Source organism: Lissotriton helveticus, chromosome 10, assembly GCF_964261635.1.
Source record: "Lissotriton helveticus chromosome 10, aLisHel1.1, whole genome shotgun sequence".
In the NCBI taxonomy this organism is placed as follows: Eukaryota; Metazoa; Chordata; class Amphibia; order Caudata; family Salamandridae; genus Lissotriton; species Lissotriton helveticus.
The window spans coordinates 530,965,958-531,038,046 of NC_136071.1; the positions used below are offsets into that span (position 1 = coordinate 530,965,958).

Consider the following 72,089-nt stretch of genomic DNA (forward strand, 5'->3'; position numbering starts at 1 on the left):
TACTGTGCACTGCTACCTGCCACTCACTTTCCTGCTTTTCTGTTGGCCCCCACCAATAAATTGCACCCCCACCCCTCGGTTTATGAGGTCTGGCTTCTGTACATGGCTAATGGGTTGCGTGCCTGGGATGACTGGGATGGCACACAAACTAGACTTTTTCATTTACCAATCAGAAATGGATGTTAGCCACCTTGAAAGGGCAAATTAATGTAAATACAAGTCAAGTCAAGTCAAGATAGCTTTATTCGGTATTATTAAAAGACCATAAAAGCACATATGAAATTCATACCACACAAGTAATACAGTTAAAAGTTAAAAATGCTAAAAAACATGTATAAAAACATTATAAAAAGCTCAGAGGAAATCAGTTCATTAAATATACTGTTAGCTACATATATATGTAGGGTCAACACTAGTATTAAGTCATGGTGCCCCTAGTTCTAACCACGTATTTCAGATATTTAGCAGCTGCATCCACAGTAAGTTCGTCATGTAACATGTACAGTCTAATTAGAGCAGGTCTGCATTGACGCAGACCCCACAGCCTTAATAGGGGTAACAAAATCCTCTTTCTCCCCCACTCATAATATTTACAAAAGAAGATGCTGTGGATGTTAGACTGAGTCGAGATATCATCACATGGACATTTTATCAGTAACAGCGACCAGTCGTTTGGGGTCGGGAATGTTATCAGCCTATAAAAGCAATCAGTTCTCATCCTAGTTAAAAGCATTCTTGTATAACTGGAGATTTCCGGAGCCAGATACGGATGTAAGCCAGGACCGTGTAGAAAGCGGCGATGAGAGATGATTGTTGACTTGTTACCATCCAGGTACCACCGTCTATCTTCCAACAATTCAAGGCAAGTGTCTTTTAAAGATTTTTTCGATATTAATGAGCATGTGCTCGGTGTTGCGAAGAGTTCAGGATGACCAATGGATGTCATAAAGTTTTTGATATATTGAAGCCAAATGATCTTCTTAGCCGCTGATTGATTCATACAGTCCTGAATCACATCCCTACTAAAGGCTGTCTCCTCCGAGGACCAGATTTTATGCCATAGCATGACGGGTGTGACCTTAATTAAATCTGTAATGTGTACTCGATTTAACTCTTTATGGCAAATGGTGATAGAAACAGATCTTGGAACAGCTAGCAAATATCTGAAAAAGGCATTTTCTGCTAGTTGAATTTGTGAGCAGTCGGCCGTCCCCCATATGCCAGCGCCATAGGTTGCAGTTGATACACATTTAACTGCATACATTTTAATCAAAGTATCTATAAGTTTCCCACTCAGGCGTTTGGCAAATTGTTTTACTGCTCCAATATTACGGGTGAAGGCCACATTTCGTGAGGCTATTGCTGATGACCATGTTCCTCTATTATTAAAAGTGATGCCTAGATATGAAAAAGTTTTGGTCAAGCTTATCTTGGACTGATTAACGAAGGTTCTGCAGTCTGTTTTAAAATTTCTCTTAGGGGTACAGCACATGGTAAAAGTTTTTCTCACGTTAATCTTCAAACCTCTGGACCCCATGAAAGTTGAAAAACCAGTTAGTGCCTTTTGAAGGCCCATCTGAGTTCGGGATATTATTGCAGCATCGTCGGCGTATAAAAGTATTGGCACCGACGAGCCGTTTATTTTAGGATAATCAACTTCTAAGTTAGTTAAAAAGTCTGCCACTTCGTTTATATAAAGGTTAAAAAGAAAGGGTGCCAGGATGCATCCTTGCCTGACCCCTTTTTCTATGGGAAATTTCCTGGTGCATTCACCGTTTTTGCCGTAGCGGACCATAGCTCCTGCACCTCTATAAAGTTCCTTAATGAAATTCAGAATCGGGGGGTCCAAACCTAACTTAGTTAAAGTTGACCATAACAATTTGTGATCCAAGCAGTCAAAGGCCGGGCTTAGATCGACAAATGTCATGAACAAGTTACCTTTTTTAGCCATCGTATAATTGCTGGTTATTAGTGCCAGATTCAGGCCCTGCTCGACTGTGCCCAAGCCTCTCTTGAATCCATACTGAAATTTCGATAGAACCCTCTCTTCGTTGGCCCAGGATTGTAATCTAGTCAATAAAACTCTCCCTGCTACTTTCATCAAGGAATCGAGCAGGGAGATAGGCCTATAGCATTTAGGATCCTGCCTGTCGCCTTTTTTAAAAATTGGGATTACGATGGCTTCTTGCCACGTAACAGGAAAACCTACTTGACTATAGGCATTTAAAACATTTGTGAGAAGCGGAGCCCAGAGGTCCAAACTGTCTTTAAATACATCGATGGGAATGCCATCTGGGCCTGGAGCTTTTGAGTTTGCGCTCTCACAAATGGCCAGCTCAACTTCTGCAGACGAGAAAGCTATATTCAAAGGGAAGGTATCTACGAGGTGAGTTACCTCTGGCTGTGGGTCAATAAGATTGTTAACAGGGATTTCACGATGGTTCATCTCCAGTAGATCATCCTTTTTATATAATACCGTGAAATAATTGACCCAAACGTCCTCAGCTATCGCGATATCAAGGGAGTCAATCCTACTTTCTATAAAAAACGGGGCATTGACTTCTCTCCAAAAGGAGATGTTATCACGAAGGGCACTAGCTCTAATTAGAGCTTCCCATGCATGCTTTTTAAGTTCATTTTTTCTGTTTAAGAGAGCCTGTTTGTACACTAACCTCGCTTCTCTAACTTGCTTAATATCCTTTGGGAGTGTCTTTATAGCCTGCAATAAAGATGTATGGGCTTTGGTACAGGCAGAATTGAACCAACGGTTCCGTTTCATCATTTCCCCGTCTTTGCGCTTCCTAGTCAGTTTACCCTTTATGGTATCCGCTATCTTACTATAGGCCAGCTTAACCATCTCGGGGGAGGGATCTTGTTCCAGGCACGTCATAAAATGCTCCTGGTCTTTTATAATTATTTCTTTTAGAAAGTTTATGGGGTCGACTTTCGCCCACTTCACAGCATAACCATTTCTTTTGGAAAGAGAAATGGAATGACAGTATAATTTATCAGGAAGACTCAGAGCGTGACCATCATCGTGCGGGGCCATGTGCAGACTGATACTAATTGGAAAATGATCGCTAGTTGCTAGATTTTCAATATTGAATCCCTGAACATGTCCCTGTCTATTATTAGATATGAGCATAAAGTCAATAATGGTCCCCGCCCCATGCCCATGGAAAGTTGTTTGAAAATCAACTGCAGGCTCACAAAGTTCATTTGCATATCCAAGATCCCATTGATGCATGAGTTGGTTTAACATGTTGCCAAAAGTGGAATGCTCAAAATGAGAGCTCGGTTCACCCCTGACATCAGTTATACCACAGATATCCACACCACTATGGGGACATAAGTGGCAATTAAAATCTCCCATAATAAGGGTGCAATCCGCCTTTCCTGATCCCAAATTCAAGATATTTGTTAAGTCCTCAATGATGTCTTTCGGTTCTTCTTTCCAGATGTTATTATATAGGTTTATTAGAAGGAGATTCATCCCCTCACCTACAACCGTGAGGCCTTGCAGGGATTTACACGCTCTGTGATTTGGCCCTTCCCGGGCTACTTTATTCACTGTGACTTTCACCAGATTGGAGACATAGGTGCATAGCCCCCCAGAGCCCCTGCCTCGATTACCCTGCGTAGATGGTGTAAAGAACGTAGTGAAACCCTCTATATGCGACTCCTCCTGGTCCCAACACTCTTGAAGACAGACAATGTCATATTTATTTACAAAGGATAGAAATATCTGATCACTCATTTTCTTGTGTAGGCCCGCAACATTCCATGAGGTTAAAGCCAAATTAGCTTTCCTCTGTGTTTTTGATGGTACTATTTCAGAGTGTTGTGGGCTCACGCCTTTATCCGCGTTGTGCCCTGACGGGTCTAGAAAACATTTGTTTATTGATTCTTGTATGGGAATTTCAGATGGCTCGATAGATGATGGGCAGAGAGGGTCAAATTCCATAGTAGGCAGGGTTAAAGTAGTAAATGGCAGCTTCAGTTTGCACAAATCGGATTTATTACCTAAGATTGGAAAGCTGGACACGGTACCACACCCCTTATTGGACCTTAATGGATACCCTAGTGGTCAATCAACCATGTCAAGGCAGTCATACCTATTTCTCAGGGGGATACCCCTCCAACCATCCAGATTGTACTGATTTCTCCTTGGCAGCCAGGGTCTAGGTTCCCAGTCTCTCGATCTGTATCTGTTTCCATTCCAGTGGCCCACTTGGTTCCAAGACCAGTCCAAAAGGAGAGACAATAAGCATCGATCCCCCCCTTTTTTTCTAAGTCAGGCCAGGAGCAAATATAATCCGCCGTGGCAGAATCACCACAGCTGACTATAACGCAGTCGCCCTGTATATTTTTTTTAGAATCCCCAATCCATACTACTCTTCGGACTGAGGTAATTCTACTAGTATATGGGGCTTGGAGAGGTCTGTTTGTACCTAACCACTGAAGGACCTTGTTACGGAGGGACCAGGAAGGTTCATCCGTATTTTCCATCAGCTCAGGGACCCCCGTGAGGATAACCGTGTAAGGCGTCGCCTCGGGAGGAAGATGTACCGGCCGCCTAGGCCTTGCTCCCTTCTTGTTCTCTTCTCCCCTTGGTTGAGTAGCCTGCACTTTTGGAGTAGGGTGTGATGTAGAATTTGGCTTGGCTGCCACAGCAGAAACCTTCGTTGAGCCTGCAATGGGCTTAGAGATGTCTTGGAATGTATTGGGCTTTTCCTTTACTACCCCTGCAGTGGTGTCAGTGATGTCATGTGCAGGTGTCCGGACAGTCTGTACGTCTGCAGGTGTTATAGATTCTACAATTGGAAAACGGGTATCAGTTTGAACTGATTTAGGAGTTATACCCGGGGCGTTAGATTTAACCCCCCCCCCCCCCCCCGAGTGCGTAGAAGCCAAGGTTTTCTGGTTGAAAGGTAGGGTATTTAACTTCGCCAGCTGTTTTTCGATCTTCATTAAACTTTTTTCTACTGGATGTAAATAACGTTTAAAAAGCTCCCCCACGCTATTTAGTAGTTGGGCGTTTGGTCAGGTACCACTGGCCAACCCCGTGCTCCTTGAGTTCACAGGAATTTCACGGATATTAGGTAGAGAAATGTTGTTATCATTTTGTGGGCATTGTGCAAAATGAGTTACATCAGGAGCCTGAATATTTACAGAAGGTATAGGTGGAATAGGGTTAAACTTGGTTCAGTTTATCTTCTTTATCTTCTTTTTCTGTTTGGCTATTGCGCCTTCCCTCTTCCCTTTATCATTGTTCTTCTTCTCAGATGACACAACGTGGGTTTGGCATTGGGATAAGTCTGGTGTTTTTTCTAGGTCGTCGGATAAACCAGAATCAAGGGACAACTGGGTGGCAGATAAATCAACCGTACTAGGGACAGTGTAGATCTCTGCGACAGTTTTATTTTGCATCGCATGAGAGGCGGACGGCCTTAACTGTGTAGGGGTTTGGGCAAGAGGGAGAGGACCTAAAGAGGAACTCCTCGCTATTTCCAGCTCTTGCGAGACCCTCCGCTCTAACAGAGATATGCTTTGGTTAATTGCCTCGTTGGTTCTGGTAATAAAAAGATCTATAGGGCTAGTTATTAGGGCTGTATTCTGTGCAGTTTTACTTCTTGATCCTCTTGTGGAAGTCATTTCCTGACAGGAAAGAGAATCAGCGCACAAAATCTGGTCGTCGTTATCGATCAGTGTGGGTGACAGTTGGGTGAGACTAATTACACGGCTCGAATTAAATGGCACAGTTTATAAGAAAATTGCACATAACATGGCCCAGTCCAGACTTACCCGGTCTTGAACGGGCTTAAACGGGCCCGCCCTTTGCCCGGGCTTCGCCCGGCGTCCCGCGAGACGGTGCTGTTGTCCTTTTTAAGCGTCTCCTGGCGCTTTAGAGATGACGCGGATCCCCAGCAGGGCTTCTGGGTATTGTAGTCCAGCCCCTCGCCGGTCTCCACTCGGCGGCCCCCGCTCCAGTTGGTCAGAGAGCGGCGAAGCAGCGGGAGACTGGTGGGCGGGTCCGCAAGGAACTCTGTCTCTCAGTGGGAGATTGTGGGCTCGGCAAACTACGGCAGCAACACAGTCAGAAAAAGGTTTCCCACCTCCGATGGTGCTGTTGTCCTTTTTAAGCGCCTCCTGGCGCTTTAGAGATGACGCGGATCCCCAGCAGGGCTTCTGGGTATTGTAGTCCAGCCCCTCGCCAGTCTCCACTCGGCGGCCCCCGCTCCAGTTGGTCAGAGAGCGGCGAAGCAGCGGGAGACTGGCGGGCGGGTCCGCAAGGAACTCTGTCTCTCAGTGGGAGATTGTGGGCTCGGCAAACTATGGCAGCAACACAGTCAGAAAAAGGTTTCCCACCTCCGATGGTGCTGTTGTCCTTTTTAAGCGCCTCCTGGCGCTTTAGAGATGACGCGGATCCCCAGCAGGGCTTCTGGGTATTGTAGTCCAGCCCCTCGCCGGTCTCCACTCGGCGGCCCCCGCTCCAGTTGGTCAGAGAGCGGCGAAGCAGCGGGAGATTGGCGGGCGGGTCCGCAAGGAACTCTGTCTCTCAGTGGGAGATTGTGGTCTCGGCAAACTACGGCAGCAACACAGTCAGAAAAAGGTTTTATACTTTTTTTTTCATAATGAAGAAAAAACCTTCCAAGATGGCTGTCTATATGTGTGCACTCATGTGCATGTGTACTGGTACACCATCTGACATTTTGGATTATTTCATGCAATGCAAATAAGCACTGGCTAAGCTAATAGAGCTACACCTCGAAGGTGAGACCTAATTGGCTTTGCCAATCCTTGTCTTCTCCGTCTTTCATGTTTCTCTTATTTTATGCTTCCTAGAGAACTATCAGAATTGAAAAAGGGTTTCAGGGCATTCTACCTGAAATGTGTTAAATGCCAATGTTTCCAAACAATTGTAGTGAAAGATCACACCACAATATCAATTATTTTTGTCTGTAACTGCGTACTTGTAGTAAAAAAGACGGTAGTCCAGTTGCAGATTAACAAACGTTTCAGTGCGCCTTTCAGTACTCACAGATTTAATGTAAATACAATTTTGAAATACTTTTTTTTCATAATGAAGAAAATGCCTTCCAAGATGGCTGTCTATATGTGTGCACTCATGTGCATGTGTACTGGTACACCATCTCACAGTTTGGATTATTTCATGCAATGCAAATAAGCATTGGCTAAGCTAATAGAGCTACACCTCGAAGGTGAGACCTAATTGGCTTTGCCAATCCTTCTCTTCTCCATCTTTCATGTTTCTCTTAAGTTATGCTTCCTAGAGAACTATCAGAATTGAAAAAGGGTTTCAGGGCATTCTACCTGAAATGTGTTAAATGCCAATGTTTCCAAACAATTGTAGTGAAAGATCACACCACAATATCAATTATTTTTGTCTGTAACTGCGTACTTGTATTTAAAAGACGGTAGCCCAGTTGCAGATTAACAAACGCTTCAGTGTGCCTTTCAGTACTGACAGATTAAAACCACAATTCTACCAGGAGAAAACATTTGGAAAAATATTCCACAAAAAGGAGATACAAAAAAACCCCAAAATGACTAAACCATAATTGGGCCTACAGTCTATAAATGCCCCCATGCCCAAAACAACCTCTATTGTAAAATCTAAAGTTGTGAGCATATCCTCAATATGGTAGCTATTGTATGTAGGAAAGGTACATGCATTAGGATATTGCAATCCACTAAAGAGTTCTATAACTGAATAAAGGACTGAAGGCGAAGGCACAGATCCATTTATAATGTCATTAAACTCTGAGCGGGCCTTTTAATGTCCTTTTTTTTTATATATGGTAGAGCCCATTTTATTTCTTAGAATACATGGTGACTAACCTTGCCCCTTCTCCAATGCCCCATTTAAACCTTCCTCTCTAGCTCCTTCTCGTTAAAGTGATCTTCTGATTGAATTAAATGAATAAAAAATATGAAAACTGTCCTGAGAAAATAAAACACATTGACCGCAAACATAATCAAACTGCGTAATTTCTGTCAGTATGAAGACTATGTTTGTGATTTAGATTTAGAATTGGTTTAATGATTCTGAAATTGTAGTATACAAAATTAGACAAAAGGATGCGCCAGAAGGAGGCGTTCCGGCGCAGGAACGCCTCCTTAAAGTAGCTGAGTGAAATCTACAAGATTTCACTCAGTCACTTTAGGGCCCATGCTGCGTCAAAACCCTGTGCCTGCTTGAAGCAGGCGTAAGGATTGACGCAGCATTAACAAGATTCGGCCCCCCAGAGCATTGCTGGAGCTGTGTCGCGCTTGCGACGCAACTCCAGCAATGCGCCACCTTTACGGCACAGATGCGTCATGCATCTGTGCTTTTTTGCCCCATGAGGCGCAGCATTGTAAAGGCGGCGCATCAATGGTGGCGGAGGCATAGCGCACAATAAGTGGCGCATCCCAGCTGATATGCATGGATGCGTCACTCATTGTAAATCTGCCCCTAAGTACTTTGAGTATTTGTTTTGTGTGCACACGTGTGTATTTTTTCGAATTACTGTTTTAATATTTGAAATTTAACTCATACAAATTGCTTGGGGGTCCCCGGCTTCCAATTGTGACTCAATGGGGGTCCTCAGGAGTCAAAAGTTTGGGAACCACTGCTCTACACCATTCATCTGTGAGCCAGTCTACTCTATGCTATTCCACTGTATGCCGCACAACTCTACTCCACTCTAAGCTATTCCATTGTATGCCACTCCAGTATATGCTACTACACTCTACCCCACTCCACTGTGTCCCACTCCACTCTACACCACTCCACTGTAGGCTATGCCATTATACGCCTCTCCAAAACTATGACACTCCACTGTTTGCCACTCCACTCTACGCTATACCACTGTACATCATTCCACTGTACGCCACTCCACTCTATGCTATTCCACTGTGTGCAACTCCACTGTACTCCATTCGACTGTACGCCAAACCACTCTATGTCACTCCACTCTACGCCACTCCACTCTATGCCACTGCACTCAATGCTGCTCCACTCAATGCTATTCCACTGTATGCCACTCCACTCTACACCACTCCACACATTGTCACACCACTCTACGCTATTCCATTGTACAACCACTACACTCTACACCACTCCACTGTACACCACTCCTCTCTATGCCGCTCCACTCTACACTATTCCACTGTATGCCAATCCACTTTACGGCAATCCACACTATGCTTTTCCACTGTACGCCACTCCACTCTACACCTCTTCACCTTACACCACACAATTGTACACCACAACACTCCACGCCACAACACTCTATGCCTGACACTATATGCCACCATACAGTATAATACAACACTCAATGACATAACACTGTGCAAGACTGCACTCTAACCCTTTCCAGTGTATACCATTCGAGACTACTCTGACCAGGAACCTCTACTTCACTGTATGACACTCTCCACCCTTTCACTCTACCAAACTGTGGTCCACTCTACACTATTCCCTGTACAAAACTGTTTTGTAGTCTATGCCATTACACAACACTCCAGTCCACTCTAAACCACTATACTAGACTGTGCTCCACTCATAACACTCTACGCAACTCCATCTACACACCTCCACCAGAATCTACTCCACTCTACTCAACTCTACTCCACTACTCCACTCTAGGCCACTACACTCAATGTTAATGTATGTCACTCGACTCCATAACACTGAATGCCACTTAACTGTATCAGACTCTACCACACTTTAGTCTACATCACTCCACAACACTGTACCATACTCTATGCCACTCCACTCTACAACAGTTTCCCACACTCCATGACACACCATACCACTGTAGTCTAAGACATGCTGCACCACTCACTTTACTTCAATCTATGCTACCCACTAGACTGTACTCCACTCTATGGCACTGCACTATACGAGATGCCACTCCTCTATCTGCCACTTTAGTCCACTCTACGCTACACCACTTCACTCGACTCTACGGTATGACAGTTCCCCCACTCTACACCACTGTATGGCACTTCAGTGTTCGCTGCTACACTCTACAGCACTCTATTCTGTAAAAGTGTACTCTATGCCACTGTACAACACTGTACTACACTGTATGCCCCAAGACTCCACTCTAATCTACTCTACTCTATGCTACTGTGTGACACTCTACTCAACTCTATGCCATTCAACAACACTCTACTCCACCACACTCTACACAACTACCTCTACACCACTACACCAACTATTACTCCACTGTAGTCTATGACAAACTTCTCCAGCCTACTCCACTACTCAACTGTATGCCACTCCACTCTGTGTGACTTTATGCCACTCCACTCTACAATGCTCTATACCACTACACTCTACCGCACGCTGCAACACTCCATGCAACCCCACTGTACTCTGCTGTATGACACTTTCCAACACTCTCCAACACGCCACTCCTCTCCACTGCACCACATAGCACTCCACTCCATGACACTTTACTACACTGTATGATGCATCAGGGCACTCTACTCCTCTCCATGCCACTCTGCTATACAACATAACACTCCACTGTATTACAGTTTACTACACTCTATCCTATGTTACCCCACTGAGCTCCATTCCACTCTACTGCACTGGATGATACTCTACACCACTGTTCGACACTCCACTGTACTCAAGTTCACTGTACGATACCATACTGTACACTATGCAACTCCACTCTACAAAACTCTACTATACTCTAATGCCATTATATTACACTTTACTCCACTATATAACCATCTACTTTACGTCACTGTACTACATTGTATTACACTGTAGCACATGCCACTCCACACATCTCTACAACATGCCACTACACTCTATGACACTCTCCTACATCGTAAAATACTATGCCAGTGTACCACTGTATGACACAACACTCTATGACACTCCATTCTATGACACTTCACTGTACGATACTCTATGAAACTCTACTGGACGACACTCCACTACACAACACTGAACTGTACGAAACTTTACTGAACTGTACACCACTCTATGCCACTAAATTATACAACAGTCTTCAAATTGTATGCCACTGCATGACACTATACTCAACGACATTCCACTCCATGACACTCCACCCTATGACACTGCAGTCGGCGACACTCCACTGTATGACACTCAACTGTAGTGTTCAAGACGCCACTCCACTGTACAACATGCCACTCCACCTTAAGATACTCCACTCCACTGTACAACACACCAAGCCACTCCACTGTAAAACACTTTACTCCATTATAAGCAATTCAACGCCATGCCTCTCAACTCCACTCCACTCTATTCCATTCTATAATGCTACACTCTATGGCACTAGACTGTACAACGGTGTCTTTTACTAACTCTATGATTTTGAACTTAACAACACTCAATTAAATGGCACTCAACACTTAGATTTAAAACATATATTTCTAAAGAAATAAAAACAATTTCAATTCAATTAAAAAAAGGATAAAGATAAGTTATAGTTAGAAATCGTTATTCATTCTTTCTATACAAACCCAAATTACACTATACAAACATTAGAAATTATAAAGTTTTGGTTACAACTTGAATTTATAATTTACGCACCATCAATTCTAACTTAAATTTATAATTTACGCACCACATTCAATTTATTCTAATTTGTGAACCTTCGTACACAGTCTTGTCAACTAACTTGCCACACTACATTAACTATATGTCGCCACTCTACCATGCACTGTGTTCTCAGAAATGATTACATTTAAGATGTCATAAGTGTTGTAATGAATGTTATGATTCCACATGGTATCAGCGAAGTAATATGCAAGAGTTTAAGTAGTACATGGAGGAGTGAGAGTTACTGTAGTATGGCGAGTGAGGTTACAAGACTGTATACAGAGGTTCATTACTTATGGTAAATTGTAGGTAGTGTGAAAATTATTATTTTAAGTTATAACTGGTGGTGTGTAAATTATAAATGTAAGTTGTAACTATAACTTTAGAATTTCTAATGTTTCTACAGTGCAAGTGAGGTTTATAGAAAGCATAAAAAAGTTTTCCGAACTATAACCAGGGCCACTGGAATCAGGCAGCATGGGAGGGCCAAATTATGTGGCAAGCTTAAGTAAATTATGCGACATGAAAAACATGATGATGCAGTGGAATACAGCTTATTTTCTGATAATACTACTTTATTATGTTTTCATTGTTACACTTGTGAACACTGTCTCAGCATTGGTTGTACCTCATTAGTACCAGTTTTACACCCAAATATAAAAGTAAGCAACAGAAATGTACCAGTCAACCTTTGCAAAGGGCCTTCCACTGCATGGCAACACATCACTGTGTTTTTAGTAACTTTTGAACTGAGTTAGAAACAATTTTTTTTGTGGCACAATCTGGATTATGTGGGGCAAATACAGCAAATCTACATTTATGCAAACAAATCCAGCAATGCACCATCTACGAAGCCAGGTATTGACAAACGACCCAAAAATTGTGGGATATAATGCTGGAAACTGTGGCTACATTGCAATAGATTTGATATTAAGGGTGACACTTGGAACACTTGTAAAATCTGTTATTTTTTGCACAAGAAAGACTTTTGTAATTAGGATTTGATTTGTTTTGGATTCTTTTTATACTGAACAGTGAAGGCATTGTGTCAAAATCACCTATTTTAGGAGAACTAAAACTGACAATGTTTGAATGGAAGTATTTTCTTCATATCTAATGTCACGTAATTATAAATGAGGCATTCAAGAGCGTAATTATCAGGATTGAGAAAGGCTGGTGGCTCGGCCGAAACGCGTCTCCTTTAAGTAGTGTTGAAGAATGGAGTTTTGTGATGTCTATTATATTACAATATGATTCCTTTTTGGCTGCTTCAAAATAAATGAAATGTCCATCCATCGAGTGTAGGTTTCCTCATTAGTTGGAGAGGTTCAGTTAATGTTTAAACAGCGCTAGCGCTTTATTCTGCATCACTTGTGACTAGGCTGCAAGCTGACTTAAACCGCAATTTTTTTCTGCATATATATACTGGGCTCGAGTCAGGGTACCATGCGGGTGGACGGCGTCACCCCACTTATTTTACCGGATGGACACCATCCCCATCTGCTAAACAGCTGGACTTCACTCTTTTGCCTCTCTGGGGTGAGATCAGAGCTCACAGCACGCTGCTCACCTCCGCTTTTGAGCGGGAGGAGGTGTCAGACAGGGCAGCTCAGTCTGACGCTGCACTGTGTCTTCGGTAGATGCCTCCCTGCATGGAACCCGTGACCCCCCCCTGCTCCTCTGTGCCCGTCACCCCATTCTATTGCTCGCTGTATCCCAGAACTGCACCCTCTCCTCGTTGGAGCTCCTTGTCGCCTCCTGCACAGACCCCCTCACCCCTTCACTCGCTTCTACAAGCCCCCTCACTGTATTCCAGCCCAGGGTACATGTGCCAATCACTTGCACCCACTGGGGTGAACCACTCAAGAACTCCATGTACCAGATTCCCGAGGGGCAATCCGGAGGAGGGGCTAGCGGTGTGCGCTCCATTGCGATTGCTTATACATGTGCCAATCACCCCCGGCCTCTTGCACCTTTCGTGACGTCACTTCCTGTCGAGATTTCATTTCCTGTGACAGCTTCCCCCACTTCTTTTTTTAGGACTTGTGCCCTGTATATATATATATTACCTACTGGCGGTCGCCAGTAGGTATATATAGTTAGGATTTTTTCTCTATGGGATTTTTGAAAATTCTATGTCTAATAACTTTGGCGTTTGTGGACGGAATTGGCTGAAATTTTCAGGAAAATTGAACATTTTGTTTCTGAGCAGCCCCTGAAAATTTGGGGGGGTTTCGTCAAAGGGGGGGCCGAGAAAAAAGGGGGGTCCCAAAACGTGTTTTTAACATTGAGTTTCCCATAGGGCGGTTGGCCTCACTTTTAGCCCGAACGGCTGAATGGATTTGCACGAAACTTGGCAAAATTGTAGGGACTGGTAGCCCGATGTGCCTTTGCTAGGTCTCAATATATGTGCTTCAGTGGATTTTGAGAAATTAACGTTCAAAAAAAGATATATATCTGTAACAGCGGACCGGGCAGCGCTCCGGTTCGCGGACTTTTCGCGGTACGGAGCTTTGTGAAGCGAAGCTGATTGGTTCTCCGGCGTCTGTGAACATTCCAAACAGTCCGTAGCGGCCGCCATCTTGTCTCTCGGTAGGATCGAGAGACAAGAGGAGGCCAAAGCGAAGGGGCAAATGACCATAAGGGGGCATAGTAGATCCTCGCTGACCCCCTAGGTTTGATGTGGAGGTTTTAAAAGGGCCCCGCGGGGCAAAAAAAAATAATAATAATAATAATCGAACGGCTGAATGGATTTGCACGAAACTTGGCAAAATATTAGGGACTGGTAGCCCGATGTGCCTTTGCTAGGTCTCAATATATGTGCTCCAGTGGATTTTGAGAAATTAACGTTCAAAAAAAGATATATATCTGTAACAGCGCTCCGCTTCGCGTACTTTTCGCGTTACGGAGCTTTGCGAAGCTGATTGGTTCTCCGGCGTCTGTAAACATTCCAAACAGTCCGTAGCGGCCGCCATCTTGTCTCTCGGTAGGATCGAGAGACAAGAGGAGGCCAAAGCGAAGGGGCAAATGACCATAAGGGGGCATAGTAGATCCTTCCTGACCTCTTAGGTTTGATGTACCATTTTGCCAAGTTTGGTGTAATTCCGTTCAGCCATTCAGGCTGTAGACGTATGTAAATGTCCTATGGAAAATTGCATGGGGAAAACACATTTGAAAGTGTTGAAATTTAGAACCAATTAAAATGTTACTTTGGTTTTGTATTTGTGTGTGATGAAAGTTAATTGGTTATGTATATATCTCAAATGAGAGGAAACCACAGCCATTTTGTGATACTACTGTCTGAGGTACATTTGTGAGGAATTTTTGGTGGTGAATTTCTGGTGTTTGATTTACACAGTACTAACACTTCTCCTACTTTTAAAAAGGTGAGTTGTTAATTTGTATGGGGAACCATGTTGTACACTTGAAGATAATTTGAAAAATGTTTTCTGTTATTTATTTGCAGTCCTTCTGTTATACTAAATACTTGATAAAGTTAGTTTTATATTATGTATTACTAAAAACGATAAATGAAAGTGATTATTTTTTTCTGCAATTTACAGCAAGCAATTTCAAAATAAAATGGCTCACAATGAAGAGACCGTGGTAATTTCTTTTGAATTGTCCACTACATTGATTGAAATTGACAGCACCAATAATGAAATATTGTCACAAGGAGGAGATGACTTGAATGATTCCACTACATTGATTGAAATTAACAGCACCAATAATGAAATATTGTCACAAGGAGGAGATGACTTGAATGATTGTTTGGATCAATCTGTTGATGGCGAATTTATCGAATGTTTGGAGACCATAGAGTTACAAGAATCATCATTGCAGACTTTTAATGAAGGGAGATTCCAGATGAGATGATTGAAGAGGAAATTACTGATGAGGACATGTTACTAGTTCTTTCAAATTTAGAAAATTCAGAAGAATACATTTATATTTAGAAATCAAAAATTGTTTGAGACATTATTCATTTTTATTTTTAATTTATGAGGTTGTAGCGAAGTGATTGTAGTATAAAATGAGACTTATAGTATAGAGTGCAACATTTTTATGTTACATGGTAAGTTTACTCATATTTACTGCCCTTCTCCCACTATATTATCTCCAATGTGTATTTGATATCTCTTCTTCATCTCCGGCCTCCTTTCTCTCACTGTGTGTCTCTGATGCATCTTATCGCTGCTATTTTGTGTAATTACAGAAGAGAGTAAAATAAAATAGTTCGGAACGTGAAAAGGGGGCAAAGTAGAGTACCCCTCACCCCCTAGGCCTTCTCAGGCGGTCCCAAAAGGATCAGTTTCTGCTTTCCTGAGAGATTATGGTATGAGTTCCATATACCACAATAATTTGCATTACAACATGCAAGATATATATCTCCTATTACCAACTTTTGGAGATATTCGCGCTAAGCGCGAATATCTCCAAAAACTAACACCTGCCCTGAGCAGTTCTTAGCCATGTTATCCAATGGGAGGTGGATAACATGGCTAAGAGCATTAGCTCGGTAATGCATGAATATCGCTGAGTTTTCAGCGATATTAATGCATTGCAGTCGTTTTTTATCGCATTTGCGATAAACCTTGATAATAGCAAGGTTTATCTTCGATAATTTCTGACGATGCTTAGCGGTAAAAAATTCGTTGGTAAGCATCGTTAGCGATAAATATCGCTTAACTTTGGTAATATGCACCAACGTCTGTTAACGTTCGATTCGAAGGAAATGAGGAAGTGTTGAAAAACATTGTTTGCGCCATCTTGCCTTTTTTGAAATGCCACACTTTTGTCGTGCACGGCAGCCATTTTAGATGCCTTGACCAGACCCACTCTCTGCACGCTGTCGATTCGTAGCATGGCTCCCCACCCTCGCAAGCATCTTCCCCAGGCACTGGTCACCCCCGCTCTCTGTGTTATGCATGGGCAATAAACCTCTCCCCATCTGCGCTGCTCTTCCCTGAGAATCACACTCTGTGCCCGCCCGACACCTCCCTTTCACCCTATTCACTACCGCACCCTCTGACACTCCTCTTCCTCTGTGTCCGATTGTCCAGGCTATCAGCTAGCCCTGCAGATGTAGTTTATGGCCCCAGCTGTAAAGAATCACCCCTCTTCAAAGGAGTTATAGTAGATCAAGGCCCACACCCGATGAGATCCGTCACACCACACGTGTTCCTACTATCTGAAAACCATCCTGTATTGTGATTGGGGAGGGGACCGAGCCTGAAGCGGAAGATTCCAGGGATGACTCTTTGTACATCAAAGTTTTTACATTTATGTGTCACATTAAAAATATATAGCACTCCAACAAAGTAGTAGGATTATAAAACTTTAATAACTTATAAATATATACAGCAAAACAAAAACAGTAAAAACATTTAAACAACGAAGAGACCATGGCAATTTCTTTTGAATTATCCAATACATTTATTGAAATTGACAGCACCAATAATGAAATTTTCTCACAAGGAGGAGATGACTTTAATGATTTTTTTGATCAATCTCTTGATGGCGAATTTATCGAATGTTTGGAGACCATAGAGTTACAAGAATCATCATTGCAGACTTTTCATGAGGAAATTCCTGATGAGGACATGTTACTAGTTCTTTCAAATTATGAAAATTCAGAAGATGTTGCCTGGGGGTGGGTCGTCAGTAGCAGTCTGTTGTGCGAATAGTTCCAAGGCAGCAGAACGCGCTGAAATCTAGATGGCACAAAGGTGATGTCTAGTAAGTTGCCGCCCAGCAAATAACGGCGTGGGGCGCCGCGGGGGTGAGTGAGTCCAGTAGGCACTACAGGTATTCTTACCGGCATTGCAGAATTACTGCTGGGGACAATGCCTGTGCTGTAGCAGGGTCACAGCAGAAACAAAAAGGATTCTGTTGAAGATGTTGTTGGTTTTCAATTTGAAAACAGTTCTGGTGTCAACTGCTATGCTAATGTAGTGGTTAATGTTTTGTTTTCTCTAGAAAATGTAAAAGAGGGGGAGGCAGTCCAAAGTTCTGGTAAAAGGGCAAAGGAAAGGATCGGTGGTTTGAACTATCAGTCAAAAAGGGGAGGGGGTGCAACAATTTTTCCTACCGGGTCACAGTGTGCTTTCACCGGAACTGAGGTTTGCAGGATTCTAGTAATTCAAAGTGAGGCTGGCGCCAGCATGGGAGCGCCGACGTCCCGCGGATACAGTTTCGTCACTCCACGGGCGATCATGGCAGTCATTCCCCATCGGGGGTGTCTGCGGGGGTCGGAGACTCCCGCGGCTCCTCTAGAATCTTCAAGGTCGTGGAGGACTACTGTGGTGGAGTCAACCAGTGACCGGGCCATTTCTTTATGCTCTTGCCACGTCGATCGCCATTTTGAGAGTTCGGTAGCTACTGGCGATCGCGGGGTCAAATGAGCGGACGGGCTCCACCCTGCCGGGCGAGACGTTGCAGCATCGCCACAGTGGAAGAACCCTTTTCCGGGCGCCTGGAGCGCTGAGGGTGCAGGTGGGAAGCCTCCACTGGGGAGGCGGGAGAGGCCTGTTTGCACCGTCTCTCCCTCCCAGTGCACCCCACGGCGTCTCGCTTGAGATTTGTTATGGCCGGACCAGGCGATGAGGACGAGAGGGGGGGGGGGTCGGAGGCATGTGCAAGACATCCCCCCCCAGTGTTGTCGCAGCCATTATTCAAGAAAGAAGAAGTGTCCCTTCTGTCTTCGGGCCGGGCTTCCGGTGGATGTCGGCCGGACGCCCCTTGCTCTGGCCCCATGAACGGGTTCCTTGGTTTATCGGCTGCAGCCGGATCCCATCGGCCCCGGCCGTTGGTGGCCGGACTGGTAGAGAATGTGGCGGGACTACCTGAAACTGTCAAGGGCCACCGCGGCCGGACTGGGAGAGAGAGGGGAGGGTCGAGGACACGGACATTCCCCCCCCTGCAACTCTCCAGCGTTGTCAATCCCCCTGGCCAGGTCCCGCTGGCCTCGGCCTCGGCCTCTCCTCCGGCTACACCCTACGTGATGATCTCCGAGGTGTGGCAGCAGGACCCGCCTTATATGTGTTGTTTCCGGCTGGGCGTAGCCGAAAACCTGTTGCCCTTTGGAAGTTTCTAGAATGGGGCGGATGTCTGCTGACTTATATCTTTCCCAGTTTGCCGTTATTTGGCCGTGGCAGGCGGTGGGACAGACACGTTTTGGGGCAATGAGGGGCGATGTTTTCAGGTTTCTTATTACGGGCTTACTTCTAACGTTTCTTTTTTCTAGGACAATAATAGGTTTTATCATTACGTATTGTTATCGTTTCTTTGTTTGTTATTTAATAAAAAGTTCATCAGTGGCCTACTGATTTTCGTTTTCCTATTCTTTTCTTTCCAGGTTGTTTCATGCTAAAGTTTCTGTTAACAGGATACAGTGATCACTTCGTTATTATTGCATATGTCCTTTTCACTAGGGGTGCTCTCTTGTTGGGCCAGATATCTCTAGTAAATGGTCCGGGTGAAACAGGTGCATCAATCAGTGGGGAGTAGATAGGCATGACAGATTACAACGGGGGAGAAAGGTCCACATTACCTACCCTTTCACTACTTGTAAAGATTTTCCTACGTTTATTTGCAAACAGGGAATACCTCCAAAAAGAACTAATTCCCAAACAGTCAATGTTCGGACAATCAATCAATCAATGAGGAATGAAATAGGTACGACGTGTTAAAGGCTTGCGTTACCTACCCTTCACTATCTGCAAAGGGAGAGAGAATATTCCTATTCTTCCTTGTTTGCAGGCAGAGAAGATCCTTAAGAGAACCAACTTCGAACAATTCAATGCTCGATTCAAACAATCAACAAGGGGTACTGTGAACACAAATGAACGCCGCTTATGTACATACACATTGCTATTTTCAACAGGTTGTTCCTAATGTTTCTTTTAGCGAGGTCAAAAAGAGATCCCATTAGTGGCCTACTGATTTTGCTCGATTCCTTTTGTTTTTTTACACGATTTTTCGCTATCTGCAAAGACTAAACAGAGTATTGCGACTCTGTGCTTGTTTGTAAATAGAGAATGAACCAAAGAGAACAATCAATCAAATGGAGAGAGAAGCAGGCACGACGGATTACAACGGGGGCAAAGGCCTGCGTTAACTACCCTTCACTATCTGCAAAGAGAGAGTACTCCTAATAGAAATGAGGGGTGGGGGGCAGCATTCAAAGCAGATCAGTGTGCATAAACACGAAAATGTTTTTACTTACCACGTACTTGACATTCGACAGCTTATGATATTTGCTATTAAAAAACCATTGAAAATCACTGAAAAAACCATAGGTTATAGACCATATATAGTTAGGAATTAGCATTTACAAAACCTTGAAAATTCACTGAAAAAACCATAGGTTATAGACCATATATAGTTAGGAATTAGCATTTACAAAACCTTGAAAATTCACTGAAAAAACCATAGGTTAGAGACCATATATAGTTAGCTGGACATTTTATTGACATAAAACCAATGAAATTCCATATATAGTTAGTTGCACTAACTATATATCGCGCACCCGCAATCCACTGCTGATGATGTCACATATTACATCATTCATGACATGGTCAGTGACATCACTGATGACATCACTGATGACATCTCAAATGACATCACTGATGACATCACTGATGACATCTCATTTGACATCAATGACCACATCACTGATGATATCATTCATGTGACAATACAATGCATCTCCTCACATTTTAATATAACCTCTGTTTCACCCAGTGTTAAATACAGAGTATAATTTTTGAAACCATTGACACACCAATACTAGTTACTACGTACGCACTCACTGATTGCTACGTCTACACACACCTTCACTCATTCACCCATACAATCATTCATACATACAATCACTCATCTTTACAACACTATCATATGCACTCATACACCTATACAGACACTCACAGTCTGCCACTCATCCATGGAGTTACTCACACACCTAGTCAGTCCTGTAAAGAATCAATGACACTTCCATTTTCTTGTCTATACAGTTAAACATAGAGCACCTTACATTTTCAAACATATACTAACACATACTTACCTTCTTATACAATCATTGATACAAGTACACATTGATCTGCACAGAGTCACACACCTCCCAGCTAGCCACACACACACTCAGTCTCCCATACAAATACTTGGGCAATCAATCAATAACCCATATAGTTACTCATATAGCTACTGATCAACACATGCAGCAGTTTACAGAACAACAGACATAATGATGCACAAATTAAGACAGTTTAGTCACTAACCCATGCACTCAGTGAGACACATTTAATCACTCACTCATACAGTCAGTCATGCACCTACTAAATCCTTCGTCCAGACACTTACACATCCACTCATTCTTCAATATGTAAGACATATTTAAACTTTACAGAAACAAAAAATCACTGGATGTTGTTATCAGTGATGTCATCAGTGATGTCATTTGAGATGTCAATAACGTTTTCAAGGATTCAAGCACTGCTTGTTTATTTCCAAGATGTCTGCAAACGATTACTGTGCTCCAGGAACGCCCTCTACTCCAGGGTGTTAATGTTCATAATCAAAAATATAAAACAAGTTCATAATCAACTTGTGTATCTGGGCACAAGTATATGCTGAAGAAAAACAGCTCCAAATTTTCAAAACGCTGCTTCACTATGTTTGATTCATTCTTTATTTAATTCTCCATGCTAAATAGCGGTATTCAAATGTTGCATCACATATGATATCCAGCCAATCTATTTGCTAGTTACAAATTCACAAATATTTGTAGACTTGGCCTCCCAATTTGTAACTAGCAAATAGATTGGCTGGATATCATATGTGATGCAACATTTGAATACCGCTATTTAGCATGGAGAATTAAATAAAGAATGAATTCTTGAATCAAACATAGTGAAGCAGCGTTTTGAAAATTTGGAGCTGTTTTTCTTCAGCATATACTTGTGCCCAGATACACAAGTTGATTATGAACTTGTCATTTGAGATGTCATCAGTGATGTCATCAGTGATGTCACTGACCATGTCATGAATGATGTAATATGTGACATCATCAGCAGTGGATTGCGGGTGCGCGATATATAGTTAGTGCAACTAACTATATATGGAATTTCATTGGTTTTATGTCAATAAAATGTCCAGCTAACTATATATGGTCTCTAACCTATGTTTTTTTTTTTTTTTTTTTTGTGTGTGTGTGTGTGTGTGTGTGTGTGTGTGTGTGTGTGTGTGTGTGTGTGTGTGTGTGTGTGTGTGTGTGTGTGTGTGTGTGTGTGTGTGTGTGTGTGTGTGTGTGTGTGTGTGTGTGTGTGTGTGTGTGTGTGTGTGTGTGTGTGTGTGTGTGTGTGTGTGTGTGTGTGTGTGTGTGTGTGTGTGTGTGTGTGTGTGTGTGTGTGTGTGTGTGTGTGTGTGTGTGTGTGTGTGTGTGTGTGTGTGTGTGTGTGTGTGTGTGTGTGTGTGTGTGTGTGTGTGTGTGTGTGTGTGTGTGTGTGTGTGTGTGTGCATTCGTAATTGTGTGTGTGTGTTTACATACATATATATCTTTTTGGGGGGTTTGGGAGCTAAGTAAATGCAAGCTTAATCATAGGTAAGTGTTCACTTACCTACGCATACTTCGTCAGTTTAGTGGCAGTCAGTATTCTGGAGTTAATATTGTTGCAGGTGAACATTGAGTACCTCGATAATCTGACATCAGACAGACATCAGACAGCTAAGCTTGTATCAGCCTGATGCTGCTGTACTGTGTGTCATCAGAACGGTAGCTTGTGTAATGTCCACCGTGGTATAATGTGTGACATCAGAACATTGGACTTAAGCTGATAACAACGTCATGTTACCAAAGATTCAGAGTGGTCAAAGCTATCTCACTTTCGTTCTTGGTCTTGCTGGGCCCCTGGGCGGTGGCCATCACCTGCAGCACCTCTGCAGCGTGCCACCTGCCTGCACAGGTGCAGCATGGGCAGAGGGTGCAACAAAGTGAAGGCCGACAAAGACTGTTCAACCAATAAACTGAGGAGTTGTGGTAAGTTAACGTGGTGGAATGTGTGCGCTCTGTGATGGTTCCAATGTATCACCTGCATTTTTACCTGATTGTCTTCTTGGGCTAACAGTGTTCTGAACGGTGGGTTGAGACAGTTGCAACCCTGTTTCAAAAGTGGTTGGATGCTCCAATAAATAAACACGACGTATTATACATACTCGTGCGTGTATCTTCATTTATACCAAGACAGGAGTAAGAAGGGGGAAAGTAGGAAACCGTGGAAGGCCTAAGTATGGACAGTGGGCACTGAAATATGTGGCTTCTGTTGTAGCTGTGCGGCTGTTGCCCCCAAGTGGCAGTAGGCATCTATTGGAAGTCTTTAGAGCAGAAGCATTTTTGGGTAGAAATGATCCCGCACCCATCAGAGGTTCAAAAATTAACGGCCGGTGGCGCGTGAGCGATACCACAGCCTGGCCAACGGCACTCAGTCAGCCTCCAGGTGCAAGCGACGTTCAGGAAGGGCCACTGCCTCCTGACGCACCAGGACTTAATTGCAACACCAATGAAGGAATGAATGAAAGAATAAACAAATAGGCGAATGAGTGAATGAACACGCGATCCAGTGAATCAAAAATGTAATGTTAACCAGAGCAGGCACTGGGACTTTACAAACCCACTCTGCCAATCTAAATACTTCTTCTTTTACAAAACGTTTTTAAAAACGGGGAATTTAGAATTGCGTTAACACAACAGCAGTGTGGTAAAGTGAGTACAACATTCCATTATAATAATAAACACCATTCGATGGAGTGTTCATCTCTCACCGCTGTCACCAAAAACTTGCCAGATTGTATGTGCATTTCGAATTATCTGCTTCTTTTTCAGATTTATAGAGAATAAAATGATTTAAGCTGATACACTGAGGCTTTTTGGAGTGATTCCATCCACTATATTGTATTAAGAAAGTTTAACGATCTTACGTCAGTGCTTTGGGGTGGGCACCCACTACCGAATCAATATGAATAATAAGTAAATAAACTTTTTTTCGTTATACAGTGTTACCAGTGATCCTTGTATATTGCATGATGAAAAAGTATGTCATAATATTTAAAGAGCATCGCTGACTTCTCCATTCCAGGGGCAGAGTCAAGTAATTGAGCCTCAGATAAGGCCTCTTTGCGCGTCATCCTGCGTAGACCACCTCTACGCCCTGGCAGTGTTTCAGGGAGATAAGAAAGCCCCGCCTCCTTGGGAGGGACCCAAAACTGCCCAATCACGGTGGAAGGCTGCCAAGCTCCTCGGCCCCCTTGCCCTTTAAAAGGGGCTCTGCCCGGCACAGAGCACGGACTGTCTCCAACTTCCATCTCTTGTGTATCCTGAGCCCGCCAGCCCTCACCCTCAAGATGGTTCTGTCTGCTGAAGATAAGGCCCTTGTGGTCGGCCTCTGGGGAAAGATCTCTGGGCACTGCGATGCCCTCGGAGGAGAAGCCTTGGACAGGTGAGCACTATGGGGAGGGCCACGCCACTTATGACTCTATCTTTGACGGAAATCGGCCTCATTGGAGGGCAATTTGATAATTAGACCCGTTTTCCTGAAATGTAACTGGCTCAATTACTCCGGCCTTGGTGATGTAGTTTGCCTGGCTGTTGCCTGGCAACAGAAAACATTACTTGCTGTCCCCATGGGCACACGTTCCTTGCATGCATTATTGCATTCCTTATATAGGCTGCCACTCCCACACGCCCCGGTAAGTGTGGCAAGATTGTCATTTCTAGGGAAGGCGCACAGCCGGTCCCCCCTCCTTTGCCAGCAGTCATTTTGTGCAAGAAGCAATCTGAAATTCCACCACTACCAATGAGAAACAAGGCCGAGAATGGGCCCCATGCCAGGTGTGCTCCCAAGTGAGGAGACGCTATCCCTTTAAAAGATGACAGGCCTTCCTTACTGTGCACGAGATAGGTGATTGCAAATCTAGATATAAGCTAGGTTGTCTCTTTTTTTAATCAAAGACTCACCCTCATGTATTTTCTTCTAAACAGTGGCACCCTTAGATAGGGTTGGTAAACGCTTCTGGGTGGTAAAAGCAAGGTACAGCCATGCAGAAGGCGGTAAGAGTGAGAGCCTATCTATATGTGGTGTGAAGTTACAACCCTTGCAGAGGTGGAACGAGCTGACATCATAAGGCATGATGGCAGAAAGTGAGAGCATAGGGGTAATAAGACCTGTACGCTGTGGGAGAGGTGGTAGGAGGGAAAAGCCTTTGAGGTAGGAGGTAACACCATGAAGCCCATTTGTGTGGAGGGACAAGATTACACCATGTGGACATAGGGCTCTTTGAAACAACCTGTAAGGCAAAGGGGAAGGATTTGAGCCCGTGGGATGTTGGCAAGAGGCTAGAGTCCATCTTAGTCATGGGGAGGGGCTAGTGTTGTTGGAGGTGTGTGTAGAGGTTATGAGGTTACAGCATAGAAAGAACAAGTAAAGGGTAGACTCAAGGGGGTGAGGTGGTAAGAAGCTGCGTAGAGGCTATGAGAGGCTGGACCAGAGGCTGCAGTCTTCGAGACAAGTACATCCCATCAAAGGAGATTTGTTCACTCGTGTGGTTACAGCCATGCACACAAACACAAGGTCGAACTGGCCTATGGGCAGAGATAGTGAAATTATACAATTGTGCTGCTTTTTTGCGTAATGATGGATTTGCCACATGATGCGTCATCTGCTGCATAATCTGCAGATTTTTAGCAAAAACATATTTTGTTTCTAGCTCTAACTATTCAAACGTTACTAAAATGCGGCAGCTCATGTTGCTGTGCAGGGGAAGACACTTAGCAAAGGTTGACTGGTCACTTTCTGTTGCTTATTGTTATATTTGGGTGTTATACTGGTACCAGTGAGGTGCAGCCAATGCCCGGACAGTATTAACAAATGTGTCACATTATGCAACACATTTGCCTGTTCTTGCTTCATAATTTAGTCAACGCTGCTGCATAATTTGGCCCTCCTATGCGGCATACCAGTGGCCATCCCTATAGGGCAATGCGGTAGTGCGCAAGGGTCTGGCCTTACAGATCAGTGTGTGGGCCATTTTTTAGCTGTTTTTGGACCGGGGTTTTGGATTTTATCGTCTGTGGGCTAGTTTTTACTGTTGATTTATTTCCCTGATTTTAAAACAAATATTGCCTGTATCAAGCTAAACTCCTTGCAGTCTTCCATACCTTGCAAAACTCTTGTACACCGTGTTTTTTTTAGAAGTTCAAAACCTCCCCAGTCTGCAGACATAGACCAATTTTTCAGCTCACGAATTCACTAACGTTGACCACTTTTATTCTGGTGCCCGAGTCTATTTTCTGTTCCGATCCGACCCTGCACAAGCACGTTTAGGTGCAGAATCTTAGAACGCCAACTCACAACGCACTAGTAAATTAGGCTGGGTGACCAGTGGGGCTTCTCCCGAGTATGATGCTTTTGTCTTGGATACATATTTTGTCCTACCTTGTTACTAATGGCAATAACGCAATTTATTTTCATCTGTAAACGGGAGGACAGGTGAGAAGGTAACATTCCTGTCGAGTAGTATATACTATGTTCTTCTAACTGGGTACATTAAACACGACACTTTTTTCCGCAGGCTGTTTGCCAGCTTCGGTCAGACTAAGACCTACTTCAGCCACTTCGACCTCTCCCCGGGCTCTGCTGACGTGAAGCGACATGGAGGCAAGGTCCTGAGCGCCATCGGTGAGGCAGCCAAGCACGTGGACAGCCTGGAACAGGCCCTGTCCAAACTGAGCGACCTGCACGCCTACAACCTCCGCGTGGACCCCGGAAACTTCCAGGTGAGCCAAGATCACTTTACTATGATGACGTATCTAATTGTGTTAAAAGGAGCACATACTAGCTGGTGCATTTAGCCTATTTCACAGCATTGCATCTCAAAGTGGCTGGTTGTGCATATAAGTGCTCCTCCAACACACCTTTCAAAGTTCTGAAAGTGATAGATACAGAGCATCCTAGCAAGAAGGTATTTGTGCTCTCTAGCGAGCCCGTAGTGAGGTGTCTCTGACACAGGTGTCGCTATTCACGAGGCATGGTGAAGAAAAGTCCAAAAATGACTGGCTGATAACGAAAAAATCACCATACCTGTCCATAAGCAACACGCTCATTTAAACATGTTAAGTACTATATATCTGCACAATTGTATCAATTGTGGGGATCTCACTACCCGACTGCATATGACCCTGACCAGTGCTGCACTGCTCCATACATTGTGGTGTATAACTTCTGCTTTTCTCTCTTTCAGCTGCTGTCCCACTGCATTCAGGCTACACTGGCCGCCCACTTCCCTGCGGACTTCACCCCTCAGTGCCAGGCTGCCTGGGACAAGTTCCTGGCCGCAGTGTCTGCTGTCCTGACCTCCAAGTACCGATAAACTCAGCGCAAGAAAATTGTCTACAGGGATGACAAGATGGCCGCTGTGAGGCTACACACAGGAACTTGCTGGGAGTTCAGAGACTATCAGTACGCACACTATCCATCATTTTGTGCAACTTGCTCCATCAGATGTGGTCGCTTGTTTCTTTTGTGACAACTTAATAAAAATGATAAAGTTACTTAATAGTCTTTTTTTCTAACTCTTCATTTATTAGCCCATTATGTTTCCTTCTGGCAAACTACCGTTGTGACCACACTCTGATTACCTACTTGAAAATAAATCAGGAAGTGCTTACAAATCGTCATTACAATGTTGCCTTTAGGTGACCGGGGCGTCAGCACCAAGGTCCCACATCTCTTAGTGCTGTCATCCGCCTTGCAAAGGTCATGGGCGTCCGCAGAAATTTTTCCAGGGAGGGGCAAAATGTTTACTTCAGCACCATCCTCCGACATGATTGAGCACAAGTATTAAATAAACAAATAAAACATCTAATAAGACAAAGAGCTTAAATAAACAAAGAAACCCATTGGGTGGGAGAAAAATCGTGTGAGGCTCCACAGCAGATGACCTGGCACCTACAATGAAACAGGAAAAAAACAAACAAGCATTGGCATAGCCAATATGTCTCGCCTTTGGGACCTTATAAGTGTTTAGCCATGCAACACTTGATGTTGTTGCACCAAGGATGTTGTACTGGACAACTAAACACTTATAAGGTCCCAAAGGGGAGACCTATTGGCTATGTCAATGCTGTTTTTTTTCTCCTGCTTCCCAATTCTCTTAAATACAAATTATATAAAAAGAACATCCCTTTCTGAGCTGCACGGCTCATCCTACCCACGCTTCATGCGCAGATTTGAAATACTGATGGTTTGGGCTTCCAGGAATTCAACTGGTTGAGAGGTGTAGAGAGGGAGAGAGGTGTAGAGAGGTAGAGAGACAGAGGTAGAGAGAGGTAGAGAGAGAGAGGTAGAGGTAGGTAGAGAGAGGTAGAGGTAGGGAGAGAGAGAGAGAGAGGTAGAGAGAGAGGTAGAGAGAGGCAGAGATAGAGAGGTAGAGATAAATAGGTAGAGAGGTAGAGAGAGAGAGAGGTAGAGGGAGAGAGGTAGAGAAAGAGGTAGAGAGAGGTAGAGGTAGAAAGAGAGTGGTAGAGACAGAGATAGAGAGAGAGAGGTAGAGAGAGAGCGGGGTCTGGCCTCTACCCCTTTACTTGGAAGGGGTCTATTGTGAAACCGATTCTAAAAAAAGGGAGCGGTACAGACCCAATGCACTATAGGCTTATAAGCCTCTTGGATACCTCATTAAAGATATTCTCCAAGATCATTCTAGCCAAAATTGAAGAATGGGCCACTGAAACTAAGAGAATCCCTTTAGAACAGGGGGGCTTTCGAGAGGGTCATTCAACCATTGACCACTGCTTTGCTTTGTGGGCTATTACTCGAAAGGCAGTGGAGGAAAATCAAAGGCTGTGTAGTTGTTTTGTAGATTTCCGGACAGCCTTTGATTCTGTTGACAGGGAAATTCTATGGGGAAAACTTGCCGCTTGGAACTTACCACTACACCTTCTGGGAGCTCTTCAATCCCTGCACTCAGGCAATTGGGCTCAGGTGGAGTTAGACAAGACAGGACGGTTGTCCCAAAGAATCTCTATCGACAATGGCCTGCGTTAGGGGTGCGTTTTAGCACCCCTACTTTTTAGTTTATTTTTGGCCGACCTCCCAACAGCCATTTCCCAATCAAAGTCTTTTTCGCCTAAAATTAGGGATCAGCATATTGCTTGCCTGCTCTATGCAGACGATTTGGTATTAATGGACTACACTCCAATTGGTCTGCAGAGGAAACTTAATGCATTGGCCTCTTATAGTAAGCAGAACAAGCTTTGTATTAATCTGGAAAAGACGAAAATTATGATTTTTGGGAAAAAAGTGCAGAGTTTTTCCTGGTATCTTGATTCTCAGATGGTGGAACAAGTGGAACAGTATAAATACCAGGGTTTAACTTGTAGGAAAAATCTAAATTGGGGCGCGCATTGGGATGCCACTAGGCAGAAGGCCCTTTTGCAGGCAAGCTGTTTATCTGGATTTAATGGCAGATTTGGGGGCCTATTGCATATCCTACTATTAAAGGCCTATGAAGGGAAAATTCCACCAATAGGCCTCTATGGAGGAGAGATATTTTCTCTCGACCCAACCTACGAATGGGACAGATTGGAAGGGGTTGTGCTTAAAAGACTTCTATCACTCCCACAAGGTACCATGGTCCAGGCTATAAGGAGAGAGTTCAGTCTGCTATCGTGGAACATGGCGGCTGCCACTCGGGCTCTAAGATACTTCAACACCCTGCTGGAGAATGATGTGGTGGCCAAAGTATCCAGATTGTGCTGGGAAGAGAGCCAAAGCAGCGAAAGGACGTGGGCAAAGGCCGTTAGAACAAGAATGACTGTAATGAAGAATCTCCATTTAAATAGTGGTACAGTCACAACCTGGCTCACTTTCCCAGGTAAACGAGTATTGAGAGAATCTGCTGCTATGGTGTCGCAAAAATGTGATTTATTATACTTAGAGAAGAAACCATCTATTAGCTTCTCGTTACCTTCACTTGGCCAAGATTGTATCTTCCCTTACTTATCACAGTTACCAGATCCAGGTTTGAGAAAAGAAATCTTAAGGGTTCGGGTGGGATGTAATCCAATCTATTCATCCCACCCATATAAGATAGGGGTGCAGAATTATAGTGGTCTTTGTCCCTGCCCTTTGAAAGCCAAATGTACTATTACGCATATTCTTATGGACTGTGTTTTTTATCTTGCAAATCGGATTAAGTTTTTAAGACCTTTGTTTTATAAATATGATGCTCTTCATAGGAACAAGGCGGTAAAGTTACTGTCTGAGATGCGATACTTAGACGTAGCAGTTGGGATTGCTCGGTTCCTACGATCTGTTAAACAGAATTTAAAAAAATGAAATGTAATGGGGATGGGGTGGTGAGGAGGGAGGTTCATTTAAAGGTTTTAATTAATGTGTAATGTTTAGAATGTTTTATGGACAATTGTCTAAATAAACTTGTTTTTTGAACTAGAATGCTGTTTTTTTCTCCTGCTTCCCAATTCTCTTAAATACAAATTATATAAAAAGAACATCCCTTTCCGAGCTGCATGGCTCATCCTACCCACGCTTCATGCGCAGATTTGAAATACTGATGGTTTGGGCTTCCCGGAATTCAACTGGTTGAGAGGTGTAGAGAGGGAGAGAGAGAGAGGTGTAGAGAGATAGAGAGACAGAGGTAGAGAGAGGTAGAGAGAGAGAGGTAGAGAGAGAGGTAGAGAGAGAGAGGTAGAGGTAGGTAGAGAGAGGTAGAGGTAGGGAGAGAGAGAGTGAGGTAGAGAGAGAGGTAGGCAGAGGTAGAGAGGTAGAGGTAAATAGGTAGAGAGGGAGAGGTAGAGAGAGAGAGAGGTAGAGGGAGAGAGGTAGAGAAAGAGGTAGAGAGAGGTAGAGGTAGAGAGAGAGCGGTAGTGACAGAGGTAGAGAGAGAGAGAGAGAAATAGAGAGAGAGAGAGGTAGAGATAGAGAGGTAGAGAGAGAGGTAGAGAGGTAGGTAGAGGTAGAGGTAGAGGTAGGGAGAGGGAGGTAGAGAGAGAGAGGTAGAGAGGGAGAGGTAGAGGTAGAGAGAGAGAGGTAGAGAGAGAGAGGTAGAGAGAGAGAGAGAGAGAGAGAGAGGTAGAGAGAGAGAGGTAGAGAGAGGTGTAGAGAGAGGTGTAAAGAGAGGTGTAGAGAGGTAGAGATAGGTAGAGAGGTAATGAGAGAGAGGCAGAGAGAGAGGTAGAGAGAGAGAGAGAGAGAGAGAGAGAGGTAGAGAGGTAGAGAGAGGTATAGAGAGAGGTGTAGAGAGAGGTGTAGAGAGAGGTGTAAAGAGAGGTGTAGAGAGGTAGAGATAGGTAGAGAGGTAAAGAGAGAGAGGTAGAGAGAGAGGTAGAGAGAGAGAGGTAGAGAGAGATGTAGAGAGAGAGGTAGAGGCAGAGAGAGAGGTGGGGAGGGAGAGAGAGAGAGAGAGAGAGAGGTAGAGAGAGGTGGAGAGGTAGATTGGAGATCCTAGCATTTCCAGAGCATTAAAGGCACTACTCATTTGTAACGTCATTCCTTTCACTGCACATCCTGCTTTATCTAAATAACTAGGGCCCGCATATACAAAAGGATGTTGTGGTCATAAAGCTTACAATTTGCAGCATCACAGTGGTTGCTACTGCAAACCCCCTTTTTAGAGTTCTGTATAACCTTCATGATTGACAAAAGGGGTTCTGCATCTCACTCCATATTGGAATTTGGAGGGGCAGTGAAAAGGGTACTATCTTCAAATTGCAATTTACAATGACATGTATCAATGGTTTTCAAACGAAATGGCAGTTGCAAACCTTTGATCTGATACCAACACTGAGCTGCAGTTGGTACATGATTCAGAAAAGAAAAGTTGTCTCTGTGGGACAGCTTTTCCTTCGGGAATCATGTCAGGCGACAGTGAGTACAGGCAGTGGTCCAAGGGCTACACGTGATGCTGCAATGAACATGAGGGACTGCCCCTTTGGAGCTCAAGGCGTAAACTCTTTAATCCATCTCATCTGCAGACCCTTTTTGTAATACTAGTGCTTATGGTGCAAAAAAAAGGCAGACACACCCATTGTATCTCTGGGCGAATTGTGTAATTCGGTGCTGGGTCTTCTGCCTTCGTTAGTATGGAATGGGGGATGGATGTTCATAGGGAACAGCATTGATAATGACATGAACAGTATTCTAAAACTGTTTCAATCCCTTTTGCTGCACTATTTCTAATTCTAATGTTCAAACCGTGCTCCTAATTCAATCAAGAGTAGACGGTGCAACGAGTGTGGAGCTGTGGGAAAAGATTGTGGAGAAGTGAGAGAGGATTGTGGAGAAGTGGGAGAAACTCCTAACAGTACAAACCCTCTATAACAGAGCTTCCATTGTGTGTGGCAGCCCGGGATGAGACATCTTCCTGGGCGCACTGTCAGACAGCCGCATCCGAGTACTTCACATGTCTTTTAAAGACCTTTTGATTGTTAATGAGGCTTTGATGGTTTTCACCTCTTCCTAGGGCCCCTGCAGCTCCACTCTGCCTTCAGCTTAAAAAATGTGACCCCCCCCCCCGAAATTTGACTCTAGGTGCGCCTCTGCTTTAAGCTGTGGGAGCAGCCAGGCCCGGACCTTCTCTCTTGCCCATCAGCAGCAGTTTTCCCGCTCATCAAGCAGGGCCGTCATTGCAAGTGCTTTCTCACGCTTTTAAAATTGACGGCCCTGCAGACAAACACCACTGTGGGGGCTGTTAATAGTGACGGACCGGTGTTCCAGCGGGGGGCAAGTGCCCCCCTTGCCCTCCCCTGCGGACGCCTGTGGCAAAGGCTACTGCCGAACATGGCGCCCGGACCAGTTAGCACTGGCAGTGCCACACCTTTGCCAACCCACACCTGTCATGCGGTCGCACCAGTGCCTTTTAAGTTGTCTGGCCATATTTTCTCGATGTTGCCCTTCGACCCTTTGTTATATTAATCCATGAATTAAATGTGTAAAATAGAGGTTACCTATACTTTAGTTGCACAAACAAATCTATGCACATTTATTTATTTACTCATTTAATAAATGCATTTGTATATAGCGCGAACATTACCCAAAGGTGTCAGAGCGCTGTACAATAGAACCAGTTACGTTACATGAGAGAAATGTTACAAATGGAACGTTACAAAGACGAACAGGAGACTAGAAGAGGGAGGGTAAAACCATAGAAGGCAAGAACACAATATCAAACACAGCAAGCAAGGGTGAGGAATGTACAAGAAAATATTACACATTTACAATGATGAACAAACTTCCTAGAGGGGTCTGAGAATTAAGGTATTAGTTCTGAAAGCGTCTTTGGAAGAGAAGAGATTTGAGGTCAGCTTTGAAGATGCAGATAGAGGTGGTGGCATGAAGCAATGGAGGAAGCGAGTTCCAGATTCTCACCGCGCATTACCTGAGAATGATTGAGCCATCAATCTTTCCCTTTTGAAGGAGGGGGCTCAAGCAGAAACTTTTAAGCATTTCGAGAAGGTCTCAAGCCTCCAGACATTTTCAGTTTATTCGCCAGGTACTGAGGGGAGGAAGTGTGCAAGACTTTGTGGGTGATGCAGGCAGATTTGTAAATAGATCTTGCCTTGATGGGAAGCCATCAAAGAGAAGACAGGATAGGAGTGATGTGGTCACTTCGTTTGGACACTGAAATAAAGCGAGCTGCTGAATGAAGGACGGATTTGATGGGTGAGAGGCAGGCGCGCAACACCCATTGGGCTCACCGGGCTTCAGCCCCCCCCGTCGTATTCTCCAGCCCAGGCTAATTTGACGCGCACTGAAAGGATAAAAGAAGGCTGCGCATCGGAGCCGAGAATGTGCTTTTTATGATGCTTTCTGAGGCCCAGCAACCCGAGCCAGCCAGCCTCTGAACAGTTTCAGTTAACCTCTTGTTTTCCTTTACTGGCCCCGAGGTGATATCCTTGCCGGAAGGCAGGGATTTCACCTAAGCACTTGATGTGTTCAGCATGGGGTCGGGGTGGGAGTGGGAAGATGCACACAGCAGGGGGAAAGGGCTGGCCAGTGCAGGTGACGCTTTTCCTTTGTATAGGAATTCCTGCTGGCGTCAAACCCCAGGGTTTGCTGTCTGTGTGCTTGCATGGATGTGTATTCCATACAAGTGCACAGACAGCACACCCTGGGCTATGACGCCAGCAGGAATTAATTTACAAAGTAAAAGCATCACCTGCACTGCCATCCCTTTGCCCCTGCTGTCCGTGCACTTGTAGGGAATTATTCAGCACAGCATTACCTACTGCCTGCATATCTAGGTTACTCTAAGGGAATGTTGTTTTTGACTTACATACATGGAAACGTCAGAGGAGAGTCCCCTCCGAATATGCACATGTAGTGTAAGTTTGTAGTGTTCATTTTTTGGGGTGCTATGTGGGTAACTTTAGGGTTCAGGGTGGGTGTGGGTTTTAGGGTGCCAGCGAGTAATTTTAGGGATCAGGGTGGGTTACGGATTGGGGTGCCAGGGGGTAATTTTAGGGTTCTGAGTGGGTATGGGTTTTAGGGTGCCAGGGGTGCCAGGGGTAATTTTAGGCTTCAGGGTGGGTATGGGTTTTGGGGAGCCAGGGGTAATTTTAGGGTTCGGGGTGGGTATGGGTTTTGTGGTGCCAGGGGTACTAGTAGGGTTCAGCGTGGGTATGGGTTTTGGGGTGCTAGGGTTAATTTTAGGGTTCAGGGTGGGTATGGGTTTTGGGGGCAAGGGTGTAATTTTAGGGTTCAGGGGGTAATTTTCGTGGTCAGAGTGGTAATGGGCTTTGGGGTGCCAGGTGTAATTTTAAGGTTCAGGGAGGGCATGGGTTTTGGGGTCCCAGGGGTAATTTTAGGGTTCAGGGTGGGTATGGGAATTGAGGTGCCAGGGGGTAATTTTAGGGTTTAGGGTGGTAATGGGTTTTGGGGTGCCATGGGGTTAATGTTAGGGTTCAGGGCGGGTATGGGTTTTAGGGTGTGAGGGGGTGGAAATTTGAGGGTTTAGGGTGGGTGTGGTTTTTGGGTGTCAGGGGGGGGCAATGTTAGGGTTCAGGGTGGGTATGGGTTGTGGGGTGCCAGGGAGTAATTTTAGGGTTCAGCTTAGGTATGTGTTTTGGTGTGCCAGGGGTAATTTTAGGGTTCAGGGTGGGTATGGGTTTTGGGGTGCCAGGGGGGAATTTAATGTTCAGTATGGGTATGGGTTTTGGGGTGTATGTATCAAAAGAAGGGGTAAAGAGAAAAGGATCAATTGTTGATCCTGAGGCTCAAATTACCATTCCAGAAAGGTAGAATGGAAGGTCCAACCAGAGTCAGAGCCCCAAATAGCAATTACTGACAAGAGGGACTTGGTTGTTCCTAAAGATCAAGGATGAAGAGTATGGTCAAATATAAGGGAAGAAAATAAATAAGAGGGTAGTGCTCAGTGGAGGGCTACCCTGGGAATCCCATTAGTTGGAATTGAATGGCCTCACACACCCTTGCGAGTGTCATGCTTCATCATCGGCCGTTGCTCCTCGTTGGACAGGCGGTGCAATGTCCAACGGGCTCACCTCTAGGAGGGGCTCTTTATCGGAGATCTTTTTTCCAACAGCCTGTGGGTGAAGTGTAAGTGAGGGGCCAAGTGAGGGGTGGATAGTGTAGGTGGGTGCGTTAAAATATAGCTCGAGATACCGGAGATCAGTTTATTCTGGTGGTTCCCGTGCTATATGTTAAAACCAGTGGGTAGCCTATGATCGCCAGAAATAAGGTTCTGTATCACGATCTAGGACTACAATAAGTTCTGTGAGGTCGACATGTTTCTCGCTTTTGCAATTGAGCTGCGATTCTTCAGGACCTAATATAATATATACATCTATCTCAAGGGATGACCTAATAAAAGTATCAACCTCTAATACATATATTTATTTACTGTTGTACTACCTGGTTAGGACTGCTCTTGCCTAGAGGAGACAAAAGAAAGAGTTACCAAAATACAGAGTCAACAGTTTCCCATATTTGACCGTGAACACACTGAAAATAAAATAAAGTAAAATAATTCAGCAGCAGTTTCTTCATGGTGTCTAAATAGTAAACATCCAAGGGGTTATGTAGTTACTCACCTAAAGGTCAAGGAGTACAGGTGTCAACAGTACCCGGTACTATTGGCTCTCCCCCTTGAAGTCACACCTACCGGGTACTGTCGACACCTGTACTCCTTGACCTTTAGGTGAGTAACTACATAACCCCTTGGATGTTTACTATTTAGACACTTATTTTCTATTTTAATTTAAATCTTATTTCAGAGGTGACATGTGGTAAATGTGATTACAGTTGATACTTAATGGTCACTGCGCACTCAATGTCACTGCCACAGAGTCACTTGTCTCCACACAACCACAGTGTGTTCACGGTCAAATATGGGAAACTGTTGACTCTGTATTTTGGTAACTCTTTCTTTTGTCTCCTCTAGGCAAGAGCAGTCCTAACCAGGTAGTACAACAGTAAATAAATATATGTATTAGAGGTATATACTTTTATTAGGTCATCCCTTGAGATAGATGTATATATTATATTAGGTCCTGAAGAATCGCAGCTCAATTGCAAAAGCGAGAAACATGTCGACCTCACAGAACTTATTGTAGTCCTAGATCGTGATACAGAACCTTATTTCTGGCGATCATAGGCTACCCACTGGTTTTAACATATAGCACGGGAACCACCAGAATAAACTGATCTCCGGTATCTCGAGCTATATTTTAACGCACCCACCTACACTATCCACCCCTCACTTGGCCCCTCACTTACACTTCACCCACAGGCTGTTGGAAAAAAGATCTCCGATAAAGAGCCCCTCCTAGAGGTGAGCCCGTTGGACATTGCACCGCCTGTCCAACGAGGAGCAACGGCCGATGATGAAGCATGACACTCGCAAGGGTGTGTGAGGCCATTCAATTCCAACTAATGGGATTCCCAGGGTAGCCCTCCACTGAGCACTACCCTCTTATTTATTTTCTTCCCTTATATTTGACCATACTCTTCATCCTTGATCTTTAGGAACAACCAAGTCCCTCTTGTCAGTTATGGGTTTTGGGGTGCCAGGGGTAATTTTAATGTTCAGGGTGGGTATGGGTTTTGGGGGGCAAGGGTGTAATTTTAGGGATCAGCGCAGGTATAAGTTTTGGGGCTCCAGGGGGGTGATTTTAGGGTTCAGGGTGGGCGTGGGTTTTGGGGTGCAAGGGGGGTAATTTTGTGGTTATGGGTGGTAATGGATTTTAGGGGGCAAGGGTGTAATTTTAGGGATCAGTACAGGTATGGGTTTTGGGGTGCCAGAGGTAATTTTAGGGTTCAGGGTGGGTATGGTTTTGGGGGGCAAGGGTGTAATTTTAGGGATCAGCGCGGGTATGGGGGTTGGGGTTCTAGGGGGATGATTTCAGGGTTCAGGGTGGTAATGGGTTTTGGGGTGCGAGGCGGTAGTTTTAGGGTTCGGTGGTTATGGGTTTTGAGGTGCCAGGGGTGTAATTTGGAGGTTCGGGTGGTAATGGATTTTGGGGGGCAAGGGGTAATATGCGGGTTTAGCATGAGTATGGGTTTTGGGGTGCCAGGGGTAATTTTAGCGTTCAGGGTGGGTATGGGTTTTGGGGTACCTGGGGTCATTTTAGGGTTCAGGGCGGGTATGGGTTTTGGTGTGCCAGGGGGTAACTTTGGGGGTTCAGGGTGGGTAAGGGTTTTGGGGTACCAGGGGTAATTTTAGGGTTCAGGGTGGGTATGGGTTTTGGACTTGCAATGATAAACATTTCACGAGCACATTGTACTCCTATAGAAGCAATTGTTGACGAACTGGCGAAAAAGGGTCGTCGCCTTGAAATGGCATTGTGAAAATTGGTTATATTGTGTTCCTAAAGTGCTTTGTAGTAAAATATATTAAATTGGCATTTTAATTCAGTACATTCTGTTCCTTTTTCATAAAACAATAGGACATAAATGCATCAAATTAACAAAAATGTGTGCTCTAATTGTCCAGTTTCAAATGCAGAAATCATCACGTTTTCTCCGCTTGACCTGAGCATTAATCGATCCCGATTATCTGCCATTTTAGCCCCGCCCCATTGATTAACATTAGCCACGCCCCTTCATTTGCCATGTTAGCCCCCCCGAAATTAAGACCTAGTTGCGCCCCTGGTGTGAGGTGAGATTTCAGTAGGCCAGGCAGAAGAGAATTGGAGTAATCCAGTCTAGAGAGAACTAGCGATTGGACCAATGTTTTTAGGTCTTTCTTTATTTAAAAATAAAATATAAAAGTGGGGATATCTATCAAAATACATCATACGTACTCTTCATTTCACTATAACCATGATGATTTAAATATTGAAGGTTTGCAAAGTGGCAGTACTAGTACAAATCAGAGGCAGGAGATGGTATGTGCTTTTGTTATCCCATATCGCTCACCCTGTATCCCTTTTCTTCAGTGCTTAATTTGTAAAATAGTAAGTGCCAGGGCCCAAGATATTTCTCAGAAAGGCACTGCTGCTTATGCCACTTCAAATATCAGCCAGCGCTGCCAAATACCAGCACTACCAACACATGCCTGCTATTACAGTCCTACAAATGTTACAATTTGAGCTTTACTATGTAACTCAAAGCTTTAGGAATGGCCTAAGCACCCTAGTATTATTACTTGCAGTTATATATTTAATTGATGTACACTTTGCTCATTGCTCTTTTTTAAAGAAATAGACTGACAGCGCCACCACGTGATGGACCATGTGATAGACTGCATTACATATGTGCTGGAGTTACTAAATACGTGCCGGTTCTGAGCACCGGAAAACACCGGAACAAATTAAGTTCACCCCTCTGGTGTCCGCACATGTGTTCTGTAAAGGGAACCAGATATGCAGTGCATGAGCGTGGGATGGAGGACACACAAAATGTACTGTTCTAGGTAATTTACCACTCTCAACCGAGGCCCCAGTTTCAACCTTATGGACCCTATGGATGTTTCAAGCTATCGCTACAGTGCGCACAGGTTTTCTAGCATGCCATTTCTTGATACACGTTGATTTTGTGAGAAATTGTCACAAATTCAAAGTACTATTTATTTATTTATTTATTTTTGCCATTTATTGAGCGCGAACGAATACCCGCAGGCGTCTCGGCGCTAGACTATTCACATAAATTTCCCCAAGATGATAATGGCACCAGGTGGTTAATGGTCAGTGTTACTGATTAAAAATCCAGGTCTTCAATCTTTTGCGAAACTGCAGGAATGAGGGGCTTGTCCTAATGTGTTGCGGCAAAGTATTCCATAATTTAGGTGCCGCGACTAAAAAGCGGCGGTCACTATATTGTACACTGTACTTCTGAGCATCCCCATCACATATCATCAGGGCTTTAAGTGGGCCGGTTCTCACCGCTGCTGAGCACAGGCAGTTTTTTTTAAAGAAGGCAGCAAAATGGGTCTCTATGGTGCTCTGTTTTGTGCCCTGGCATAGGCGGTCCGTTTTTTCCTGATTGCAGTGACAGTAGGCATATTGATGTGCACCTGCTCACACTGCTCACTTCTCACTAGTGGAGAAGTTACGCCATGACGTCATGCCAGGTGAGCGTTGTAGGGGAAGGGGCATCCTTTAAAGAGTCATTTTCTCTCTGGATTTCCCTTCTCTTTTTGAAACTCCGGAGCAGCATCATTGTCGTGGTGTCACCAGGGCTTTAAGTGGAATCTTTTTTAATATTATATACTAGCAATAGTTGCTGCTTATTTATCTTATGCAACTAACTACCATTGACAAAGCCAATAGTCCTGACTTGTAGGCATGATGTTACTTGTATCATATATCTGGATGCAATGATAGAAACAGCAAAATATAAGTTGGGCGGCACACTATGCTAAGCACAGATTTTTAAATTGTGTGTTTTTAATCCGCACCCTTAATTACACTGATCACGTCCCTTTGAGCGACCCCCCAGTTTTTTCACCCCACTTAAAGCCCTGTATATCATCCTTCGCCGGTCATAACCCTTAGTTCTGTTGGGCCTGCACTCTTAGCAATGGCTTGCCTGTGGTAATGTGTGTATTCCCCTTTGCTGTTTTTAATATAGCTCCTAATATCACACTTTTGCTGCTTCTAAGAACTGTAAATACAGATGTCCTTATTCCCAAATATAATGGCACTTAATTTACTCCCCTTCAAGTATAAAAGTGATTTGTAACCCGAATGACCACACGTCACCCATCTACTCCTGTAGTGTATATTTCTAAGTTCTTCATAATGTAACTCCTCGCCCTACTGATATTGGATGACCTTGAAAATCCACTCTATCACATTGGACAGATAATCACAATTACTGCACTGAAAACATGTTAATTTATATTTCACTGTTTTGAAGTTTAGTGACCATCCCTCAGCCCTAAAATCCTGCGTCTGATATCACTTATTTCTGGACCACATTTGGGCACATTTTCTAGATGATGTAGTGTATGTATGGGGGGGGGGGTGAAGGGCTATTTGTAAATAGGCTCAGTATACCTTTTATTCCTCTTACAATTTCACATGTGAATTTATCTAAGCACATCATCTATGACCATTGATTGGTCAAATAGAAATGCTTCTCTGGGCCAAGTTTGTCCATGTCAACAAGCAATCGACTATGTACACCAGGGTCATTCTGAACCTGGGGCCCAGGCATAAGGCGCTGTGAAGCCATAACATTGACAAAAGGTGTTCCTGCACAATTATGAAGTTTAATTGTCGCCTCACACTTAAAATAAGCCCACAGTGTCGACTACCAACATATTGTCAAGGTAAGCAAATGTGGAGTTAACAATAGTTAATTGTCAAAACCCCTCAAAGGACCTGAAGTCAAACAGAGGCTAACTTGTCCGACCATTGGGTTTTTGGCATTTCGCTCCGGCTGTCCTGGGGTCGGACCTCCTGAGTAACTGAGTCAAGTACTACCCCTTCACCACTTGACTCTCAGTGTGGATGTATGATGTTATAACGCATACTTTTACAACACATACCTTCACAACGCATTTTTTACAACGCAACATCCATTACAATGCATTCCATTACAACGCATTCCATTACAATGAATTTTTTAAAACTACATTTACAACGCATTCCATTACAACGCATACTACCTTTACAGCGCATACCATTACAACGCATACCATTACATTGCATGTATGGTAAGTATTGGATAGTGTAGGGGTAAAAATTACTATTCTAACTCCAGGGGGGTGCAACAGTAGGGTAAGTGTTGGATAGTGTAGGGGTAAAAATTACTATTCTAACTCCAGGGGGTGCAACAGTAGGGTAAGTGTTGGATAGTGTAGGGGTAAAAATTACTATTCTAACTCCAGGGATGCAACAGTAGGGTAAGTGTTGGATAGTGTAAGGGTACTATGCGTTGTAATGGTATGCGTTGTAATGGTATACATTGTAATAGTATGCGTTGTAATGACATGAGTTGTAATTGTATGCGTTGTAGTGTCATGCGTGGTAATGGTTGCGTTGTAATGGCATGCGTTGTAAGGGATGTTGCGTTGTAATGAATGCGTTGTAATGGTAGTGCGTTGTAAAAATTGCGTTTTAAAGGTTGTTTCCCCTCAGTGTTAGTGCGGGTCGAGCAGTCCAAGGCTGTTCAGAGGAAGTAGGTGCAATATAGGGATAGGGTTCAATACTAACAATACCCACAGCGACACCAACACTCTTATTGCGCAGTCAAATGATTACTTTTGATAAGACAAGCAGTATTTATTCATTTTAGTATCTATTACCCATGCAAAGTATAAATCAGCACACTAAACAATGAACACTAAAAGTCTCTGAAGGATAGTGCACTGGCATAAGTAGTGTCCCTACCTGTGTGTTCTCTCTCCCTCGCCTCCACACTAACACACGTGTCCTTGGTGGTTCTCTGGAGGCAACCCCACGGGTGCTGCCCTCACCAGCAATGTGCAAGAACGTCTGCCTTTGGTCCTGAACGTTCAGCTCACAATGGCATTACTGCGCCAAGCTCATCCAAGTCTCAGATGGGCTTGCCGGCACTGCTCCAGAATCCATCCACAGGCATCCCTGCTATGTACCATGCACAGCCTCATATACATCACAACACACACGCGCAACAAATAATCACTATTGCAGAGTTTTATATAGCACGAACTAGACCCGAATCGGGTATCAGAGCGCTTTACATAGCACCAGTTACGTTACATGAGGACACAAATTCATTTTAGGCACAGGGAGTTTAAGTGATTTGCCCAGAATCACAGGAGGTTTTGGCGTTGTTACCGAGACTCGAACCCAGATCCCCAGGTCCGAGGCCTAGCACCCTAGCCGACCTCAGACCTGGGTTGGTAGGCACGACTCCCGTGATACAGGTAAAAAGTCCTGTTAACACTACTGAGCACTACTAAACGCCACATGGATATGCTGCTGCCACTGTGCTCATGTCACTTAATTCCAGGAAAGGGCAACAGCCCTCTACCACTATAAGGGTAGCGCTTGGTGAGCCTCTCCCAGGTTAACAAGACCGCCTTACCATGAGACAGGCCTTGGTTAAAGCACACACTCATGATCTATGTTCGCCCATGACCAGAAATCAGTACCAGGGATCCAGCTATCTATGTAGTTGGGGCACCCCGGGCAGGGGTGCATGTCTGTCACCATGCAGGGGCCTTTTTCATCTCAACATAAATCTATATTTACATGTTTACGCTTACATTGACCATGTGTTGGTAGTTGATACTGTGGAGTCATTATATGTACCGGTTAATTTAATTGACCTTGATGTTGTAACCTAGCACCTGACTGACTGCGCGTCATATAAATACATATAACATAACAAAACTAAATGTAGCATACAGGTTGTACGGCATGCTGATCCATACCTCTACTGCAGTGTATGAGAAGGGCAAGATGCAGACACAAGAAAAGGAGGGCAATGGGGTCTATAGCTGGAGACTACTGTAAAGCAAGCTGTATAGGTTTGAGCATCATCCGAAATGAGGCATATATGTCTAGGAGGCCTAGCAGCCAAGCAGCACTTTTGCTGAAAATGAGGATTATCTACAACACACATAGATTTGATTGCAATCCCTGACCACCTCCCTCTGCTTTCAGATTGGTCTTTCAGATTAAGTGGCCAACCTCAACCAGCGGTGGGCTGTTGTTAAGGGCCCATAGATGAAGAAAGGGCTACTTCTTCATGTTCATATAATGGTAGAAGACCATGTGCAACTGCAGACCAGCTCACATGAATGTATTTATGATGTTTTGCAGTTCAGTGGCCAGCCACTAGATGGCTCAATGAGTTGCAGCATTGCTAAGACAAGCCTTCTTCAGGCGCTTGAATTGAAAGACTGCACTGTCATTGCATTGTACTGCATGATGTAGCTGAGCCCTTTTCTGTTAGCAGGGTGCAATTCATTCACTTATGCAAATCGAGGCATGCACAGGAAAGCACCACTTCTGAAGGTTTTGCCCTCTTGGAACGGGAGCCTGGTAGAGCTAGGCTTCATCTGTGGCTTCGGCCTTTCGTTGTGCCACCTTTCAAAGACTCAGGCATGGCATCATCACCAGCTCTTGGCAGCTCCCTGAGATAGAGCTGGTCAAGAGAGGTTAGTGATTTAAATGGGCAAGTACTGTCCGGTACTGAGTACCTGTACTAAATTGATAGGGAGAGTACCGGCACTTCTCACTACTGCTGCGATATATTAAATGGAGAGTTCCAAACCTTCTCTCTCAAGCAAATAAGTACTCTGCATAGAGTACCAGCACTTCTGTATTTCCATTTAAAGCACTTAGAGGGGTGATGTTAACATTGGCACGGGGGTGAGGTCGACAGAGGCATGCCAGTGTTTCGAGCTGTGATGGCTACTGGGATTTGCTGGTGGGCTCTGACAGGCTTCTCGTCTAACCATAAAGCAACCTTAGCTTTCATGTATAAGGCTGTGTGACACATGACTGGAGCTATAACCAAAGGCCCAGCGTGTGATTCGTGGAAGAGACAGATCCAAATTGAGATGGAGCTAGCCAAGGGGTAGGAGTATTCATCTTCAGTTGCATTGTATGGAATGTTGTTTTGAAATTGGCAAATAATAAATAACCATAAAAAAATCTCAGTACCCATATGGCACATGCTTGGTGGGCCTGAATCTCGTTTCCTACCTCCTGCTTCTGTGTGTGCCTTCCTGCTCTACCCTCTCTGCCTGCCTGCTTCCTTGCCTGTTGTGATGTGGTGCAGTAAGCCATCATTGCACGGGTCTCCCAGTTTCCAGCCTTTTCCTCTGAAATGTTAGGTTGATGCCAGATCATTTTTCCTGTGAAAGACACCAAACTTGAATAGGGTTAAAAGACCTTAAACATCTGAATCTGTGCTTGAGTATTAATCAATACGAGGATTAGCATCAAGGATTGATCATAGCAACATCTGGGACAGTGTTATGGAAAAGGGGAACTGTCCCTGTTTGCCCTACGGCGCATGTTCAAGCAAAGGCGCCGGGAAACAGATCTGGCTTTAGCGCTGGTGTCGCCCAGTGCGACAATCTTTGTCTGCACCCCCCAGTGGCATCCTTCTCCACGAATTCCCTCACTACCACCCTTCAATCGTTCCCTACTCTCACATGTATTTAATGTAAGTAAGTAAAATATCTTTATTCGATTGTTTACATGTAACAATCATAAAAGTACATTTCATAGACATTTAAACACGCAATAAAAATGATAAGAAGAATGATACCACATGGACGCGAACACAAGCGGGATTACAAAGTTATAGTTAAAAGAGATAAAAATACAATCAGTAGCAAAATTAATTAACCTTCCATGCTTTTTCTGTATTTAAGTGCTAGTTTTAAAAAGCTACATACAAACATAGTACATTCACTGTTTAACATTTGGAGGTAATAAAGTGCTGGTCTGATTTGTACAAAATACAGCTGTTTAAGTAAAGGTTTTAAAAACAGGTTACGGGGAACTGTGTAATACGGACAGAGAAATAAAAAGTGTGCCAGATCTTGAGGAGACTTATTGTCGCAGCCGCAAGCTGGCAACACTAGTCCTCTATGTGCCCCCCTTGGTACAGCTAACAATAGATGGATCATATCGAATCGAAACCTTGTCAATAAAAAGCGATCATATCCCGACAAAGGCCAAGCTAGGTAGGGTTCCATAGGTGGACACGTTTTTGTGAGAGCATGCAGTCTCACGCTATTTTTCTTATACTCGCTCTCCTCCCTCGCCAAGTGCCTGGATGACATAAAGGTGTTCTTCACATATATTACATCAGTTTTAGTTATTGTCTCAGGGGCTAGAAAAAGATCCAGCCGACCTAGTTCAAGGAGACATCTTCTAACATATTTTATCCACGGGATCTTAAACCTCCCATCCCACTCTAGTGCCTCTTGCAAGATGTTTCTGGTGAGGGGTATATCTATGTTTAACCAGCTATTTAGCCAGCATAGCAAGGGATTCACAGCTATCCTATCACTTAGATAGGGCATACCAAGTTCCTCGTGAACAGAAAAGTTTGCCGTACCCCTAGGTAGCCTTAAAACTTGCTTTAAAAAGTTATTTTCAGTGACCTCAAGGGCATCTAAGGATTCAGACCCCCATATTTCACTACCATAGCACGCGACTGCAGTGCTTTTGGCTTGGTATAGCTTCAAAACAGCAGCCACCGGGCTGTTACCCATTTTCTTTGCAAAGTCCATTATTGCTGCATTTGCGCGCACTACCTCACCCTTTTTCTTTTGAATTGCTGGTGCCCATGTTAATTTATGGTCGAAGAGGACACCAAGATAAGAAAAGGTCTTGGTTGTCGGTATTTTTTCGCCATTTACAAAATGGGGGTATATTTATTTTGGACCTAAACCTGTCATCATTGCAAAGGATTTCGAATTGTTGATGCTCAGGCCTCGGGAATTCATAAATGCGAAGAAAGAGTCTAACAAGGTTTGAAGACCGATCGCCGTTCTGGAGATTAGGACGGCATCGTCCGCGTATAGCAGAACGGGCACGCCCTTCCTTCCTATATATGGATAGTCTGTACCAGTTTTTAGTAAGTGCTCCTCCAGTTCATTGATGTAAAGGTTAAAAAGAAACGGGGCTAAGATGCACCCCTGCCTAACACCCCGATTTATCCTAAAATCCCTGGTTACTTTCATATCTTGGGTATAACGGACGTTTGCTCTTGTGTCCGAGTGGAGATCAGCTAGAAAATTAATAAGGTTTTGCTCCACTCCCATTTTTTGGAGGACCTCCCAAAGCCTGCTCTGTCAACGCAGTCAAAGGCGGACGATAAATCCATAAAGGCCATATAAATGGTCCCTTTTCTTGCCATGGTATATTTGCCGTTTATTAAATACAGGTTCAGACATTGAGTTATCGTAGAATGACCTGGTCTGAACCCGTATTGTATTGGCGACAATATGTTGTTTTCGTTGGCCCATGCTATCAGCCTATTTAAAATGATACCCCCCACCACCTTGGCAACTGAATTAATCAGCGATATAGGTCTGTAACATGTTGCACTACTACGGTCGCCCTTCTTAAATACAGGCACTATGGTCGAGGTCCCCCAGGATTTTGGGCAGCCAATTGAGATTCCGGCATTTATTACTGCAGTAAGAACTGGGGCCCATAAATGAGTATTTGATTTAAATAAATCGGGAGGAATGCCATCAGGACCAGGTGCTTTATTGCTAGTTAAACCCTGAATCCCCTTTTCTACCTCCCCTACTGTAAAACACAACAATTCTTCATCAGAAGTTTCAAAAACGAAATCCGTTTGTGGCTCGTCACTTTTAAAGATTGTACTATAATGTGATATCCACTCTTCCTCGGGTATGTTAGTCCCAAGCGTAGGATTGCTGGGGTCATCAAACAAGGGCTTGTTTATGATGCTCCAAAACTTGGAACTGTTACCCAGGATTGCGGGGTCACACAAAGATTCCCAAATGCCTGCTTTCACTTCTTTTTTCCGAGCTGCCAGGGCTGTCTTATATTTAGTTCTCAAAGTCTTTATAAGAACAGGATCTCTTGGGATAGCCTTAAGTGCTTTTTTTAAATTTCGTCCGGCCTTTGAGCATGCTTGGTCAAACCATCTTGGTTGGTGTTCATAGTGACCCTTCGCTGGTATGGTTAGCAATCGTCCAACTCTATCAACCACAACGGAAAAGGCGATTAAGGTCGCTTCTGGCAAGGTGGTAGGAGAAACACAAAGGCCTAATTCTTGACCACAGCTGGTATTAATTGAGCTGTACAAAGTGTCACTATTGACCTTTGACCATTTCAAACGTCGATTTCCGTTTATTGGTTTTAGAGAGCCACAATCATTCTGTGGCTTCCGGTGTTCAAAGATGCCTCCTCCAATTTGAATGGAAAGAGGATTATGGTCACTGAAGATACTTGTTTGAATTTCAAAATCGGTGACTAAATCGACAAGATCTCTCGAAAGAAGAATGTGGTCTATATAAGAACCGTTTCCAGAGCCTTTATACGTGGGGACATCAAAGATGTAAGAATCCTCCGACATGGACATTGCAACAGTTAAGTTCCTGTCATCGGTTAAATTATTGACGTAGGTGCCACGCGTCGAATGGTCAAAATGGAAACCAGACCTGTTATTACATCCTAAGAGGCCAATAGGTGTCATTACAGGATTGCCACATGGGTGCGAATTGAAGTCTCCGGCAATGAGGGTGCTTCGAGGCAGACTTGCTGCTTTAGCTTTTAAGAAGTTGTGTAGATGGAGGATGTTACACTCCCTGTTTGGAAGTACAGCATTATAGAAATTAATGAGGGTGAGTGCCCTTTTACCACTCCTAAGCACCAGGGCTTGGATATGTCTGTTATCAGATGCTCTATTTGAAACCTGGCAGATAAGTGCGAGGCTGATGTAAATTGCCAAGCCCCCCTTTGATCTTCCGCTGTTCGACGGGGCTGCCGGTTGGAAAAAACTTTGGAAGCCCTCAATATGTACATTTACATCTTCCAGCCATGTTTCTTGGAAACACAAAACGGTATAGTTTTTTATGGTACACAGACATAATATCGACTCCAAAATATCGTTTGGACATAATATCGACTCCAAAATATCGTTTGGAGAAAATATCGACAGGACAGAATATCGACAGCCAAAATATCGTTTTTAAGGTAAGTGAAGTAATATCGTTTTTAAGGTAAGTGAAGTAATATCGTTTATATTTTTAGGGTTCAGGGTCAGTTTTGGGTTTTTGGGTAAAGGGGTATTTTTAGGGTTCAGGGTTAGTTTTGGGTTTTTGGGTAAAGGGGTATTTTTAGGGTTCAGGGTCAGTTTTGGGTTTTTGGGTAAAGGGGTATTTTTAGGGTTCAGGGTCAGTTTTCAGTTTTTGGGCAAAGGGGTATTTTTAGGGTTCAGGGTCAGTTTTCAGTTTTTGGGTAAAGGGGTATTTTTAGGGTTCAGGGTCAGTTTTCAGTTTTTGGGTATTATTTTATTATATTTTATTACTATATATATATGTTTAATAAATATGAAATAAAAAAATATTTATTTAACTTTCATTAATTATTTAATTATTATAAGTTAATTTAAGTAATTTTAAGTATATTTTAGTAATTAATTATTAATATTAATTTAATTTAACACTGTTTTTAGTAAATACGATATTTTTTACAACTATATTTTTGTAAACGATATTTTAACTCGATATTTTTGTACTTACCTGTTTGTAGATAGAAACTCGATATTTTGACTGTCGATATTTTCTCAACGATATTTTTGATGGTCGATATTCTTTCAGTCGATATTCTTTCAGTGATCCGTTTTTTATATATGCCACACATATTGGATCATTTACCTTGGCAGCCAGACCGGCTACATTCCAGGATAAAAGTTTTATAATGCGTGGTAATGTATGGCCTAGACCTACTACCTGGGCCTTGTTTATGGGTGGAGGTATCACTTGATCCCCTCGATCAGTCATTGTGTCTGCTTGTGTTTCATTGGTGATAAATAAAAGGTTTGCGTCACTAGGGACTGTGCAATAGACTTGAGTGGGAGGATGTGAGAGACTGCGCCCATTTAGAATCAGCATGCTCTCTGATTGGTGTACTGGTGGAACTGCCTTAGATGTTTCGCCTGACTCTTGAATAGAGATATGTGTACACTCTAAGATAGTGCTCACTATTTTGTGGGAAAATGCTTCCCTATTTAGTGACTCAGGAGGGGTAGGATGGGGGGGCGAAGGTACGATTTGTTAATCAATCTCATCCAGATAGTCTGGAGCATAGAAAGCGTCAAATCTGTTTGAAATGGGAACCCCGTATTGCATATTTAGATGATGTGGGTATGAATAGTACTGCTGTTGTGGGCGAGATAAAACCTCCCTTCTCTCTTGTTGTCTTATGGGATAGCTATTTAGCCTACTCGGCCGTGGGGGTTCCTGCCTATAATTAGTGAAGTCCATTAAGGTGGTTGGGCCATAAGGCCATGTGGTTTCCCTGGGTTGATAATCAGCTATTGGCTCGAGCAACCCCCCCTGACCATAGGTTGGCTGTAATTGTGTTATATTTTGGCTAGGGTTATTAGAAGGGTAAAAATAGCTCGAGTCCATAGTGCGGATCAGACTGTTTGTCACTCCGCTTTTCCAACTGCTAATAAAACTAGCTGCACGACTGTCACCAAAGGTTACCACAATACAATCACCCTCAGTCGATTTAAATCTGGTTCCCACCCAGTCTACCCTTCTCACATGTGAAATGTGACCATTTATGTGTTTGGGAATCGGTCTATGGGTTGTCAGCCAGTGGCTCACCTTATTTTTTAATTCCACTTGAGATTCTATCCTCTCGCCCGCTAATTTAGGTACTCCAATCATAACGATGGTATACAGACTGGATTCAGGTGGAAGATTTGTATGAAGTGGTCTTTTAGCTACCACCGGTTTTAACAGTTTATCACCTATTTGGTTTGTAGGTATACTCTGGTTAGATGTTTTAATTTGACTCAGTGGTTCTATATGGGTTGGTGCTAGTTTGACCGGGGAGCTCTCGGCGGCCCATTCACATTCCTCAATTTCAATGTCAGGTAATATTTGGGCATTACTCAAAGTTGCAGCCACTATGTGAGGTGGATTAACTCCTCCATCTAAGTTTATTACAGGTTTGGTAGGAGGGTTTTTTTCCTGACAAGTTGGCAAATTTTGTTTGTTGGCAGTATTATGTGTGGCTTTCTTTGCCCGTGCATTTTTATTGCTAGTTGAAACGAGGGAACTACTAGCTGATACAAAAGTAGAGGTTGATTGAGGTGCATTCAATATTTTGAGCAAGGTGGAAGATGCATCATTTTGGGCCCTTTCAAATTTCCCTAATGCCTTCTCGATGTTGATAACTCTCTCACTAATAGGCAACAAGAGAGACTTAACTAGGGTTTCTAGTTCACCCAAGAATAATTTATTATTAATCAGTGTGTGATCTGTCTGATCTGTGTGGTGTATAGACGTGTTTGTAGGGACTGTCTGCACTTTACTCAGAAGCGGACCTGGATCTTGACTGGTTGTAAATGGACATGGGATCACTGTTTTGGAGGCAAGTTTAGCCAGTCTAAAAGTAGACCAGATGTCCTTGGCTGAGTAGTGTTGTTTAGCCTTAAGCCGAGACATTTTTTTGACTAAAGATGTTTTTTTACTTCGTGTTCCATGACACCTAGTTGTGTTGTTTATCGCATGACTTATTCCAGGGGCAGGTTTTGTTGTTATGGATGTTAAACCTCCCGCAGATGGGGCCCCTGGTTCTGAATGGACTATGGGCGACAAACATGTGTTGGTACCATTTTCGCTAAGCAGCAAAATACTATTGTCCCTGCTATTGCCTGTAGAGGGTATAGACAGGGCTATTGGTGTGTTGTCTCTTGTTTGGGGACTAGGGAGCCCTGTAAATGACAACATTAAAATGGACTCTTGAGAATTCATTGTATTGTCCATAGTGTTGACATTTTCGGTAGTATGTAAAGAGAGGTCCGGAAAACACAGGTCTGGAGTTAGTGAGAGGCGTCTTTCTGAGTCCTGAATGGCATCCGCCACTACACTAATCGTTTTCTGTAGCATTAGATCGATAGCAGTTATTGTGGGAAGAGGGGTATTGGAGACATTTTTTATTCTAGTTGCAGATCTCGTAGCCACAGGGGTCTTTCTAGTTTTAAGCATCTTGACCTGTTTTTTTAAGTCTGGCAATAATATTTTACCCCTTGAACATAGACTGAGATGGGAAAAGTACAGAAGATCACCTTGGTTGATTTATACGGCGCAAAATATCAAGGGGGTGGCCCGCCCCGTCCTCCTCGGTCCCCTGAGGGCCACAGAGGGTCCGCCCTTTACCCGGGCTTAGCCCGGCGCAGTCCCGCGCGCTCCCGCGACGCGGGAGGTGAGTGCCGTTTTATAGCACCTCCTGGCACGCTCCGCCTCACTGCGACTTCCGGTCGCGGAGGCCGCTGGGAGTTGTGGTTTTACTCTGTGTCTCCCCCACACTGCGGCAGCGCTGTTGGAGTGAGGCTGCGGCGGGGGGATGACAGGCAGCGGTGGAGCAGCGTCGTAGGCAGCAAACCCGGTGTCACAGGAATCGCTCAGGCAAATAAGGCGTCCGTTAACTGTATGCAGGCAGGAATACAAGCACCCGCTCCTCAGCAGGTGAGTGCCGTTTTATAGCGCCTCCTGGCGCGCTCCGCCTCAACGCGACTTCCGGTCGCGGAGGCCGCTGGGAGTTGTGGTTTTACTCTGTGTCTCCCCCACACTGCGGCAGCGCTGTTGGAGTGAGGCTGCGGCGGGGGGATGACAAGCAGCGGTGGAGCAGCGTCGTAGGCAGCAAACCCGGTGTCACAGGAATCCCTCAGGCAAATAAGGCGTCCGTTAACTGTATGCAGGCAGGAATACAAGCACCCGCTCCTCAGCAGGTGAGTGCCGTTTTATAGCGCCTCCTGGCGCGCTCCGCCTCAACGCGACTTCCGGTCGCGGAGGCCGCTGGGAGTTGTGGTTTTACTCTGTGTCTCCCCCACACTGCGGCAGCGCTGTTGGAGTGAGGCTGCGGCGGGGGGATGACAGGCAGCGGTGGAGCAGCGTCGTAGGCAGCAAACCCGGTGTCACAGGAATCCCTCAGGCAAATAAGGCGTCCGTTAACTGTATGCAGGCAGGAATACAAGCCATTATTTAATGTATTATGGCCCACATGCATCAAGCATTTTTGTAGTCGCAAACGGTGCGATTCCTTAAAATCGGCCGTTTGCGAATGCAAAAGTGCTTTTTGGGATGCATGAAGCAATTTTAGAATTCGTAATATTTTTGCGAGTTCTAAAATTGCGGGTGCTTTTAAGAAGTCGCAGATGTGCGACTTCTTAAAAGCAATGCATCATTACTTTGACAAGTTGAAATTCGCAATTAGGGTGCCAAATTTACCGAGTGGTTGAACCACTCGGTAAATTTGGAAAAAGTGTTTAAAATGGTGAAAAAGTATTTTTTTCAACATTCATGTTTAACACACACATGTCCTTAGGACATGTGTATGTGAAACATGATGCGAAAAATACATTTCAGGGGTGCAGGGGGGGTCCTTTGGACCCCCCCCCCTGCACCCATGAAATTTTCTAAGTGCCACTCGCAATTCCCAATGACTCCTATGGGCCTTTTGGCCCATAGGAATCAATGGGAATTGCGAAAATTAACTTAAGAATTCTGTATTCATTTGGGATTCGGTAAAAATTGCGATTTTTACCGAATCACAAATGAATACCGAAAATAATGATGCATAGCATTTTGCACTTCTTAATTTGCGATTCCTTATTTTTCGCAAATTAGGAAGTGCAAAATGTCACATTGATGCATGTGGGCCTTAATGTCTTCCATAGCACTACTCATCTCTATGTAGGGAGTCATCCCACACATATTATACAGAGACAATGAATCATACAAGTGTGATCAGTATATAGGAAACATAAGATCTGAAGAGTACAACATGTAGGAGTCACATGTCATTCATAGTGGTAGGCATTATATTTTAAGAGTGCTTGGTCTATAGAAGAACAAGTTCAAGATTTAAAACATAACACGCGCCTGCGTCCACAATAATACGGAGCGGGCGCAGAGGCAAGGAGAGTTCCTCATTTGAAGGGGCCACGCACTCATGCAATCGGAGGAAGGCCCTCTCATGATCGCACTGGCGCTACATGTGTGCCAGCACTATCAGTATTACAGAACCGGACTCACAAGCATCTGTCGCCCTTTGCATCCCTGGGGCACAATATATAATATTGCCCCTGGAGGAGTACAGTCATTGTAATGCAAAGCCAAATGAATTGCAACTAAAAGCAAACAGGCGAGGCTAAATGATAAGTCTGCCCCTCCCATAATGGAGAGTGGCGCTAGAATTTATGATAATAGTTATTATAATTACTTACTGCTATTCTGAGCAACGCTTTTCATATGGCAGTGTAGTCTTGCAGAGTATCTAATTATGGCCCTTTTAGTAGCTTAAAGAGTTTCTGACTTTTTCTACCTGTATGCACTTGTCTACTTTTGTCTCATAATTGGTCATCAATTACTCCTGGGCATTTATTATGTGTGTGCAATGTTTGATAACTTTTTTCTTGCGAGTACTCTGAAACCATGTTGCACCAGTAACTACTGAGCATTTTGTATACAGGTCTATACTAGAGTAGCTTTTACTTGTGAGTGAATCAGCACAAATAACTCATACATAAAAAAAGCTTGCAAAAGTTCCAATATCAACACAGAAACACCTGCCATAGCGAACTGTGGGAACATTATGTGGTTTAAGAGTTCAAAAAGCTTTACTTTAGCTAAAAATGAAAGAGAAGCATCACAATACTGTACAAGGTTTCAGGGCCTCATTTACGAGGTGTTGACGCAGGGCTGTGCTGGAGGGAATCTTGCTGCCCTGCGTCAAAAGAAAAGGGCAGAATGCGCCGTATCTAACAGATACAGCACATTTCTGTCCTTTTCCCCAGTGCTGGTGCCCAGTGGGCTGCCATGCGCCAATGCAGGCACCCTTGTGCCACGGTGCAGGGTATATGCGTTGTAGCAGTGATTGTTTTTGTGCAGGAAGGGACACCTTCCTGCACAAAAACAATCTCAAAAGGTATTTTCCTCTTTCTGTGTGAGCAGCAGAATGTAGCACACATAAAAAAAGGAAAAACGAGGAGAAGGTATTTCTCCTCATTGCACCTCCCTTACACCTCCCCTGGGGAGGCGTAGAAATCTGACGCAGTCCCAGGTTTATGAAACCTTGTAAATCTGGGAATGTGTTAGATTACATGGATGTTGCCCCTTTCACGCAGAGTAATGCGTGCAAGGAGGCCATATTTACAGAGCTATGAAAAGTCACTCAGGGTGGCTTTACGTGGCCTTGTAAATATGGGTAGGCACACTGTGCCGTCGGTGCATCCAAAAAAGAATTCTACAACAAATAATTAGGAAGATTAGCCTTCTTATACCAAAAGTGAAATAGTAACTTAAGGTTAATTTGTACTTATGGGGGATCTCTGTTTTTATTAAGGAATGAATACATCTCCAAACATGACACCAAAAATGGTTACTTAAATTGCAACTATATACAATAAGTAAGATAGCAGCATTAGGATGTGAACAAGCCCAACACTTATCTTCAATCAAAAGATTAATGTTAAGCAACAATACTTGTGTCAAAACATTGCATTATAGATATAGAAAATCGATGGTGTTGTATTTGCACTTCTAGATTTAGAAGAACTCTCCAACCAAAGTGACTCTGGGACAGCCACTTTTGCCTATGCCTTACAGCCACAAAGTGAATAATTGGTACTGACAGAGCTGTTATCACAGGCTGGTCAGCATCACAAGTCATCCTCCATGCCACCATTTGAGGTACCCATCGAAAGCACGTCTCCAGAATCCCCAATGCAAACAGACCCTCAGTTTTATTTTATCCAGTATTTGACCCCATTTAAAGCTGTGTAATAGGAAGAAACACCCCCTGGGATTAAAAGCATTCAGCTCAGTTAATATTATAGAGCCTTAATTTATTAAGATGTACCTCTCAACTGATAGTGATATTTGTTTCTACACACTATCTTCACTCTGCTTTTAATCTTGCCAGTATGATGACCCTCTTTCAATAAAGTTCTTTTTTTGGCATCACACTAGGCAATCTTAACACACACCACTTCACAAATTTTCTTTTCAGCACTGCAACAATACTCCATCTCTCAACCCACTCATATCTTTCGTAGGCTTTCCTTCACTGGTGGATCTGCCGGCAGTATTTCTCCATATTCAACCTAGGAGATACTTAGCAGATACCAGTCTCTAACAAAACCCAGACGATGAGATTCCGCCATTGGGTGGGCTGATGGGTATTATTCCACACTTTCTCTACTCTCCTGACACACACTACTTATGAATTGATTAGTTCACTGTAGTTTTTGCCTTAGACCCTTAGCATCCCTGTTGTGTTTTTGATAGTTGAATAGGGGGATAGGATGCGAGTTGGTCTATAAAATTTCCCCTCAGACCCTTCCCACATTATGTTGTTTGGCCACTTAGAGTGCCCAAAGAATGTTAAAGATTCCTTAAGTAACTCTATTGCAACGTTGACGGACTCTTGTCCATAGGTGTCTGTCAAAGGTAGTCATATCTACAAACACTTCAGAAAAAATCCTACATCACGTACTCAAATAAACCCAAGCAAATATGACAACTCTTATGCAGATCCTGAATATGTGCTGCATATCTGAACCCATGATGCTGCATTTCGATAGAACATATGTTGTAGGATCACACCATGTATGAATCTTATTCCACTACACCTATCCTGTCAATGCGTGATGATAATGGCTGTGTAGAAATAATGCACATCATCTGGCCCATGTTCCCGCACAAATTGAGAAATTTAAAACTGTATCCTGCCCAGACTTGCTTAGCAACACAGAGTTCACAGTGCTATGACATACATTGACTCCAGAGCTTATGTTTTGTGCCATTTGTTGTACCAGGTAATGTTTCTGTGTGGAACACATGCAGAGTGTGTGCCACATGATGCTGAACTGTGCCCAAAGCAACATGACTATAGATTTGCCACTCTAAGTACATATTAATATGTGTAGTTCCTGTGGGCCTTCTTACATACATCATACAGTCTCGAAATTCGTAGTCCATGAGCAGGCCTAAACATACTTTGGGCAGGTTCTGTACTGAATCACAGACTAGCAGCTCATTGATGGTAGTTTAGTGTTACCTCCCACCACACATCACAATTGATAATTTCCTCATAGTTCATACACAGACATCACAATGATACCTACATGTGTGATTTACACTTACTGGTTGCATTGAGGTCCTAGGATGATTCCACTTCTCCCCTTCAGAATGGAAGATGTCCACCTTGGAGGCATGAAAGAGGACATAGCATTGTAAATATTACTTTTACACATGCTAACATCTTTATTAACTATATTGTTATATCCCAGTATTCTAGAAGTACACAACTGCAGAAACACACATATGACAATATGCCCTGAACATTGAATGCATCTAGTGCGTTTGCATGCCTGTGCAGGCTGGATGCTGGACTTCAGATGTACCTGTCATGACATGCCTGAAACATGTGTCAAAGGATTTGATTGAATGAGTAATGCTGTGCAGCATAATGGCAGAGTCTAGTGTACCATGACACATGGGTGACATGATTGACCCTAGGAGTAACTAAGGGGCTTAATAATGAGCCCCTTGCACTGCATTAGTGTCACAATTAGTGATGCTCCAGTGGTGCTAATCAATAAATCATATATATGAGGGATCACTGACATAATATCGAATACACAAATATAGAATTACGAAAATATCGAAGAAAAAAATATAGAATGCAAAAATATCGAATTCCTATCTACAAACAGGTAAGTACAATAAGTACAAAAATATCGAATCAAAAATATCGTTTTAAAAAATATAGTTAGTCAAAATATCGATTTTTTTAAAATGTCTTAAAAGTAATTTAAAATTATTGAAATAATAAATATAACATTTACTATTACCACTCCAGTGAGTGCAACAGTAGGGAAAGCGTTGGATAGCGTCGGGGTAAAAATTACTATTCCCACTCCAGAGAGTGCAACAGTAGTGAAAGCGTTGGATAGCGTAGGGGTAAAAATTACTATTTCCACTCCAGAGAGTGCAACAGTAGGGAAAGCGTTGGATAGCATAGGGGTAAAAATTACTATTTGATATTAAATTACTTACCTTCAATTCAATATTTTTCACCACTATATTCTGTCCATTCGATATTTTGTCCATTCTATATTTTGACTTCGATATTTTGGTAATTCTATATTTTGAATTCGATATTTTGTCTTGTTACCATATGTGAGGTCAGACAAAGCCACTTTGTGTGGCGTAGAATGGCCTCATAGATATGGAGTAAGGCAAGGCAGCACAAAGAGAAGCTTTGCCTTACTCTGCACTAGGGAGGCATTCCATGGGCTTTTTCATGGGTGTATCAACGCAACACCCATGTATATTGACGCTTTTCCAGATTTACAAAACCATGTAGACCTGGGGATGTGCAAAGCCCTTATGGCTCCCTAGGGGATGCACAACGAGGAGATATGACTTAATTTCTCCTTGTTTTCTCCTCTTTCCCATAGAAAAAGGAGAAAACATCAAAGAATTGTTTTTGTGCAGGTAGTTTCCCTTCCAGCACATACACAATCCCTGCAATAACACAGGTGCGTGCTTTGGTGCTAGTATGCTGAAATGGCATCAGTGCAAGCTGAAGGGTCAGGAATGCACCGTCTTGGATGAATATGGTGCATTTCTGCCCTTACACTTTAGCGTCCGGCAGCACGGCGAGGCTACTTGCTGTGCTAGCCTACGCCAAATGCACATCGATGAGGGCCTAAGTTCCCTCATTTTGCATTATATCGTCGTATATATTAATTCTGATATACACATTGCTATACTTTAGATAAATACAAATGAAGCACAATCAATGTTTATGTTTTGTATTCCCTATATAGGTACATCACAATATGCAGACAGAACATACATATATACATACATGAAAAAACACACAAGTTGAACAGTGGACCAAAAACAACCAACAGGCACCAATCACAAAAAGTCACCAATTACAATCAAGCAATAAGAAGTGATCTTGTGTGCAATTCTCCAAAGATGCTTCCTGTCCAAGAGCACTCCCCTACTGATAGGGGAAATTAAATGAAAAAGACTGTATCGGAGCTGCACCACTTTTTCAAAAAAGTCCAAATTACCAATAGTCAACAATGTTCGACATAGCAAGAAAAGTAGTTGTGTAAGGAATTGGTTTGTCTCTTCTTTATTAATTCATTCTTTAAAGACAGACAGCCAATGTGTTTCGTCCGTACACATAGGATTTCTTCAGAGCATTGAAGATTCTATATGGACCAATAAGTATAGATCAATATGGCAGTAACCTTGAACACATATATGGAAAGCAAAGGTAATAATCATACCAGTGCATGAAGCCCATATGTTTAGCGAATGGATCATCCAAATTAATGAAAGGAGTGAGATGCCCAAAACTGCATACATGACATGGCGGGAGGCTAATGCCGAATGATATGCAGTGTGTTTTTTTCGCATCAACAAGTACTATAGTTCAGCTCAGGATAAGTCCATGTGAGTGTTGATTGCGATTCTAAGGCACATCCTTGTGGCTAATATACCATGTGTACTATATGATCTGCTGTTCATCATTTATATGTATATGATGAATTGGATGCAATTTTGGACATCTCACTCCTTTCATTAATTTGGAATTCCAATAGAAGTCCATGTTCTGGTGTGAAAATGGGCTTCTATTGGAATTCTCCAGGGCATTTTATCAAGCCCATTATCGCCACTTTAGCAGCAGTTTTATGCTGCTAAAACTGAAATAATTTTAACGCCCTGCTTGACAATATGCCCCATAGTTTTTTTCTGACACATCAGTACCGAAAAGCAATGCATGATTAACTCACTACGCACTAGCCACAATGATTTATCAAAGCATTGTCACAAATGTACGGCTGACGATCCACTCAATGGGTCGATGCGTGGGTTGTCTGGGATACACTTTAGGCAATAGTGCAATGCAGGAAAACACACCTTGGTTTCACTTTCCTTGCTCCTCTTTTTGTACATGACAGGTTACATCTTTTCTGATGTGTGAATTTTCTGTGGTCATGAGGCTCAATTCATGGTCAGTTGGCATAGGGCATCATATAAATTCATCTTGCTGCGCTGCCCTACTTCAGAGTTAAAGGGCAGGATTCCACCGTATTCATCCTCTACTGTGCATTCCTGTCATTTCACCCTGCACTGGTGCATTTTCGGGCAGCCTAGCTACAACGTAGCGATACTTGCACCATGGTGCAAGGGTGTTTGTGTTGGGCCTAGGTAGCCAATCCAGGCACCAGCATTATACTGTCATCCACGTATGTTAGAAACCAACATCGTGAAGTGCAGGACACAAACTCAGTCACATTTTCAAATTTATAAACTTTATTGGGCCAAGAGGCCATAAAAGTAAAAACTAAATATACATCATCCAGAAGCTAGTTTGCCAGTGCAATTTACATAGGAATTGTAAAAACATAAATAAAAGCTAAAGAAGCAAATAAGAATGGAGCTCAAAGAAGAAAATAATAAACACAGAAAAACACAGGAGCACATTTTGGGTCTGCCATGTGCTCCCGACAGTGCATTAATTTTGTAAAAGCTATGAAATCTATGTACACGTCCCCCAAAGCCAAATTACAAATTATGGGTTCTGAATCTGGTTAGATTAGTATATCTCGAGGTACTAGACAGGGCTGCCCTTGTTCGCCATTATTATTTGCGCTTTATATTAATCCACTTATATTAAAACTCCTAGAGCATACACTTATTACTCCCATCCTTAGCCACTCATTTGAGACCAAAGTATTAGCTTACGCAGATGATATCGCGGTCATCACCGCTGATCCAGTAGTGGCTATGCGTGAAATCGAAGAATTAACTCTGGAGTATGGCTTATACTCGGGCTACTCCCTGAATAGGGGAAAGACTATTATACTGGCTACAGCCAATACTGTATGTAGTGATCAAAGAAGGAGTCATAAAGCCACCTATCTGGGAGTGACTTTAAGCCCTGATACCAAGCATACTGTAGCTATGAACTATGACCCCCTCATTGCCAAGATTAAACAGGACCTAGATCGGGTCAATAATTTACATCTTTCGATCATTGGAAGAGCTAATTTTCTCAAAATGAATGTTTTACCCAGATGTTTATATCTTTTTCGTGCAATCCCGCTAGTAGTAGAGTCAAGGATATTAAAACACTTGACTCACTTATGTCGAAATTTTTATGGCAACACGGAAAGATTAGGAGATCGCATAAACTGCTCTCCCTCCCTATAGAAAGAGGGGGACTTGCTGTTCCAAACTGTACCTTGTACCACTGGGCTTCAATCCTAAAACTCTCAACTCCTATGTTTTGTAATAGTAATGGAACTACACATGTTGATAGTGATTACATTCCTTCAATATATGAGCTGGTTCTCGGCAAAGAAGCAAAGGGCCTTTTCCTCCAGGTAATCGACACTAAGCATATGAAAAAGAAATACAAGGTTGAAATTATGTTAAGCGCTTGGAAAGTCTGGGAAAAGGTTGCTAAACTCATACAACTTAAGAAACTTAACAGGTATACGCTATTATGGAAACATAGTGCTCTTTGTGCACCATCTTATGATGTGATAGCAAGAAAATGGGAAAGGATTGGTATAACTACAATTAGTGACTTTTTTTTTTTTTTTTAAGTTCAAAAATTTTTTATTGAAAGAAATGCATGGTAAAGGAACAGAATATGAACAAATACTGTAGGGAAAAATAAAAAGGGGGTAAAGGGGAAGGGGAAATATACGATGACGGATTAATAAAAAGATATAGGAGCAATACAATTGGAAACAAACAATTCATAGTAGAGAAATTAATCATGGAAAGCAAGAATACAAAATACAGTAAATATGCAATAGAGTAAAAATGCAAATATAACTATGCAGTAAATTGGATTAGTTGAACATGAAGAAATGTGAAGGGTATCAAGGGGGTTTAGGAACTTCCTGCTGAGCAGGTCGAGGACAAAAGGAACGGGTTGTACAACTGTCTAAATAAGAGGTGATAGGAAGCCATAACTCAGCACGTTTAGTAGCCATCTGTGGAGGAAAAACAAAAGCAGTATCCAGTCTATGGTTATGACACACATTATACCACCAAGCCTTAAACGTAATACTCGACGTGGATTTCCAGTTAACCGTGATTTGTTGAAAGGCAACTGCTATTAATAAATCAACTATTCGAACACTAAGATCAATGTGGTCCCAACAAGGAGAGAGGCTACCTAGAAAAATATGAGCGTGTGAAAATGGAATAGTAGTTGAAAAAATGACATTGAGTTGAGCCCATACTTGTAACCAGAAGGCATGAACATTCTTACAAAGGAACAACATGTGAAACAAGGTAGTATTTGGGGAAGCACATGACCAACATGTATCAGGTGTGGTGGGAAAACATTTGTGAAGGGTGGAAGGAGTCTGAAGTAGACGGTTATAAATAAAAAAAAAGGGATTGCGTTAGGGAGGCGGCTCTGGAGGATTTGCGAATCTTCAACCAAATCTTATCCCAAGTGGAAGTGGGCCAGGATAAGGAAAGGTCAGTCTCCCACTGCTCCTCTACTTTGCTTTTGAGTCTAGGGAGAGTGCGTGTATGAAGATGTTTGTATAGGAGTGCAGCTTTTGGAAAGGTAAGTAAAGTAGAATGGAGGTGAGTGATAGGATCAGGAGTGGATGTAGGAGGACGAGATTGGGGAAGGTTATTATATGTGTCCATAACTGATGCTTTAAGTAGAAGATATTGGGGAAGAGAAGAGAGAGGTAGGTGAAAATTAAGACGAAGGGTGTGAAAAGGTAGGAAGACGGAGTTGGAAAACAGTTGTGAGATCCAAAGCAGCCCTTTGGTTCTCCAAGACTTCCAAAGAATGGGCCTACCTCGAATCAAAAGGTACTTATTATGCCAAATAGTTGAGGAGAGGAAGTCAGCAATGCAGGCAGGAGGCGGGGGTGTGGTGGCCAGGATGAGTTTAAGGGTGAACTTATGTATAGGAGTGAGAATTGAGGCAGGTTTGCGTGAAAAGAAGATACATTCGGCAAAAGAGAAAGGTGAGAGAAACAGGCGCTCCACCTTGGTCCACAAAGGGCAGGGAGAATCAGGATCCTGTAACAATTAGTGACTTCTTGATTAACGATTTTGAAACCACTTTTAACGACCTGAAACAAAAATACCAACTCTCAAATGGTGACTACATTAAATTTGCGCAGGTAATAGCGTATCTAAGAGCGAAACGTCCCTCTATTGATTTGGGGAGAGTAGAGATAATGGAAGCCCTTAACAATACAAACACTAGAATCGGAGCACTTTATAGGCTACTTCTAATTAATATGTCGGATGACCTGGAAAAAACAGAAACTAGCTGGGCTACAAAATTAAACAATCCTGACGTAGATATTGATAGGATATTAGAGATGAGCCAACTTTTGATTATGGCCAGTAACTTGAAAGCACAAATATACAAAACAGTCTTCAATCTCTATTACACACCCGCTAAGCTGTTTCTATGGGGGAAAAGGGAGAATGACATCTGCCCAAGATGCTCGAAAGGTCCTGCCACCCTTATACACATGTTTAGTAGCTGTCCTTCACTTGTGTTAATTAAGAACATGCTTTCGAATTTCTGGGAAGAGCTTTTTGGGCACAGGGTACCAGATTCTGATACACTCTTTGTCTTAGGATTCGATACTACTTTAAAATTGACAAAATCAGAGCAAAAACTACTATATATTGGTACCGCTGCCTTTAGAATCATTCTGGCAGCCCGCTGGAAAGAGCAAGAACCTCCTAGTTTTCAGATGTGGCTCTCCCGTTTTCTGGCAATCTATAGCATAGAGACGGCTATATATACTACAAGGGGAAAGAGAGCAAGGAAACTTGGGGAGTCACTCTGGCTTCCTATAACGAATTGGAAATTTAAACATAATCCTATGACTACATAAGGGTCTTAGATCGCTCCATTCCAGCTACTTGCTCTCATGCTTTCTGATGTATTTCTGTTATTCCTTTTCCTATTAATGAATTTGTAATGTATTGCTTTATATGATGTATTGTATAGATTTTGTCTGGCTCTGCCTGTGTTGGGTTCGTAACAATAAAAAAAAAAAAAAAAAAAAAAAAGGAATTGTAAAAACATAAATAAAAGCTAAAGAAGCAAATAAGAATGGAGCTCAAGGAAGAAAATAATAAACAAAGAAGAACACAGGAGCACATTTTGGGTCTGCCATGTGCTTCCGACAGTGCATTAATTTTGTCTAGACATCTCCGCCCCACAAAGAAAGGTCCTACACTATTGGCATACAAATTATTTAGCATTCTAGTTAAATTAACCCTTGAAGCAATTAAAAACGCAGTCATCACACACTCTTTGGTACTACACTCTCTTTGGACTGTGGCAGAGGGTCTGTAGTTGAACACACAAGATCAGCAAGCACAATCTCTGGATGTGCACACTGATGCATATTGCTAATTTTCTGTTGTGTATGTCTTGCACAGGTACAGGTATTCTGCACATGGTGTTATCATGCACAGAATGTTTTGTAATATTCGTGTAGGTCTGGGGTGAGTGTGTCACACAGCAACATACCTTTCAAGTAGGCAAGTGAGCCATTAGTGATCAGTGCAGTGAAACATGGTTAAATAGTCAATTTAATTTGTGATTTTCATTTAACATGATGCTGCCATTCACACATAATCTCTGTCTTACTCCTGTCAACGTTAGTGGCAGTACATCAACTCTGAGGACAGGCTTTTGTGTTTGCCTCCTGGTCCAAGGATGCATCACTCCTTGGCCCAGACATATGTAATGGTACACACTCAACTTTTGTAAGGGTAAAAGATTTGTTATCCATTCAACTATGCACTTGTCATGCAAAGGGAAGTTCACATCATAATCCCGCCATCTAACCATGTGCAATGAGTTAATGTGTATGCACATACAGTTTTGTCTGCCTTTTTAAGCAATTTCAATCACACTCTTGACATCTCGGTATTCTTCAGGTGTTCTGATGTTGGCATCTAAGCAATCTAGAGCCATACTACTGTGGCTATTTACTCACTGTTCAATGTCATCTGCTCATATTGTATATTTTACAGACCTTTGCTCCTCATTGCATTGCTGAGCTGTGCATGGCTAATGTGTCATTTTTCTACTGTAGCATGATGTGGTATATGTGACAATGTAGGCAGGTAATTGTTCACAGCTGCAGTGTTTTATGTTAAGTCACACATGCATGTATGCGTTCTTGACAAGTGACATCTTTCACACGTTTGCATTACACTAGCTCTTTGCCCATGAAAAATGTCCCTCATTATCTCTGATGGAATCTGCTACAACATTACTTACAGCAAAGTACTGTAAATCTGCATGTTAACAAATTATTGAGACACACTACAATGTTAGATTGTTCTCAGATATTGTTATTGGTGATTTGTGTTCCTAAAATCACTAAGTATCATCTAATGACCACTTTGCTGTTGCACAAAACATCAAGACTGCTAGTCTCCAATCAGACCCCATGGGTCTCCAATCAGAATTGAACGCTTTTGTTACCTTTTGCGGAGAAAGGGGCCAAGAGCAAAATTTGTCTAAATCTAAAGTCATGATGATCTACCCACACAAAGTGTAAAGAGGTACTGTGACCGTTGAGGGGTGTCCATGTCCATTAGACGTATTCCATCACTTCGACTATCTAGGGGTGAGACTAAGTGACACCCAGGCATGGGGCCCCAAGTTGGGAAAAAGTAAAACTACCCTTCTCCAGAAAGCCTTCGCTATAGTGAAGCAGTTTAGAGCAGCATCTAGCGGAGCCATCTCTCCGGTTATCTCTGTATACAACTCCTCAGCTGTAGCGTCATTAATATCCAGAGCCGAGATATGGGGTTACACTGACACTGAGAGCTTTACTAAAATAGAAAATAGGTCAATCAAAAAACTTTTTAAGCTCCCTCTAAGTCTCCCACTATACCCCTTCACTTAGACTTGGTCTCAATACTATTAATCTAATAGTGGTCTTAAAACCCCTTTTATTTTGGGTCAGATTGTGGTCAACTAATGAATTGGCAGCCTATAGAGAGTGTGTGAAAGATCTTATGACTCTTGATAGAAATCTGAGAACACCATGGCTGAAACACATTAAAGATCTTTCATATAGAATAGGCATGAGGGATTTATGGACAGCTCCAGAAACAATAGTAAAAGGTGATGCCCAAAAAATAAAAGCGTCTTATTGGGCAGCAGTCCTATCCCAAATTTGGGAAACCCATCCGACTAATTCTGTCACTGGTAAATTTTTGAACCACAAAAACACGCCTAGGTTTGAACCCTATTTGAACAACATGTTCCTCCACCAACTAAAATGTCTGTATGTGCAATATTGATGTGGGGTTTTGCCTTTGAGAGTGTCGACATCCAAATGGGCCAATGCTATATCACAAGCGGATCGGTGCCCAAACTGCCCGTGTATAGTGGAAACGGAGTCCCATTTTATGTTATTCTGTCCAGCATCTAGTAACGTCGGCAAAAAATGGCAGGTGTCTGCATGTAAAACATCTAGGTGTAAGACACTATTGGGAAGCGGAGAGACTTTTCAAAAGTGACACTAGAGATCTCTTAGCATTCGCAGTTTCCAAGTACCTGTACATTTCTTGGGTGTTCAGGAAAAAGGCAATTGGCAAACTTGAATCTTGACAGTGAATCGTTTTACCCTTTTTACGAATATTAAGTTTATATGAGATGTTGTACACGCATACCCTGTTTATTTTCCCCCTTTTATTTCCCTAATGATTGCTATTTTGCAAACTTTTCCTAGTCACGATTACTCAATTTTCTTAAGTATGCCCAGAAGGCCCAAAAACAAATTGCAGAAAAAGTTACAATCTTAGGCCTAGCCTTTTTTATCTCTTTTAACTTGATAATATGATTTTTATATTCTGCTGTATCAAGCTCCTATATTGTCTGATTCCTTTTTAAGTATTCAAAATGTATGTATCTATGGATTTGATGTGTTTTATGGGCAGTGACAGAAATACACATTTATATATATAAGGCTGCTAGCTGTGCAGCCCTGCACTGCTCAAGTGCAAGTGGAGAGTAATGATCAATTTGGAATAGCAAGTGTGTCATGTCTGGCCTGTACTTTTAATGCAGCACACTGCTTCACATTGTATTTCTGTATATGTTCAATTGATAGGTGAAGAATTGGGTAAAGGTGTCTTCCTGCTGCATTTATTGTCAATTGATAGGTGAGACACATGGCCCCATGTTGCTCAAAAGGTCTAATGACATTATTATTACAATTTGAGGCATACTTCTATTTGACAAGATGTGGGTGAGTTAATGTTTACTGGGACTGTGATATAAACGCCAAAACAAATAAAAGATTCAAACATTTATTCCCATGTTGAACCTTCCTATTATGTTTGGACAATCAGTCCATCATAGTACATGTACTTTAAGAGAAGAAATTCTCTACAATGTGGGTGCATCACCGTTTACCAGCCACTGTATTTTGGATCTCTCCTCCATCCTCATACTCCTCCATTGGGTCCTGCTCAGCTTGGTCCATGTCCCACTTGACATTTGTCCGTACACAAATGTTGTGGAGAATGGCACATACTAAGATGATTTTGCAGACCATGGGGTGGAAGTATAGCAATCTCCACCCTGACATGTCTAGGCATCTGAACCGGGACTTCAGCACACCAAAGCTTCTCTCCACGATGTTGCCTGGCTATAGGTTTGTTACTGATCAATGTGGGGGTGCGCTATTGGGGGTCATGACTCATGGCTGGAGACCATATCCTTGGTCAGATGCAAGTTAAACAGAAATCACAATTGTAAATGCTTTCACTCTCTGTTATAGCTACATTCCTGTGAGTAAGACCTTGACCTCTGGTCTGGGTCGACTCTCTCCCCAGCAGCTCCGCTGTGCCATCACCACTCCGCAGTCCTCCAACTTCCTCCTGGTGTGGTTCGCGCCATTTGCCTGCTCCGTTGACCGATCCTGCCTGCCTAGATCCTGCCTGCCTCAGCCCCCTCCACGCCCTGCCCCTCGCCTACAGCCCTTAGCCATTACTTGTTATCCCGCTTTATTTATTTATTTTAACTTTGTTTTTCTCCCTCCTTATGATTCTTTTTAGCTCAATTTTTCCTTTTGCTTGTTCCTGCCGCTGCTGCCCCTGTGGCCCCTCCCAGCCTCTCATTCCTCCCTCTCCCCTATTTAATGTCGGCCACTGCATGGTACCACCGCTGGTGCGCTTAAGGCGCGCCAAAGGCAAGCCCGTCTGTGCCCGACCGCGACCAGCACCAGGGACCCTGGATCTCCCACCATACACCACTATGACCCAGCCACCCTCCTCGCACTCAACCCCGGTAGAAACAACAACTGCCAGCAGGCCACGCCTAACTCAACCCATTGCCAGTTCTCCTGCCACAACTGCCACCAGACCTTCACCACCTCCCCAGCCGCCAACACCCCCGACACCGTAAGATGCATCCTCCTCAACATGCGCTCCATCCACTGACACACCGTGGAAATCTGGAACCTCCTAGACTCGCTCACACCTCACGTCGCCTTCTTCACTGAAACCTAGAGTAACGCTTCATCGGCCCCTGACACCGCTATCGCCATTGTGGATGGGTACAAGATCCAGAGGAAGGACCACCCCAAGCACCCAGGAGGAGGCATCGCCATCGCTCACAAAAGCTCCCTCCGCCTCACCATCTCCTGCGAAAACGTCCCTGCTGCCGAACACCTGCACTTCAAGGTCCAGACCAGCCCTAACTGCACACTACACGGCACCCTTCCCTACAGACCCCCGGTCCCCGAGCACCCTTCACCGACACCATCACTGACCTCATCGCACCCCACGCCATCGCCGCCACAGACTACATAATCATTGGAGGCCTTAACTTCCACCTCAACAACCTCAGCGACCCCAACCACTCCGTCCTCCGGGACAACCTCGCCAGCATCGGACTGAGACAACTTATCACCACACCGACCCACAAGGCAGGACACACTCTCGACCACATCTTTGCTGGAGATAACAGCGTTCCCTTCAGCCACACCATGCAGCCCCCATGGACCGACCACCATTGCGTACACTTCATAGTCAACAAACCCAAGCCACCCGAACCGCTCTGCAGCTCCCGCGTAGGAACTGGAACAGAGTCACCGAAGAACAACTCAACTCCACACTCAATAGCAACACCCCCTCTGCTGCACCTGACGCTAACCTCGAGGCTATGGAATTCTACACTTGGATCTCCAACTGCGCAGACAAGCTTGTTCCGCTACGCAACCTCAACAAGCAACGCCCCAGAAAAGCCGCCCGGTTCACCACAGATATTCAAGAAGCCAGACGCACCTGCAGACGCCTAGAGAAGAACTGGAGAAAGAGTAAGACACCCAACAACCGCACCACCTACGAGGACGCTATGACAGAATACCACCAACACATCAGAACCACCAAAAGGACCTTCATCCACAACAGAATCCTCGCCAACTCCAACAACTCCAAGGAATTTTTCAGCGTCATCCAGGAATTCACCAATCCCCGCAGCGAAGCTACTGACATCACCCACTCCAGGACCTCTGCAACAAACTCGGCTCCTACTTCCACCTGAAGATGAAGAACCTCTACGACAACTTCAACGACCACACGCCCGGCCCTGCAGTCAGCCCGCCCGGCGACAACGCCAGCCAGACCACCATGTCCGCCAGGACACAGATCATGACTGAGGAGACCACCGCAACCATGAAAGGCATCCACTCCGGGGACTCCACAGACTCCTGCCCCCCTACATATACCACAGAGTTGCCACCACCATCGTGCCCATATTACAATGCCCCATCAACACCACTTTCAACACCATCTCCTTCCACGACTACTGGAAACACACAGAAGTCAGGCCCCTGCTCCAGAAGCCCTCAGCAGACCCAATGGACCTCAAGAACTACCGGCCCATCTCACTCCTCCCTTTTGCAGCTAAAGTCACTGAGAAGACCGTCAATGCAGAACTGTCAAGGTTCATCAAAGACAACGCCATCCTCGACCCTTCCCAATCCGGATTCCAAAGCAATCACAGCACCAAGACCACCCTACTTGCCGCTACTGATGACATCCGCGCCCTCCTCGACCAAGGCCGCCCGGTGGCCCTGATTCTACTCAACCTGTCAGCAGCCTTCGACAGCCTCTCCCATCGCACACTCACAGACAGACTACATGATGCCGGCATACAAGGCACCGCCCTCGACTGTATCCGATTGTCCCTCACTGGCAGAAGCTAAAGGATCATACTGCCACCCTTCTTCTCCCATGAGTCCCAACCCACTGGAATCAACTACGGAGTCCCACAGGGATCATCATTTAGCCCAACCCTCTTCAACGTCTACACGGCAACCCTCGCCACCATCGTCTGACGGCACGGCCTCAGCATAGTCTCCTACACCGACGACACCCAGCTCATCCTCTCCCTCACCAAGGACCCCACCATCACCAGAATCAACTTCCAGGAAGGAATGCAGGACGTTTCAGCCTGGATGAACAACAGCTGCTCAAAACTCAACTCAGAGAAGACAGAAGCCCTTGTCCTCAGAACCACGCCTTCGGCGTGGAACAACAGCTGGTGGGCCACCACCCTCGGCAGCCCCCTGACCCCCACAGACCACGTCAAGAAACTCAGCATCATACTCCACTCCTCCCTCTCCATGAGTCGACAGGTCAACTCTGTCGATGTGAAATATGACATTTTAGTGCCATGGGTTCTTATGCTTAGATAACGTGATAAATAAACGATAACAGAAAATTTCTTTATGTGAATAAAATGTGTTAGAAAAATCAATAGCAATAAAAGAATGTGTAACGTGAGCACTGACATTGACAAGTAGGTGCTACACAAGGTTATGTTATGATTGGATGTCGTAAAGTTTATCTTTGATATGCTATTAAACCTTGTATGATGTATTAACATTTAAAGTGCAAAGGAGACTTAAAAAATGTATGTGAAGTAATAGCGAATATTAAAAAATGTATGAATACTGTGAGAAGCTGGCCTGATATATGATGTCGACTAATGTAAGTGGGCACCTTGCACCAGTCCAGACAACCCTTATCGTGATTGATTTAAGAGGTCTTAGAGAACCTTAGAAAGCTCTCTAAGTGGTAGCTGTGGAGAGCAGCCTTCAGGCTTAGTCCAGAATGAGTGTAAAGCAGCTTGTTTTACCAGAATGCAAGCTTATAGTATAGATTAAGTGAAAAGAGCCACACAAAGTGGTTATAAAAATATGTATTTATTATATAACACTCAGAAATATCTCCTACCTGGAGATATGCACAATACACACAATACTTTAGCCAAGAAACACAGTAAATAGCATGAAATACACAGCAGGGGGACCAAACCATATGCTAAGAAAGTGGAATAAGAACCACAACTGGAGTCAAGACAGTGTGAAGAGGATGTAGAAGTGCTGGGGACCCAAGAAACCACCCAAGGTGTGTAGATAGGGACCCTACAGAGAGTGTGTGCAGTGTGAACACAAGACCGCGTGCTCCATACAACTCTACGTATAAGTCACAGTTACATTTTTGAAGATTAAGGCCCCTTTCCAGTGGACCCTGAAGAAACTCCGTGAAAGACAGAAGGTTGAAGAGCCAGCCCACCCGTGGATACCCTAGTACCCACGTTACCTACACCAGGGAAGCCGGGTGCATACGTGTGAAGTGGTGTCAGAAACCGCCGTCGTTTCCAATGGAGGACTTCAGGAAAGTGCAGCTGCTGGAAGAGAAGAAGGTGTTTGGTGTAATCCGAAGATGGATTCTTGATAAGAGGCACCTGCAAGCAGAGGGGACAGAGTCTATGTCATTCAGGAGTGACCAGGAGACTTGAAAGACGAATGCCCTCCGATGCCGGGTGTTGCAGGATGGATGACGTTGACCTTGATTCTGCAGCTGTGAGGACCAGACAATGCTGAGGAAGGCCAGGAGCCATGCATGAGCTGTCCCACAAAGGATGTTGAGTGCTGAGGGGTCAGTACCCGGCGGGAGCACCAACAAGCCTTGGCAAAGGCAAGCCATGCAGGAATCAAAGAAGGAGCAACCTCAGGACCAGCAAGGCTCGGGGGACTCACCAAAGGCAGGGGAGTCAGGGCTGGCCCCAAGCAAACAGGGGATCCCAAAGTGACCCTCAAATGGACCCAAAGGCCAGAGGCACAGGAGTCGCGAGAGGCCCTCAAGCAGCTCACCAAAAGATGCAGGCCATGATGCACATGATGTGGTGTGGCTGAAGATTCTGGTCACAGGAGATGCTCGAGGTTGGGACTACTTGGAGCCTGAAGCTCTTCTTGGAAAGAAGTCAACTAACCTTTGCAACTGCAAGTTGATGTAGTACACATTAGTTTGGCTATTGCAACCCCCATGAGGAATAGTGGCCGCAAACTTAGTGAGAGGGTAGAGCAGGCCTCGGGAGCTGTGGAAAACCACCACCTTTGTTGCAGAGCCTTTCAGAGTTCGGAGGAGCTCCGGATCAGCTGACCAGTTGACTTAGTTGCGGTGCCTGGGAATGCAGGGGACTGACTCCTTCACTCCAAGGGGGATTTCTTCAGGTGTCTTTGATGCTTCATAGGCCTTGGGAGGTTCCTGTATGATGCACAGGCACAGACAATGCAGCAAACTGGAAGGGAGACAAAGTCAGGCCCAAACAAAGTCCAATGAAGTCCAGAGTGCCCAGGTGATTGAAATGCAGTGGTGTCTGATCTGAATCTTATCCCACAACGAATCCAGGGACCTACACCCAGGTAAGCCCTTGAGTACCCTAGGGAAAGGGTTGAGAAGGTTCAGGGGGCCCTTCCAGGTGAGGGTCTGGACAGGGTGGAGGTTACTTCCATGTTCTTTGTCCAGTTTTGCACCAGAGTGGGAGCCAACAGCTGGCAAGTGCACCCACCCCATCCCAATACACTAAATCATGCCTGGGAGGTGGTCACACCTCCCTGTGACAGGATGCCTATTGTACTGCCTTCCCCTACTTGAGCTTGGCTCAGCAGCTGGAGGGCAGAAATGTGTCTCTGGTCAGCAGCAACCATTTTGTGCTCTCTGAGTAAAGAAGGCTGGAATTGGGAACACTGAGAGTTTAACGGAGGGCTCTTCCAGTGCTTGAAATCATACCAAAATGTTTAAAACCAAACATTATAAGATTCGTTGCAGCCGTTTTCGAGATGGTCATCGCATAATTACATGGTACCCCTCTATATAGTACACTGACAACCCGGGTGAATGGACTCCGTAGGCTGCAGGGGTATACTGC

At 43.8% G+C, this 72,089-nt stretch overlaps 1 protein-coding gene across 1 annotated transcript; it reads left to right on the forward strand.

The window, feature by feature from the left end:
- The first annotated feature begins 23,923 nt into the window (after positions 1–23,923).
- LOC144784349 (hemoglobin larval subunit alpha) lies at positions 23,924–27,197 on the forward strand. Its single transcript, XM_078663076.1, has 3 exons — positions 23,924–24,087; positions 26,219–26,423; positions 26,888–27,197. Exons 1-3 carry the CDS (start codon positions 23,993–23,995, stop codon positions 27,014–27,016), a joined length of 429 nt encoding a protein of 142 aa, XP_078519202.1. The 5' UTR covers positions 23,924–23,992; the 3' UTR covers positions 27,017–27,197.
- The last annotated feature ends 44,892 nt before the right edge of the window (positions 27,198–72,089 follow it).

Bases quoted from the DNA above. Each gene is read 5' to 3' on its own strand.
- LOC144784349 (XM_078663076.1), top strand. From the start codon at position 23,993: ATGGTTCTGTCTGCTGAAGATAAGGCCCTTGTGGTCGGCCTCTGGGGA. The intron at 24,088-26,218 runs GTGAGCACTATG...TTTTTTCCGCAG, and splicing joins GGAGGAGAAGCCTTGGACAG to GCTGTTTGCCAGCTTCGGTC. The intron at 26,424-26,887 runs GTGAGCCAAGAT...TCTCTCTTTCAG, and splicing joins TGGACCCCGGAAACTTCCAG to CTGCTGTCCCACTGCATTCA.